At 43.3% G+C, this 72,089-nt stretch overlaps 1 protein-coding gene across 1 annotated transcript; it reads right to left on the bottom strand.

Annotated features, from left to right (window-relative positions):
• Positions 1-19,652: 19,652 nt before the first annotated feature.
• Positions 19,653-32,976, bottom strand: LOC126426546 (ankyrin repeat domain-containing protein 65-like). Its single transcript, XM_050088448.1, has 2 exons — positions 32,900-32,976; positions 19,653-19,971 (listed from the first exon to the last, which is right to left on the bottom strand). The coding sequence occupies exons 1-2, from the start codon at positions 32,974-32,976 to the stop codon at positions 19,653-19,655; spliced, it is 396 nt and encodes a 131-aa protein (XP_049944405.1).
• Between the last annotated feature and the right edge of the window lie 39,113 nt (positions 32,977-72,089).

Raw genomic sequence — 72,089 nt, 5'->3', positions numbered from 1 at the left:
TCAACAATAGGATTATTTGCAGATCATTAACGCACGGGGACACTTCGTTTTTATTAAAGAGATTAATAGTAAAGTTCAGGATTTAATCAGTTTGCACATTTTTACTATATGAACACAGTAACCGAGCGTGTTATCCCGTTATTGCAGCAAAAACAACAGGCACAATAGAATGTGTACCATCCGGTTGTAAAGACACCAACTGACTCACATAATTTCAGCGCACTGACTGACTATGGCTCTCCGGTTACATCGCTTACTGATGCAGCAGGTAGTAAACGCAATGCGAATAATTCTTGCCCTGCAATCCCATTAGAAAAGACTAAAGTTAGAGGAGCAGTTTCAGGAACAGGAGTAGATGTAAACCTACAGAAACATCTAAAATTTGCTCTTCATGGCCACAGATTTTATACAAATTTTTGGATCGACCCACTTTTAACAAATGAAGTTATGCTAGGCATGGACTCCTTGACAGAACATGAACCGATTTTGGTATTTTAGGACTCTTCTATTGTACTACGCAACAATGACGAGCAAGTTGCATTACAGTTCCAGCAGATCATTTCAACGGACGAACAGCATATAAACAAATTACAGCTTTTTTCATACTCGAAGAATACACAGTGGTACACACTATTTTTCACTACCCGTCTTTTGATACTGACACTGGACATGAAGAATTTAATTAGACGTTTCGCAGATAATGGAAGCCAAGGTAGATAATTATGAAGCAGTAACAGACGAAGACAAACAACACACTGAATGGGACAGATATATTCAGATTTTTCAGGACAGCATTAATTCAATTCCTAGTGATTCAGCTTTGCTCTCGCCACATTTAGTTTTGAAGAATATAAATCGACCAGACAAAATAAAAGAACTAATTACTTTCCCCCAGTCACATTTTTTACGTCATCGCGAACTGATTGAGATTGCAGTTACTAATATAAAAAAAGCAATTGGGAGGAGGAAAATGCTACAAAAGAAGATAAGTCGCACTAGAAAATTCAGAGTTGGACAAAAAGTTTTAGTTCGAGTATATCCATTATCTTGTGGGGCAAACAAGTGTCAGAAACTTGCACTACTTTATAACGACCGTTTCGGATTCGACGAATTCCACTTCCCAACGTAGTACATCTTGGAACTCTCAGAATGAAAGCTTGGAGAGGTGTTCATCACATCACCAATACAACATCGTTCATTGAACAATTACTTGACTTTCTACTCCTTAATGACGACAACACCACACCTTTATACAGGGGGACTATAATTAAAGTTAAACTTTCAAAACGCTATCGAAATAACACCACTCGTGAGAATAACGTCGAATTGCAACGGAATATTATAGGAGAAGGTGGGAAACGTATGGCAGAAGAAAAAAACACGTCGCCCTGCAGAAGTTTCGGACACTGAAGGGTTTGAGAAAAGGCGATGACTGCCGTGGGTCTGGAGAAAAAGATTCCGAAATTCGAAAGACGGATTATTTTGGTGTGCAACCTGGTAGAGGGCGGAAACGAACTGGTTCGACGTCAGTGGAAGCAGCGGCCACAGCAGTGCAGGAGGAGGCGAGTGGCGGAGTGCAAACGTGTGGAGCACGGAGAACTGCCAGAACGTTGGGCACACCCGAGAGCACGGCGCGTAAAATCCTACGATACATCGTTCTTTGCTATCCATTCAGAATTTCCCATGTGCACGAGTTGCTTCCTGCTGGTCTGCCAGCAAGAGAGACCTCTGCTTTAGAATTTCTTGTTCGCACGTAAATGGACAATGATTGACCGTGGAAGATTTTGTGGATAGACGAAACCCACTTTCATCAGACAGGATATGTCAGTACACAGAATTGTCGAATATGGGCAACGGAAAATCCACACGCAAACCAACCAGTACCACTTCATCCTGAAAAGGTCTCTGTGTGGTGTGGGCTTACGTCATGGTTTTTCATAGCACCATAATTTTTGGAAGAGACAGGTGCTTCCGGTCCTGTTACCTGTACCGTCACTGGAAAGCGCTATCAGTGTCTTTAGCGCAACCACGTCATTCCAGCACTCCAACAGCGTGGATGTGTGGATGGGATCATTTTTATGCAAGATGGCGCACCTCTGCACACTGCAAATCCAGTTAAGCAGCTGCTGAAGCGCCATTTCGGAAATGCTAGAATTATCAGCCGCCATTTTCCTACAGCCTGGCCGTCCAGATCACCTGATCTTAATCCGTGTGACTTCTGGCTGTGGGGCTGTCTGAAAGATGTTGTGTTCAGTGTTGAGGTTCCAAACTTAGCTGCACTGAAGGCACGCACTGTGCAACACATTCTGAACGTGATCCCGGAACCCACTACGATCAGTAGTGGAACGTGCTGTTTCTCGACTTCAACCTGTTGCGCCGGCCGAAGTGGCCGTGCGGTTAAAGGCGCTGCAGTCTGGAACCGCAAGACCGCTACGGTCGCAGGTTCGAATCCTGCCTCGGGCATGGATGTTTGTGATGTCCTTAGGTTAGTTAGGTTTAACTAGTTCTAAGTTCTAGGGTACTAATGACCTCAGCAGTTGAGTCCCATAGTGCTCAGAGCCATTTGAACCATCAACTTGTTGCACAAAACGGTGGACAGCATATTGAATATGTTTTGCGCCAGTCACAAGGAAATTAATAGTCAGATTTGATTTTGATTCATGCTTTTTATGCTGTTTTTGGCCTCAGGACAATTAAAAACCGATTTTTCCCAATCCATGTGATATGACCTTTCCCTGGTGGATGGGCTTACGTAGCTGGCAGTACCACACCGGTACACCCACGCACACTGAGTAGTACAGTTTCTTTGACATCAAACGTACACCTTAGGCATTGTTGTATGATTCATTTGTCATTTGTAGTCGACCACATTAAATTATGATCCCTACAGCGCCATGTATTGCTACATTTTGTAACTATTTATTTTTCTACTGCCATGCGATTTCCCCCTTCTCCGATAATATTCCGTTGCAACTTGACGTCATTCTGCCCAGCGGTGTTATTTCTACAGCACTCTGAAAGTTTGACTTTAATTATAATCACACAGTACATCAGGTACGTTCTGACAACACGAATCTCATTTTTTTCATGACATAATCCCTTTGTACACAGTAGTTAAACTTTTTCTACAGGTTTTCCTTCATTGACATGTAGGTGTACACGACAATAACATTTTCCCCTCATACAGTACCATAAGTACAAGCCATTTCGTATGTTTAATTTCACTGTGTAATGGTTTTTATGTAAATAGATACAACGATTGTTACAGAGCATACACCACATGATGTTCTAAAATAATTAACCCAGATCTTTACAGTCCATTGTTTTACAAGCAAATGCTACGTAAAAGAAGACAGCAATGATTTTTTTCGTCAAAGACAAAGGCATCACAAAAGATAAATTCAACATGAGAAACAATAACATCGAATTTTGTGCGTCGTAATGCATTTTCTCTTACAGGCTAACGTACAAAAGTATGCAATAACGGATTCCAGATAGTACTGATACAACAGGTAGACAGTATATATTTGCACAGGTGTAACACGTACTGTCAACTATCGGAGAAGATATTTAATTTCACCGTCTTGCACCGAGATACTGTAACACCGTGGCAGAATCACGGTTTCTTCATTGACTGTAAGGATTTTGCTGTAGGTGTCGTATGTGAAGAGAAGACTTAAGGATTAACTATAGGTGAAGTATGTGTAGCAATGATTTATGGATTTTTATAATGAGGATATGGTGAGATAATAGGAAGTGAGGATAGCAAACTTGTTATGATTATTATGCAGACGTTTATGATTTATGATATGAAGTGTGGCATACTGATCTTAGGGATTGTCAGGGATTACATGATGGTTTTACCCTTGGTGTGTGCTTTGTTGATTGTGTTTTGGTGTGTATCTCTGATAAGTAATATTTATAATGGCTTCTGATAAGGTGTTGCCAAACGACAACACAAGGCTATGGAGTTACAGGAATATAAAACTTTCTTTCAAAAATATGAATTTTTTTGTTTGTGATCAACAACGTGAAGGATTGGAGACTGTTATTGCTGTGTACTTGCTTTGATAAATTTGTCACTTCGCTTCTGCTAATGAGTCTTTTCTCATTCACAGGAAAATACCGTTTCTCATAACTTTTCGGCTGTAGTTAACCGATTTCATCGGAAAGACAATATTTCTTAATTATTTTCATTCTGTACATTCACTTTACTTGTTCATAGTTACTAACTACTCGTCTTGATAATACTTAAATTTTGCATTTGGGGTAATTATAAGTAACTGGCACATGCGTAGGTTAAGGTTTTGTGAACACATTTTTATTTTATTTTCTTTAGTGACTGACACACAACAGATAAATGTAACAATTCCTATTTTTCTCTACAGCAATAAAATGTTGTTCACACTCGCTCCCTGTCCTTCCCTTTAGCCTGTATTCTTATGCGCATTGACTGGAGTATATAAAAACGTACACTCTGCAGAAATCACTATTGTACTCTTGCATAACAACACCAGTGGTCGACTCGTGCTCGTGTAAAAAGTAAGAAGACTGATAACAGTTTTTGCCTGTTGATATTTCCCAATGCACTGTACATGTAATGCATTACTTCATTTTAATGTTTCTTTTCTTTCACAGTGTAAAACAGATTTCGATTATGATGATTCTGTTTGAGATGTCACTACCGACATATCTGTAATTTCGATATTGGTAAGAAATGTTTGTTATTTTTTGTCATTTAATCTGAGAATTCACCATATTTAGATAAATCTGTATGCTTTATTTTCTTTCACTGTATTGTAACAGAATATAAGTACTTTGTGAAAACAGCACATTTATGGACTTGAGTAGAGTTATTCTGTGCACTGTGAGAAAGTTCGAAATATTATAAATATTTTCTTTACCGCGACATGCCAAGTCAATTATCGTGATTTTAGATGACTTCATAGACATTTTACTAAAGTGACATGGAGGTACCTTTTGTGAGCGGTGTGGCTCTGAGTTGTCACTGGGTTTATTATAGACACGTACTGCGCCCACTAAGTGTGCTCTCAGTCGCCTCCCAAACAATCGCGATACGACGCTTTCGCACGATGGGATATTACAGCGTCATAAGTGCTGGAAGACTCTTCAACATGTGCCACTTCGTTTACTGTGCACACTCGTGTCAACAGCTTCGAGTATGAAAACCACGAAAAGTTATTGCTTCGATACATATTTGCCACGACTAAAAGACAATGTAATCACAATCAGTTACACGAGATTTTGTGCAAAATAACGACAAAGAAAAATGCCATGAATGTCATTTCTCCCACGATTAGTGACTTTGCCACTAGCGCACACTAATGTAGTGGACATTTTTTTTTAACCTGTGCACACTTACTTCAAACAGAACGTGACGTATTGTAAGTAAACCTGAACACCAATATAAACAACATTTGTAACTTTACTTGGAGTGTACCTGAGCACAAAATGTACAAAGATTTTTGCAAATTAATTTATAAGCGACTTAGCACCACTACTTTTTATCACTTGTTTGCAGTGACTATGTGCACGTCACATGTATATTTTGTATATTCCATAATCGTTTTTATGTTTCTTTACAAAATACAATACTACTTCGTGGCTTACTATTATTTTCGTATAATATGACACAGGCGAATGTTTCAGTACAATCTTTGCCATATGTAAAAATCCTCCTGCAAAATTCTGCCCGGAGAGGCTGTGGAATAGTGAAAGAGATCTACTGGGAGTTTGTTATTGGCATTTCAGAAATGTATACGTACTACGTAAGTCTCACTTTTGATTTGTCGTGAGTAGTTCTTTCCCAGGGAAATTTTGAGAAAAATTAACTGACAACCATGTCATACACCATGAAATATGCTATAAAGACATATAAGCTCCTATGGCGCAATCCTGAGCCCTTGTTAGGAATGCCGAAACTGCCTTTGTCCCCCACCACTCACCCCAAAAATTAGGGGAGGGTAAAAGGTTGACAACAGGAAGGAGCATCCCGCGACCCTAAACCACTGACAGATTAACGTACTGACGTCGAGGTAGGGAAAAAAGAAAAAGAGCAGACAGTTTAAATCTCAACACCATTTTACTTGATATGTTACAGTGCCCAGTCGGTAACATCCCAAAACAACTGTAATGCATTTCAACTCTTGTTTTTCTGCGGGTATTAACTGACATACGAATTCTTGTTAATCACTGCAGATAATTTTTGATAGCAGGTGTTCCAGACGTAGTGACGTTCGAATTACTGATTAAAATTGCTGTATAAATCGCTGGTGTGTTTTGTGATCAATTTCTAGCGACATTGCTAGCGATATATCGGTCGCGTGTGTTCTGCTAGATGAACTCGTCGTCGGCGAACCTGTCACATCGTGGGACACACAACTGTGCAAATGACGCTCACTGCTATAAGGTACGCATCACCGAAATGAAACACAGCATTAAACAATGACGAGTATAGCTTTAGAATGATATTTCCACCTTCTGACGGTATAAAACTTCCTTATTCTATATTAATATCATGATTTTGGTCTTAAGTCAACAATGTTGGGTAAAATTAGACATTGTTAAGTGATGTCATCGTCAAGATCTATTGTAATGGATGCCCCAGCGTGCAGAAAGTGCAAAATCGTAAAAATCTATGGCAGACTGGTAGCAAATAAGTTTTCCAGTCATTAAACAATCGAGCCACAGAATGAACACCAGGGCAGCAGTTACATTTGTAGTGAGTTTGATCTGAAAATATACTACGGAAGATAATGGTTGACATGGCCAAATATGAAAAGCATAGGTTGTAAGTCCATGACGGACAATCCATGTTCACAGGAATATCATAGGTACATAAAATCATATGTTAATAGTAACCACAAGGTGTAAATAGCATGTTCATAGCACAAAAATATGACAGCATGCCGAAAGAAATACCCACATCATATACCGGTTTAAATGATAAAAATGTCCATGTGCAATATATATCCATGGTACAGACAATGGCGAAAGTTTGCGATTGCAATATTTTGCGTTGTAAGCGATATGTTGCACACCACTATAGTGTCAGGTCTATGGCCCGAATGGCAAAGCTGACAGCGGAATGAACCAACATATCAGCAGCCCGAATTGGCGCAGTCTCTACTGATTCAATTCTAGGGAGGTGAGAGGCCAAGATCATGCGACAGTACTGCACTGGTGTTAAGGATACGAATTACACTGGCACGAGGACGATAAAGACGCCTCATTTAATGATACACAAACAGAAAGAAACAATGAACAAATTCTAGTGTACGATTTCACCGTCGGCCTTAATCGCAGAGTGAGCATTCAGATGCACAGAACTGATTTTCTATTGTCGACACACATTGCCACCGTGGGCACGAGATCTGGGGTCGGCATAGGTTTGCCCGTAAACGTCCTATAAATTTTGAATGCCGCCATATCGTCAGTACAGATAGATTGCTCTCATATGTGCTGTGTATTTGGGACAGGCGTTTTGTAGACACCATAACAATTGGCATTTGATACCTAGAATAAATTGTTCTCTTAGCTTTGATGAGCAAAATTAGCGGGCACCACGGCATGGCACCGTCACGTCATTCCGCTTAGTCCGCGTCAGAGTACAGTACTGCAGCTGAGGAACTAAGGTGATTAATGGGTAAAGCAAACCTCATAACTTGCGTTATTGATCAGTTTTGTTTGTTGAAGTACTGAGATGTGACACAACATTTCAAAACATCGACATTTCTGTGGTATGGGGAAGCGGACATTTGTTCCGTTATCGTAAAACGTAAATAATTTTTCGCCTTCAGATATCTCACGTTGCTTGTGTAACAATATCCAATGCAATAAACATCCAAGTCGTCATGGTACATCTACAATATGCCACGAAAACAAAACACAATATCGAAATATAGATTAAGAAGTTACAAAAGCACACAATCCACTACTACAACACGAGTGAGCGCGGCAAAATAGGTTAACTTACGATGTTAGCAGGCGATGATGCCGTCGATACTTCCTTCCCGAGAAACCTTGAGCTGCTGTGACGTGACGTGACGGTCTGTTGACGACTTGTCTTAATGCCGCCATTTGAAGTAAATTGTGGAATCTTTGGATCTGACATGACAGGACCTGATGCCCAAGGTGAACTGGTCTTAAAAAGAGTCATCCCGAGATCACGCGACAATCCCAGCTTAATGTTGACAACTAGTGCAGCACGAAATGTTTACTCCAGAAATTTTTCTACTTTATGGCTTTCACCGACGTCATATCTGAGTCACAGATGCTACTTAGAGGCAATATCTGAAGGCAGAGGGGTTTATTCCTAAACCAAAGAATGTATGACAGAAAAGAAAGATAATAAACATACATATAATAAAATTCCATTGCAGCTCACGTGATTAATTACATAGCCAAAAGTTTTATCGCAAAAGAAATTGGGGTAACAAAAAAGAAAGTAACAACATAAAAAAAACACATGCATTAAATGAATTATTACCACGTTTATGCGAGCAAGTGAAAGAACAGTAAACGGCCTTTCAAGTCCACTATAATATCACTCGTAGTAAACTCGTAATCTATATCTACGTCTACATGGATACTTTACAAATCACACTTACGTACTTGGCAAAGGGTTCATCGATCCACTTTCACAATAATCCTCTGTTATTTCAATCTCAAACAGCGCGAGAAAAAAACGAACACCTACATCTTCCCGAGCGAGTTTTGATTTCCTTATTTTATTATGATGATAATTTCTCCCTATGGAGCTCGGCGTCAATAAAATATTTTCGCATTCGGAGGAGAAAGTTGGTGATCGAAATTTCTTGAGAAGTTTCTGCCGCAACGAAAAACGCCTTTGTTTTAATGATGTCCGCCCAGAATTCTGTAACACGTCAGAGACACTCTCTCCCCTATTTCTCGATAATGCAAAATGTGCTGCCCTCCTTTGAACATTCTGGATGTACTCTGTTAATTCTATGTGGTAGGGATCCCACACCGAGCAGAAATGCTCCAAAACAGGACGGACAAGCATAGTGTAGGCAGTCTCTCTAGCAGATCTGTTGCATCTCCAGCCAATAAATCGCTGTCTTTGGTTCGCCTTCCCCACAACATTTCTTATGTGTTATTTCCATTTTGTGTTGTTCGTAATTGTGATTACTAGGTATTTAGTTCAATTTACTGCCCTGACTGATCTAACCAAAGTTTAACAGATTCCTTAAGCACTCATGTGGATGAACTCACACTTTTCATTATTTAGGTTCAACTGCCAACTTTTGCACCATACAGGTATCTTTTCTAAATAGTTTTGCAATTTGTTTTGATATTCTGATTACTTTACTAGAAGGTAAATGACAGCATCATCTGCAAACAACCTCAGACGCTTCCTCCATTCTCTCCGAAATCGTTTATATAGATAAGGAACAGCATTACTTGGGAAACGCTGGAAATCACTTATGTTTCCTTCGATGATTTTCGTCAATTACTACGAACTGTGAACAATGTGACAGGAATCTTTGTAATAGCTCTGCATCAACTGACAAATAGTCCATTGCTAAGAAAGACAACTCCTCTCTCTGTCGAGCTTGTGTTTCTCATGGAATATAAAGTATTCATACTATTTACAAGAATGCAGCCGACATCTTTCACAATCTCGTGTATTTCAAAACTAAAGGCCCAATCTCTTTGAAGGCCAAACGCCGGAATATCAGTGGTTGTCTAGTGCATCACCCAACTCCATTAGCGTTTGTTGTTTGAACCAGTCCCCTACATTGCCTGATTACTGGAACCTATTTGCTGGCAGCATGTATGGTCCTGCCTTAGATTAGTGTAAACTGCACCATACTCAAATTGCTGCCATATAAGCTGTGCCGGGGCTAGCAGCGTGTTTAGCACTAAATTCAGCTAGAATTTGCATATGGAAATGATGCTCTAAGACCCCCTTTCCTAACTCCGACTTTTTCTGTCGCATATGGATTAAAAAAAGAAACGCAGACTGATTGTTATCGACCCTGCAAGTGGAGTAGAGAAGAATTGGCACCTGCAATAATTTAATTTGATAAAAATTAATTTGACAGTCGAAAGTTTAATTAATGTCCTGACAGATGAAAGGATTGCTCTACCTAACTACAGAATGAAATTTCTGTTCAAGATAACAATTGGATTTATTCTGACAAAATTCAGAATGAAAAACACATGAAACAATCACAATACGTCAATTTAATAGGCTTTGGTAGAGTGGCCTTTACTGTGGGAGACCTGCTGTACATGTACCTCTGGTACTTCTCCACAGGAGGGAGTGTCTACAGTGGAGCTGTCAACATTCCACCCGGAGTGTCTAGAGTGGAGCTGTCAACATGCCACCTGGGCGGTCGAACAGTTGGGCCAGATGAGTCCCCATTTGATCTGCAGAGTGATTCTCGACGCATTCGCATGTAGAGGGAACGTGGAACACGATTTCTCAATCCAAACACTGTGCAAGGAGACTGATATCGAGGATCCCGGGCAGGGATTCTGGCGACCACTCGAACACCTCTTCATGTAATTGTACCAGTGAATTGGCGAGGTTTAACCGCTGCCAGGTATCGTGGCGAGATCTCGGGACCTGATGTGCGGTTGTTGCGAGGAGAGTTGGACCCAGACTTTGTACTGATGGACGACAGTGCTCGACCTCATAGAGCAGAGGTGTTTCACGTTTTCTTGGAAATCGGAGACCGTGCATGGCGTGGCCTGCTCATTCTGCCGATTTGAATCCCATAGAGCGTGTCTGGGACGCACTGGGGAGACGGGTTGCATCGCGTCATCATCCACGAACCACTCTGCAGGACTTGCGAGCAGCTCTGCAGGAACTGTGGGCGTTATCGCCTCAACAAGAGATTGATAACATCACTCACAGCACGCCCCGCCGTTGTTGGGGCTGTACTGCTGCCAGAGGTGGTCACACCCCGTGCTGAGCACAGTAACCAGTTGTTGCAATGTGTGTGTGGACATACATTGAGTTGCAAGAAGAGGAAGCACACTTTTGTCTACGGTTATGCATGTTCCAGTTGTTTACATTCTGTGTTCTTTACATTGTTTCCATTTTACTAACGCCCGTTTACACTATTTTGTGGCAAAATAGATGCAACCTCGCAAAATACCCAACTGTTGCTTCACTTTTGGCCAGCAGGGTATTTGCAGTTTGTACTATCACATTGTGAAGTGTGGTGTTCAGTTGTGACAGTCAGAGAGCAGACATGTTTACACTGAGTGGGCCTCCTGGCTTGATGAGTGGTACCCTGAGCAGCTGCTGTGTGATGGACTGAAGTGGATGTAGCTCTTAGAGTGAATTTTTCAGGCTGCAGTGGAGTGTGCGCTGATGTGGAACTTTGTGGCAGATTAAAAAACTGTGTGCAGACTGGGACGTCTGCATTTCTCTGGCAAATGCTCTACAAACTGAGCCACCCGGCCACGTCCTGTGACCCGTGTTCAGGGCCTAGCGTGCCCCCTGATTTCCAAACACTCCACTGCCACCTGAAACATTCATTCCCGAAATGATCTCCTGCCTTCGCTGAGCCGAGTCTCTGCAATCTTTCAGGACTGAAGAGCCTAGAGCCGCTCGGCCACTACAGCCGGCGAAGAACGAGTAACAGATAGCATCAGCTTGCGTATGGAAAGGCAGAAGACACATGTAGGCAGTGACAAGTTATGTGGCTTTAAAGGTTAAATTGTCGAAGGTATTAAATATATAAATAATGGAACATAATAATAATAAAGTGCTGCTTACTTTGTGGCAATGTGTGTTACTCATCACGTTGACATCAGTCGTCCCATTCGTTGCAGGTGGGTCCAGAATGGAGCCATCGAGTAATTCTGATGCTCGCTGTATCTAAAAAAGTGCTAGTCCTGCAAGTTTCACATGAGGATATATGTGGAGTTTGAATGGTAGGAGATTTACTGGTGAAAGTAAGGCTGTGACGACTGGCTGTGAGCCATTCTTGGATAGCTCAGTAGGTAGAACACCTGTCTGTAAGCGGCACAGCTCCCTGGTTTGAGTCCCAGTTCGGCACATTGTTTTACTGATTTCTGAGAACATTTCTCGTGGAGAACAGTGGTCTGGCAGAAAGTAAAACTGACACGGAAGACAGCAGTCTTTCGCGGTGGGGAAACTTCCAGAACAGCTCTAACCTCTATGGATTAGTATTGTAAGGTAATAATGGTTCGTGCCACTGAAGCTCAATACGGATGAAATCATTGTCGTCCTTCACTACTGAACGTAAGCCGCTCACATTCTATTATCTGTTAAGTGGTATCACCATCAACCGAACCATATTAGAGTATAAATGGGACACGGGATTGCTGCTAGGTACACGATCGCAGAGCTTAAACTGTCTTCGTTTACCTGTATGCAAACATTTTTCGATTGCTTTTAATTAAACTTGTGACTACAGATCTTCACTGAAATATCAGCAAGATCAGGTGGAATGTTACAGTGTGCGCTCTCCCCTGCATGATTTTTACTATTTTTTAATGTACTGATAAGGGAATATTTTCTGTATTGTCAATGCCAGCGTTTCAAATTTATGCAGTGTTTCCCTGCCTCCCCCCCCCCCCACCTCCTCATCTCAACAGGATTGCGTATGAAGGAAGACTTCGCTATTCTCACTAAGCATTTGTTTCACATTTGCAAGAACACTGGTAATTTATGTGTATATATGTGGAAATAACCGTGTCTTCCAGTGCCGTGAAAACATTGCCGTAGCCTGACATTGAGGTGGTGAATAACACAGTTAAACCTAAATTCAATCTTGTTATTAGCGAGAGATATCATTAAGGAATGTATCTATTGGCATGGAAGTGTAAAAATCGCTAGGTCCTTAATGAAGGTTGTGTCAAATGTTTGATTATCCAGCCAAATGCAAAATATTCTTCCAAGTACTTAACAACAACTTTTCTTTTCCTGCATCAAGAAACCTTTATATCAAATTACATGTTGTACCACCGTTGCCAACCTGTTCATGTACATTGTACGTATGTGTTTAATGTAACAAACTTGCAGGAGGATGATACAGTTATTTAATCATCAATTTTAGTGGGAGATCGATATGCCATTTTCTTCATTTATTGTAATGTATGAAAATGTGTTTCTTTGCTTAAGTGTGAGTATATTGTGTGTGTGTGTGTGTGTGTGTGTGTGTGTGTGTGTGTGTGTGTGTGTGCATATGAGAGAGAGAGACATAGACAGAGAGAGATATAGAGAGAGAGATAGACAGAGAGGTAGATAGATAGATAGATAGAGAGAGAGAGAGAGAGAGAGAGAGAGAGGAGAGAGAGAGAGATAGAGATAGAGAGAGAGAGAGAGACAGTAATGGTACTAATTCAATGTTTCCCATTTTGCTCTAATTTTTAATGATCAGTTCAAAATGGTTGAAATGGCTCTAAGCACTATGGGACTTAACATGAGAGGTCATCAGTCCCCTAGACCTAGAAGTACTTAAACCCAACTATCCTAAGGACATCAGACACATCCATGCCCGAGGCAGGATTCGAACCTGCGACCGTAGCAGCAGCGCGGTTCCGGACTGAAGAGCCTAGAGCCGCTCGGCCACTACAGCCGGCGAAGAACGAGTAACAGATAGCATCAGCTTGCGTATGGAAAGGCAGAAGACACATGTAGGCAGTGACAAGTTATGTGGCTTTAAAGGTTAAATTGTCGAAGGTATTAAATATATAAATAATGGAACATAATAATAATAAAGTGCTGCTTACTTTGTGGCAATGTGTGTTACTCATCACGTTGACATCAGTCGTCCCATTCGTTGCAGGTGGGTCCAGAATGGAGCCATCGAGTAATTCTGATGCTCGCTGTATCTAAAAAAGTGTTATGTCATCAGTTACAACATCGCTCCTCGTCGTCATTTACACATTTATACTCTGCGAATTGGGTCTTCTTATGCGCCACTTACACCGGATCGTAAGAAAGCAAATACGAACGTAAAAGCATCTGCTGACAGTTCCCAACTGTTTGCTTGTATCCGTGAACGTTTGTATACACTCAAGGCAATAGAAGAGAACACGATAAAATAAGCATATATATACACTTTCACTGACTCCCACACAGATTTGACTCAATTGTTACAGCTCTGGTATACAACTCTGGTATTCACGTAGGATTATTCCGCATGCTGGGTGTGTTGTTCTACGTCAAGCAAACTAAAGGTAATAGGAAAATAAAAATGTATTATTGGATGTCTCACTTTTTATGCAAGTGTGCAGCACTTTTCACTAAACTGCAGCTTCCTTCCTCGTTCTCACTATTGCAAAGTCTTGCAACTACGTCAGTTGACACTTTAGCTTCTCGTTACAACTAATGAGAAAATTTGAAAGTGGAACACTAATTTCTGCTGAGCGACATAACCTGAAGAACAGATAGAATTTACACACTGCAACTGGAGAAATTTATGCCAGCTTCTGTGCCTCAAATAGTTCCTGACGCCTGCAGTGACATGTGCAAAGCACAGATTTCATTAAGGTACGCGTAAGGAAGATAATGCCAGTAAAGTACAGTAACTGAAATGTGAAATGCACATAAAACCTCTCAATAAGGCTATTTAACAAAATTTACCGCACTGTCGATGGAGCACAAGGCGTAAAACGTCATCCATAGAATGAGATGTTGCTCATCCTCGATAGTCATTGTCCATTGAAAGACGTTCGTGGGTTAAGGTAGTTGGTAAGCAGGCAGCGTTCCACTTTCGGGGGCTTATCTGACGCTTTGTGCAGATCGTGGTCGTGGCGATACTGTGCTGCCAGCGATGCGGGCTGCGGACGGCTCCTCTACCTGCTGGGCGGAGTCGTTTGCCGTGTGAGGCTGTGAGGAAGAGCCGTGGAGTGCACGTGAGCTCCGTGATGCTGGAGGAACTGTCGTGGCACTCATGTTCTGTTTTTGTTACACTATTGTTTTGGGTCTCGTGTGAGACTGACGCATGAGAGCGTCCAGCTGGAATATAACGTGTAGCCGATTCATTAAGAGAAGTTAGAGTTGTACGTTGTAGGAAATACATTGAGATGAACTTCTGTGAGAGTGTTATTCCAACGGAACGAGAAAAGTCTCTTTTGGGGACTTCAGTACAGTGGATTGAAGTTCACAGGGGAGAAGCTGTGTCACGGTTCACGGGTGCTGAGCAGCAGCACCACTGCAGCGTCGGTGTTACACGGCGACACCGAGAGGAGCACGACACCCAGTCAGGTACGGAGACTGCGGGTCTACGACTTGTGGACTGTTTCAGTGGCCTGTTCCTAACACCACCATTAGGGACATAAAAACCAAGCAAACATTCAAACCAGGGATAACATGACCGAAAGAAAAAATATTTTGAGGTATTTCGTTACGACATCTAAAGCGTAAAAAACCGGTGACACACCCATTATGTAACTACAGCTGATTTGAACATAGGCCACGAGACTGATAAGCTTCTTCACAAATTTTTAATTTTGAATTACTCAGCACTACACATTTTTGTTTTTGTAGACTTGCAGGAAAATTTATTGTGCTGTTCCTCTTTAATAAAAAAGAAAAATACGAAATGTTGTGGTTCTTCAGACTGTTCTCTCCTAACAGGATGCATCTAATGAATTTATAATCTTTGCTATGTCTCTGGTTGGACTTTTTAGTGTTCCGACTGTTTTCTATTGAGCATGTTTCCCTTATACAGTAGTGTTACATTATCGTCTCACGACTCCATAGCTCACACTAGAAAACTTCAACAATAAAAGTAGTTTGTGTGCAAAACAGCACGCAAACGCAAGTGCAAGTCAAACAGTGGTATGAAACTTGCGTGGCAGATTAAAACTGTGTGCTGGACCGAGAGTTGAACGTGGGTGCTCTGCCTTCCTCAGGCTGGGTCTCTATTGACTGAGCTACCCAAGCATGACGCGTGATCCGTCCTCACAGCTTTACTTCCACCAGTGCCTCATCTCCTACCTTCCAAACTCAACAGCTCTGCTGTGAAACTTGCATGACTAGCTCTCCTAGAAGAAACGATATTGCACAGACATGGCTTAGCTACAGTGTGGAGGATGTTGTCAGAATGAATTTTCACTCTGCAGTGGAGTACGCCATGTTCAACCCGCCAGGGCAGCCGAGTGCGCTGACGCTCTGCTTCCTAGACTCGGGTAGGCCCGCCGGCCGCGGATCGAATCCAACCGGCGGATTAACAACGAGGACAGGTGTGCTGGCCGGCCTGGATGTGGTTTTAGGCGGTTTTCCACATCCCGCTAGGTGAATGCCGGGCTAGTTCCCACGTTCCGCCTCAGTTACACGGTTCGCAGACATCTCAACACGTTCGCACTATTCCACGGATTACACTAGTGCGCTAATTCCCCGCGGGGGGGGGGGGGGGCGGAAGGAAGGGCATCTGGCCACCTCTTGAAATTAACATGCCACATCCGCTTAACCAGCAGAGCCCGCCAGTCGGGATTAATTCTTGGAAAGAGACAGACTGGAGGTCGCCGTGTTACACTATACCCTACCTAACATACATGTGATTAATACGGTAGTTCACTAAAATTATACACAACGTACAAGAAAGAAGCAACAGAAAGACTTTATCCGTACAAGTGTTTGATATAGTGCTACCTTACTGCATGTCGCAGCCACAGACTCGGCGTTTTTGGTGCTACATTCAGTGTGGTGCACTGGGAAATCATGTCGCAATGCGACTGCAGCATAATCTTTATTCACACAGAGAAGCGGAAGTCTGATCATGTGCATTATAAATTAAATAGCGGTGGCTATCCCTATTTTTCCTGTAGCGAAAAGACGGACGACATATGAGCTGCGACCATTTTTGTAAACAAGCGAAGTGGCCTTCCATTTATCTCTACGCAGAATTAACCCAGATACTTTCTGTGCATCAAATGGAGGTTGTTAACCTCCATTTGACAAGCCTGTACAACATCTGCCAAACTTCAGAACGGGATTCGACTCTTCCAGCGTCGTGATGACATTAAGAATCTGCAGAGGCCTTACTAGTAAACGACACACAGCACCTCAGTGTCACTGTCCGTGTGATTCCTGTACTGCATATCTGAATGCTGGCTTCTTAGGCATTGCTGTCCTGCGATTATACCTTTACACAGCACCCTGTCTCCCTCCAGTAGCCAACGCACATCACCTGTCTCCTAACTGCAGATGTGTGAGTACTGCCACCATACAAACTTCGCGTATGTTGTACGAAAACACATAACAATGCAACCTGGCTGATACAGACACTAATGCCGAGAAACCACGAGGAAAGAGAATACATATATGCCTTTCTCCATACCAACTCCCAAATATAAATAAAGAATTCGAACTCAGGATTGCAAACATAAACGAACGCAGTCGGAGAGCCTTAGTGCAGACGCATTCCCAGCTGCTGATTCTCAAACACATCGCTGTGGCAGAACCGACTGGTCAGATGTGTACAGTGATCGTTTCCTGCGAAATACATTAGTAGTTTCTCCGTGAACTCGTCGGGAGTCTACGGAACTGGTGAATAAACCCTCCACTTGTTTACTCAATGCCGATATTCAGCTTGCGTAATTAAACGGTTTACAAGTAGGATCTGAAGAGAGTATTGAGCAAAGTCAGAGCACAGTTTTCAGATTACACTACGAATCGAGTGGGTATTCTTTAAAAAAAAAAAGAAATACACTGTGGACTATGCATCTGAATGCAGTTTGTTTATTGGTTGATGAATCCATATCAGGTGAGTGAAGCGAGTTAGTCAGCCGAAGTGGCCGAGCGGTTCTAGGCGCTACAGTCTGGAACCGCGCGACCGCTACGGTCGCAGGTTCGAATCCTGCCTCGGGCATGGATGTGTTAGTTAGGTTTAAGTAGTTCTACGTTCTAGGGGACTGATGACCTCAGAAGTTACGTCCCATAGTGCTCAGAGCCATTTGAACCATTTTTGAAGTAAGTTATTTTTTCCCATAGCTAACCAGAAGACATGGCAGTACTTCTTAATTGCTAAATATGAGTAGGAATTTGATGTATAACCTAAATTCCTTCCCCTCTTCTCTCTGTCCATCTCCTACTCCCTCTCTCTTTGTCCATCTGCCACTCCCCCCCCCCCCCCCTCTGTGCATGACCTTCTCTCCAAGTCCCCCTCCACCCCCTGTCTATTCCCACTTCTCTGTCCTCTTACCCCTCTCTCTGAGCTCAAGCCTTGTTTATTGTTATTGAGAACAAAACCTCGATTGGGAACTGAAGCCACTTAAAATGAACATGTACGCTAGTTGAGACCATTGGTATACAGTGTGTTAGAGACACCTGTCCCCATGCTGGATCTGTGAAGACAGTAGCTGTAATGAGAGTCTTTGTCATGGTTTTAATTTGTCAGTGGTTAGAATTACAAAGTTAAGGATTCTGTAGTGTTTTCCTAATAATAAGCCGATCAGCCATAAATACTAGTTTCTTGTTTCTGTAAAAACGATTGCGAAGAAGAAAACAAAACATTACAATACTGTGTACACAATTTGTCTTTGAAATTATACATAAAGAGAAAGAATATATAAGGGAGAAACAATTTGTCTAATGGGTTACACGCCCCCCTATTGTAGTTCAAACTGTAGGAAAGATACCGAAACAACACATTTTCACAGTACAGCACACGATTTTCTTTCACACAGTCGGTTTTAATAGAAAACCTACATGTTGCCATTTAGAAAAATATGTAACCTAAACCTGACAAAATGTTTGTTAGGGTTTAGTATAGAAATTCGAAATAAATCGCTCAAGCACTTTTCGAGGGTTTTGTTAACAAAGTATCCCCTTTTAATGTTAATTAGAGCATTGTGCATAAATTTCAAGTAATTCACTCAAGAACTTTTCCAGGTATTTGGTAAATATATTTATGTATCATATATGTTAAAATTGGTTGTTTGTTAGAGTATCATGTAAATATTTGATGTAATACAGTGAAGACTTTTGGCAACAACATTTCCCCCTTATTGATTAAAAGTATATTCGTATGTTATATACATTAAAAGTATATAGCCTATGTCCATTCAATAGTTCATGGAAGTATTGTGTAAAACTTTGAACTATATCAGTTGAGAACATTTCGAGATGCTTGTTAACCTCCTTTCCCCTGTAAATGTTAGAGAAACATTTATATGTTATAATTGTGAATGAAGTACATAGTATATATGCAACTAAATGCTGATGAGAGTATGAGGTGCAAATTTGAAGTATATCAGGCAAGAGCTTTTAGAGACTTTTAATAAAAACTTTTCCTCTTTACATGTTACGTATGTCCTGTATCTGTCTGACTATTCATTACAGTATCATGTGATAAACAATGACTTGTCCTTGTATAGTAATACAGATTAAAACTTGCGCCAACCCCCTCTTAAAATTTCTTTGATGTGTGGTCCTTAAGAAGTATTGTGTTCAAACTTTAAAAAAGGGAATAGCAAATTTTTATGCAATACAAGAAGAATTTAGATAAAAGTCTTTAATCACAAGATTTGTTGAGTGCTAAATAGTTGTACCGTGTCTGCTTCTGCCCACTGTTACCCCTTATGTCCCTCCTCGCACCGGCCAGCAGCAGTGCCTTCGCTGCATATGCACACCCCCATCTGGCAGCCACATGGAGTGGAGTCTCCCCCGCATCGTGCTAGACATCTACACACGCTGATGCCGCCAGTAGCATCCGTACAATGTGCTGCTCGCCACCTCTACATGCAGCCCAGTGCAGAGGCGTCATCCCATCCGAGTCCCTGACGTTGACACCTGCTCCGGCATCAATCAGGCACTTGACAGTTTCTTCGTGGCCATTCACCACTGCTTCATGCAGGGCAGTGTCGCCACTGGCGTCTGTCGCGTTGACTGGCGACCCCGCATCCAGGAGTGCCCGCACTTGGCCGGTCTGACCCTGTGACGCAGCAATGATCAGCCTCCCAGCCAGCACCTGCTTCTGCTCCTCAGTCAGGATCCTGTAAATCACATTATGATTTACATCAGTTTTAGTATAGCAGCAGTGACATGAACATGACCTCCACAACGTATTTAAAACACACACACACACACACACACACACACACACTCACACACACACACACACACACACACACACACACACACACACTCACACAGAGAGAGGGGGTTCGGAGATCCAAAATGTTACTCTGTGAAAACCTTGTTTGAAATCAGTCATATAGGTAGTCAAGTAATGGCTTGAGTGTCAGAGCTGAGAAGGAAATGAATGCACTTATCAGCAGGTCGAACTCGTTCAGTCTCTACTAATTCAGTTGTAGGGAGATGAGAAGCCAAGATAATGTGACAGTAGTGTACTGATATTGAGGATGCAAACTGCATTGGCACAAAGACGTCAAAGACACCTTATTTAATGATACATAAACAGAAAAAAATAATGAATAAATTCTAGTGTCCGATTTCACGCTCTGCTTTGACCTCAGAGTGAGCAGTCAGGACGACGTGGGGTTGGTTGCCCATAAAGCGTCCTGTGTAGTTAGTACAGATAGATTCCCTTCGTATTTGCTGTGTATTTGAGATAGGAGTTTTCTAGACACCAAAGCGTTTGCATATGGTACCTGTAATAAATTGTTGTCTCAGCTGTGATAAGCAGAATGGGCGGGCATCACGTCACGACACGGTGACGTCAGCCCGTATTCACACTGCGAGTCACGTCATGTCACGTCAGTTCCATCTCAGAGCACAGTATCGCAATTGAGGAACTAACAACGACAAAGGTTATTAATGGCCAAAACAATGTTCATAACCTGTGTTCTACATCAGTTTTGTTTGATGAAGTGCTGAGCAGTGAAACATTTCAGATCGTCGACCTGTCTGTGCTACGAGAAAGTGGGAGTCTGCTCTGTTATGGTAAAAACTAAATAATTTTTCGTTTTCAGATGTCTGACATTGCTCGTGTAAGAACATCCGAAAGAAAAAACAATGAAGTCGACATGCAACATTTGGAATTTGCCACAAAAACAAAGCATAATAATAACAATAAAGATTACGAAGATACAAAATCACAGTATCCGCTGTTATAAAACGAGTGAGTGCGGTAAAAATAGGTTAATTTACAATGTTAGCAGACGATGATGCCATCAAAACTTTCTTCCCGAGAAACCTAGACTAGCCATGACGTGACATGACAGTCTGTTGACAACTTGTGTTAATTCCGCCGTTTGTAGTGCATTGTGGAATGTTTTGACGTGACGTGATGTACTTGACGGCGAACGTGAACTCACCTTAAGCTAACAGCGTCGTCCCGAGATCGTGTCACGGTTCCAGCTCAATGTTGACAACAGGCGCAGCACGCAGTGCTCACTCCACAGATTTTTCTTCTCTCTGGCTTTGACCGACGTCATGTCTTAGTCACAGACGCTACTTAGAGGTGACATCTGAAGGCAACGAGGCCTATTCCTAAAAAAACGAATGTACCACAGAAAAAAAGATAATGCACACAAATACTATAAAATTGCATTGTAGCTCATGCAATTAATTACATAGCCACCAGTTACATCGCAAAGGAATTGAGATAACAAGAAAGCAGGTAACAACAGAAAAAAAGCATACATGCATCAAATAAATTATCACAGTTTACGCGAGCAAGTGAAAGAACCATATGCCGCCTTAATAAAATCCACTAGAATATCACTGGCAGTAAACTCGTAATATTGTGGAAGAGCGGTAATACTTAATAATAGGGACTGAATCTAAGGGGATATCGCGAAAAAGTGGGAGTTCTTGCCGGGTACAAACTAAAATCTAACGCAACAACCGCGAAATGAGATAAATAGTAGCGTGCAGGAGACGTATCGATACAGACTTCAGTCAGAAAAATACAAGGGAATTTTAAAATGCTTTCAAAGAAGTAATAACAGCGAACAAGCAGGTGGGCCTTCACTTCAGATATTCAACAGCCAAACTGATTATCAACAACAAACACAACTCTGTATTACAAGCAAAATACTTCAAAATCTTGTAAACTGCGAGGAACCAACACAACCACTAATTTCCAGACAGCCTCGAAAGGAAAACCCACCTTCAGAGCCACTACACCGCAGTAGACTGAACAATACGGCCGGCCGAGGTGACCGAGCGGTTCTCGGTGCTTCAGTCTGGAACCGCGCCACCGCTACGGTCGTAGGTTCGAATCCTGCCTCGGGCGTGGATGTGTGTGATGCCCTTAGATTAGTTAGGCTTAAGTAGTTCTAAGTTCTAGGGGACTTATGACCTTAGAAGTTAAGTCCCATAGTGCTCAGAGCCATTTGAACCATTTGAACAATACGCTGGGCAGCCAGAAAACAACAGGGTGCCAGAAGAAGACGGGATATTGGCTGATATGTGAAAACTAGGAGGGAGTGGGCAGCTGAAACCTTTTACGAGGTCACGAGATACTGCTGGGAGGGAGGAGGAATACCGGACGGCTGGAAGCAAGCCACAATCCATCCGCCACGTAAGAAGGGAGACAGGACGGGCACACACACTTACCCAGCTCCATACTGAGGCCTCTGCTGAGTAAGACAGAAGACCAAGCAGAGGACACAACTGGCGAGTACCAAGCGGGATTGAGGGAAAGTAGTTTTTGCACGGGCCAAATTCTTAACTTGAAAACAGTCCCCACGATCACAAAAATGCAGAACCTGAACAAAGTCGTTACATTCGCTGATTTAAAAAAAGCCAACGATTCTGTAGACAGACACTGGAACAAGCAGGTGTTGACAGAACCATTCAAACAGGCACTTACAGACACAACTTCTAAAGTTAAATTCCTAGGTGAAGTTTCTGAATGCTTCACAATTACAACAGGAGTCCGGCAGGGCTATGGGCTCTCGCCGATTGCCTACAGTGTGATCTCAGACAAGGTCATGAGAGAGAGGTCAAGAACTACAAGAGAAAAACATCGAAGGAATCCATGTAGAACAAGAAAGGCCAAGATCTGACGTGGCATATGTTGTTTCTGCTGACGAAACTGTAATGATTTCCAACGAGAAAATAGATGCAAAGGTAATGATAGAAACACTGTACAAAATTGTAGCTAAAACCGGACTCATGTAATTGAAAGATACATATAATTACTGTTTCTGCTACACAAACTGCCTTACACAGCTTAGAATCAACAATCATCTCGACTAGTTTGCAAAAGTATATTACTCTAAATATAAGTTCTGTGTCGCAGATCTCCACATTTATTAAACATACAAGAATCGACAATTAATGTTATGCATCAGCATCGGTGCGCGTGCTTTGGCAGAAACCAGACGCTGGTTGGTGTCTCACCAGATGTCTTACTGCTGCCGCTGCTCCGTGCTGTTGCCGCGTTTCTCTGTTTTTTAAGGATTATCTGGGAATTTGGACAGGAACAGTCGTCTTGCTCGCCTTTCCACTCCACTCAAACCGTTGCTAGGCTACGGCATGGGCCAAGAGGAGAGGCATGTATTGTTGACAACTGCGACACGTCACGATTTGTCTTGTTTACTATAAAAGAGTAAAGGTCATTTTCGAAGGGGCCTTACTCCAAATTTTGATAAAATGAGTTACGAAAGGCAACATATCATATAGACATAGATACATATTTTTACGTGAAATGGGCTTTGCGACTCAGTCAGAGTGACGTCATTTACAAAAGGCCTTACTCCTGGAGTAGCGCCCTTTCAATGGTGAGCATATTCGCGTGCCATCTACCGAGTACTTAATGTACTATATCTTACGGTTCGCCTTTCGTAGCTTAATAGTTGTTATTTCTGAACATGTGTTGTGAAATGTAAAACGAATTCAAGTATTGAGTTGGAACATAGTGAAAATACGAAGAACAGAAAAAAAGAGAGACCTAATGTTGGAAATTATCAACATAATGTTATAAAAATAGCAATAGTGAACTGTCATGAATGTACTATCCGTTTGAACCATGTCTCTTTGTGCATTTTGAACATAGTACTTTACGGTCACGTGTTGTGGCTTCCAAGCACGTAGAAGGATTGCACAATGATACATCCGAAGCTTTATTTCCAGGAGGGTCTGTTGTTTTTAATTTTCATAATATTTGCACTGGACAATTAGCTGTTAACAGGAAAAAACATAGACATTCAACATTTGCTTGATCGATGATAATGATCGATGAATCCATTTTATAAACTTTGATTAGAGTTATACAACTGAGAAAATGAATGGGTAAAAACAAGAAACAATTGAAAACACTACTAAAACGTAACTTGACTATGGATATGAGTTACTTATTCAAGAAAAGGACGTTACTCCAAGATTTTGGACTCATTATGGATTGCAAATCTTAATAACTGCAATAATGGCAAACTATCCATTTCGTCCTGTTCTTTAAACAGCGGAGAGCCCGTCCTGTTACATTCAACATACTCACTGGCAGAATGTTTTCGTTCGCTCCTGAAAACTTACGAATTTGTAGTAATGCCTTTTCATGGATAAAAACACAGAAATCGCTCAGTCAAGGCGAATCCTTCACTACGTTCAAGTTATGGAAGTCGGTTATGAATTTCTGGTTTGTTGCACACGTCTAGGCTGAGGAGCAAGTCTGTACGGTGATGGAACGAGTCTCTACATCAAACTAACGTCTGAAACCTTAAGAACAGATAAAATTCCCACGAATAGTACCCAGATGTCAAACCGCTAATTAGTTAACAGTACAACACATGAATTTGCTTAATTTTTATACAAGGAGCCACATCAGTGTGCAAGGAGTGAGTCATGAAAATTCTTCAGATTAGACTTGAAAGTGCGTGAATTCCTGCTGAGATTTGTTTATTCTTGCGGTAGTTTACTGAAAATGGAGAATACTGCACGCCCGAGTCAAGGAGATGCGGTCGAAATGCAGGGTGGATTTCTGTCTTGTATCAGCTGAGTCAAAGCTGTTCATCCTCGGGGAAAAACCACGCGCTGTTAACTACAGACGAAGTGGAAATATACATTTAGAGGGCCGCGTCGGAGCTCCCACACTCTCGAACAGGGGTCAAATGGTTCAAATGGCTCTGAGCACTATGGGACTTAACTGCTGAGGTCATCAGTCCCCTAGAACTTAGAACTACTTAAACCTAACTAACCTAAGGACATCACACACATCCATGCCCGAGGCAGGATTCGAACCTGCGACCGAAGCGGTCGCGCGGTTCCAGACTGAAGCGCCTAGAACCGCTCGGCCACACCGGCCGGTGAACAGGGGTCGACCACAGTTTCGTGAACTTACGCCACATTTTGCGCGAACTGCCGTTTTCTGAGCCAAGAAGAGCCTTTGAGAATGGAAAAAGCTACACCAGAATATAACGTTGTTGGTCATAAGCTGATCAGAGTAAGCAATGTAGATTAATTCTCGTGTTGGGCTATCACTTATTTCAGATACTCTTCCAGTGATAAATACACCAGTGTTAAGTTTTTGAACAAGATACTGAACGTGCGCTGTCTATGTCAGTTTACCACCTATGAATTTGGATTGTTCGGACTGAGTAATGATATGCATATTACATCTGATCAATATGTCAGTGTTAGTTCAGTTGTTCTCCAGAAACCGTAAAATTTGAGTCTTATTTTGATTTAGCATCAGTTTCTTCTCTACAGCCAATGAACTTACACCATCAACTGCCCTCTTTGGTTCAGTGCTTATGTTGCACTCAGTATCCTTCACCACCAAAAAATCACTCAGAAAGCAGGGGTATCTCAGAATTTGTTGTAATATCCAGACCTACATTAATACTCCGCAAGCCACCTGATGGTGTGTGGCGGAGGGAATTTCTGGTACCACTAACTGATGTCCCCTTCGCCGTTCCACTCGTGAATGGCGCCTGGAAAGAGTGATTGTCACTAAGCCTCTGTGTTGGCTCTAGTTTCCAGAATTTTCCCGTCGTGCTCATTTCGCGATATGTCTGTGGAAATACGTAATATGTTGACCGACTCTTCCTGGTAAATCCTCTTTCCAAATTTCGGCAGTAAACCACCCGTGATGCATAGCGCCTCCCTTGTACCCACCGCCACTGGAGCCTGTTGCGCATCTCTGTAACGTTCTCTCGCCGACTTAGCTGTCCCGTGGCGAAACGCGCCGCTCTTCGTTGGATCTTCTGTCAGCCCTACCTGGTAAGGGTCCAAGGTGCAAGAGTCGGTCGAACAAGAGTGGGTTCCTTATCTGCGTTCACTCTTTGCCGCTACTGTCGTTGCTCGTGACGAATACATACAAGTCCTTTTCGGACCTGTTTTCTTACGGACGGCTTAAAAGGTCACTTGTCCACTATTGTCACTGTGTTAGATAATTAATTCACTTAACGCTATTATACCCTAATGATTCACGCACCTTATGAACCCCCCCCCCCCCTCCCCCCAATTGCAATCAATTCCGAAACGAAGAAAGCCACATACGCAAAAACAAAAACCGCAATATCCGTCTAGGAATCGAACACAGAGTCATCGCTCATGAACCAGGTGTCTTGGTCACTCGCTTAGCGCCGCTTTCGCTGGAGCGTGTTTACCTTCATGCGTGTAAAAACGGCAGTCGTAAAAGTTTCTTTCCTTGATTTTTCGAAAAATACACGTTTTAGGACAGCACATATAATGATCAAAAATGTTCAGTTTACAATTATCTGCCGATCCAGTTCACTTTGAGTCCTTTAGTGTCATGTACTTTAATAGCGATTTTCTCAAAATATTGGAGGCAATGAGCCTAAATATCTTACAGTCCTTACTTTCTGTACGTACACAAGGGACCTGTCAACAATGAACCGGTTGGCTGTGCCTGACGTTCTTCCCTTGTATCTGATTGTCGTTGTTTTCTGTTCAGCGATCAGTTACCTCTGTACCTACCATTTCGATATTCGCGCGATGATTGAAAGGTGGGCTCGTGTTCTGATCTTCCGCAGTGAAATCATTTCGGAAGACTGAATTCAGTATTTTGGCCGTCTCTCTGTTTTCCCTGTTTTCTCTGGTCTCTGAGTGACTGAATAACTGATTTCGAACCGATTAATGATTGTACGGAGGACCAAAACTTATCAGCACTTTTATTCAAGTCGGTTGATAAAATTTTACTGTCAAGGTCATTAAACGCCTAATTGCCCTGCTGATGCTCATTTTCGCTTCATTCAGTTTTTGTTTGTCAGGAAGATTTTGACTTCTCTTGAGTACTTGATGAAAGTCTCTTTCCTCACGTAGCAATTTCCTAATGCGTCTATTAAACGACGGTGGGTCTTTCCCATCCCTTAACACCTTGCTCAGAACGTACTTGTCTAAGCCATATTGAAGGACGGTTTTGATTTTTTTCCATTTGTGCTCCACATCTTCGTTCACAGAACTAATGTTTGATTACACACACATTCTACAGTGTGTATCTTCTCGTTCTTGCTAAGACCTTTCTTGACTTTCCTTGAGATATCCGTAGTCATAGTTGCTATCATAGCATTATTATCACTGACACCCTCCGCTCCGTTATCTGATCGATGAATTTTGTGACTAGGAGGTTTAAGACGTTAGCTTCACGATTTAGTTGCCTAATTACCTGCTCGAAATAATGCTCGGATAAGACATTCAAAATAATATCAACAAAGGCCTGTCTCTGGTACAGTTTTAATTACCACAAGTGGGCCAGTGTATTGTAGTATGCGTTACTGTACAGCGTTTAAAGTTAAAGCGACTGGTTAAGAAAGTTAACAACACTGACTTTGCTGTGGTCATAGAAAACTAGATCCCAAACGTTTGTGATTTTTTCAAGAAACAGAAATGGAGTCATAGTGTATTAGTTATTGGTATTTTGTGATTATGTTTGTTAAGTATTTTCAATATTTTATGTACAGAATACTGTCTTTCCATTTTGGTGCTGTCGATTAAATTCTATAATAGAGTAACTGAAGCGGAAGTGTGTCCTTCCTGACTGCTGTACCACACAGCACTCACTGCAAGTTTTAAAAGTGCTCAACACTGTATCTCGTTCACTGTCCAAGTTCGACGTGAGTAAACAGTTTACATTGTTTCTACTTCTTTCTTCACTTATTAAAAGTTTTTACATTTTGGTGGCATTTTCTTGCTTTACATACTGCAAAAGCGTAAGAAAATTCATCTTCAGTCTCTCTTCACAAATACTGCATTGTAAGTACTGTAGGTGTACCGTATTTCTGCCGCTCTTTCAAGAGTCAGCTCTATGAGAGATAAAATTTACAGACGTGAAATTTTTATCAAAACCAAAGAAAAAATCGATTTGTGCGACAATCGGCTATAATTACCGTAAACCCTCGTTCCCTTCTACACCGTTATAACCGGTTTCCACTGGATTAGTCGGCCGTTGTGGCAGAGCGGTTATAGGCGCTTCAGTCTGGAACCGCGCGACCGCTACGGTCGCAGGTTCGAATCCTGCCTCGGCCATGGATGTGTGTGATGTCCTTAGGTTTAAGTAGTTTTAAGTTCTAGGGAACTGATGACCTCAGATGTTAGGTCCCATAGTGCTCAGAGCCATTTTTCTACTGGATAATGTTGATAGGAGTCTACTGGGGCACATTTGTGTGTGGCACCCGTATATGATAATAACATAAACGTAAACTAAAATGAAACTAGTATATTGTAAACGATGTATGTCTCTGACTGCCTTATAATGCGGATCGCTGACTGCGCGACCGCGGAGCCAAAGTTACTGCTTCTGGTCTGAGGTTGTAGTGAGGGAGTAAGGGAGCGCTTGGCTCACAGTAGTGTATGAGGGAAGGAGGATGGAGTAGGCAGTGTTTGTGGTGTGTGTGCTCTGTGAAGCCACCAAGTGTAAGATTAACGTAGGAATTACGAGAACATGTAAGCAGAAGTCTTTTCGCAAGCAAGATAAAGCTGTTAAATATTTATGATGACTCTCGTTTTGCCAGCGCGTTTGTGTAGATGAGTTGACTGATAGTTTGTAATTGTTGAGTAGCCCCACGATGTGGTTAAACCGATTTGATGAAAGGGCTAGTTAGATATTTCTCCTTTCTAATGGTTCGAAGATTTGTTAGCACAGGTGTATGTAATCAGATGATTTGTATTTATGCCTTTTTAGTGATGTTAGATGATATTTGCTGTATAAATCTCGTCGTTTGTGACTCAATTGGTAAACATGGTGTATTTTTCTGAGAAGTGTAATTTTACGCGTCAGATGTTTTGAAAAGCGAAAGTTAACTTGCAATATAATTTCACAAAAAAATCTGTGTTGGTAATCCACGACAGTCAGTACCAGCAGCGTCCAAGTCATATGTTTTTCAAAGACGTTGGATTTTTCGTGAATGTTTTATCAGCCGAAAGAATTTCACGTACATTTCAAAGTATTGCGGCCGGCATACCACTGAGCCTGTAGCTAGCACATTTTTATTTTTTGCATAAGAGACAACAACGTATCGCATTCCATCGCTGCTGTTTTAGAAGTAAGGCAATTTTATTTGTTTGTTACGTGCACAGGCGCTCAGTTAAGTATCACACAGATTTTAAAACAACGTTACAAATCCCTGACGCAGCGTACAATGTACTAACACACAAAGCAAGAATTTTCCTCAGCTCAGGCATTCGCTGGAACAAGCGAGAGGACCATCTCCAAAAACAAATAACAAAAAAGGATCGTTTAGTGGTGGAAAGGCGCCAGGGCCAGATGAGACACCTGTAGCATTCTACAAAGAGTATGCGCGAGAACTCGCTCTCCTTCCAGCAGCAGCTTATCGTACGTCGCACCGGAGAGCGCCTGGCGATTGGGAGAAAGCGCGGGTCTTTCCCGTTTCTAAGAAGGGCGGTAGGACAGATGCACACAATCATGGACCTATATCGTTGACGTCAGCTATAGCAGAATTATAGAACACGTTTAATGCTCACGAATTACGACGCTTTTGGAGAACGACAATCTCCTATAAGACACGAATTTGCAAACAGTGATCCTGCGAAACTCAGATCGCTCTGTTCCTCTATGACATCCACAGCGCCGCTCAGGTTGACGCCGTTTTGCTTGACTTCTGGAAGGCATTTCACTCCGTCCAGCAATGCGCGTTCACTGAAAAAAAAAAAACAGCTTATCAAACATCGGACCATATGTGTCCTTACAGACAGAAATCAACACGTCGCTCTTAACAGAAGAAAATCGAGAGACGTGAAGCTCATTTCCGGAGTGCTCGAAGGGAGTGTGAGGCGATAGTTAATGTTGCAGCGTATGTAAGTGATCTAGTAGAAAGCGCCAGAAGATGTTGAAGACTGTCTGCAGGTGACACGTCTGTCTCCGAGGAAGCAGCGGCGCCAGAGGACGGTATCGGTTTGCAGAATGACCTGCTGATTATGAAACTAAATAAATGTAATGTGTTGCTCATACATTGGAAAAGAAATACTCTACTTAGAACTGCACCATTTATGACAAATTGCTGGAAACAGTATCCACCGTAAAATGTCCGGGGATAAGTATGCAGAGCGACCTTAAATTGAAAGATCACACAAAATAGACAGTAGGAAAAGCAAACGCCAGACTGAGATTTATAGGACGCATCTTCCGGAAATGTGAGTCATCCATAAAGGTTGTGGCATATAACGCACTTGTTCGACAGAACCTTCAGTACTGCTCGTCAGTCTGGGATGCTTCCTGGGTAGGGCCGGCAGAGGAGACAGGGAACACCCGACCAAGACACGCCGCAGCGTCTGGTCCCCGCAGCACAGTCGTGGCAGACGATACAGGAGAGGCAGGCGTCATGCGTCGCAGAGAGGTTTACTATTCCAGTTTCCAGGGAGCACTTCCGGAAGAGTCGGGCGACGTGTTGCAGAGGTATTTACGTCTTCACGTATGCGCCAGGGACATTTTGAAGTAAAGGTGCGGTATCCCAACGGGTGGTCTCAAAGAATCTCCTGCTCCCTTTCCGCCGTATTTATAATAATATGACTGTTACGTGTTATCGTTCACCGTCATGCACGATGCAACCAAATGGCTGGTTAAAGTATTGTTTGTACTATTTTTAAGTGTATGGAATTTAATGTTTGTTCTACAAAATTCTGCGGAACTGTATCCATATTTTGCTGCATCCAATGTACGTTATATCAGTTCCTTTTGCGACTGTAATAAAAGTCTTGTTACGAGAAAGCGAATTTCGCTTTATTTTAAACCATCTCCAGCAGTGTTCGCGTGAATTATGAACAGTTCTCATGCTTGAACTCAGTACTATAAAAGGCATTAACTATTATCGATATTCATGGTTTGTTTCTTACCCCATTCTTCCCGCTCGTCTACACGTGTGTGGCTGAATTTTGCACACTACGCTTTGTCCAACGCTAAGCATTGCATTGGGAAGAACCGTTTCCGTCTCGCCATTTCGCTTAGTTTATTTTGTATACTGTGGGATGCATTCGTTTTGGTTTAGTTTTGGTGGTGGTGGCAGCTCCGACTGTCGGCCTCGTCAAAGAGGGCGGAGGAGGGGGCAGAGGTCCAGGGCGCCCTCTCGCCCTCGACTTGAGAAACTGCTGCAAAAAGGCCGAAGAACCGGCAGTGGTCAACGGCATGAGGATGCAGGAGGCAGTGGCAGCCGCTTGTGTTGGCACTTAGTAGGCGATGAAACACTTTGTCACTGCAAACATTTGTAAGGGGAAGTACGTATTTGTTGGAAAAACGTAACTACGGTTGTATAAAACAAGCATTACAGTCACTGAAAATGACACAAGCTTGAGTATGAAAGGGAATCTTATATATACTAAGATGTCCGAAAGAACAGATACCATCTTAGTATATATATATATATATATATATATATATATATATATATATATATATATAAGGCTCACCGGCCACTGGACCATCTTCTTCTTCTGTGCGGATGCACAAACAGTGCCCGAACTCTTACGGGAATCGGCAACGCGCCGCGAGTAATGAGTACAATGGTCGGGGCACTACGAATGTAGGTTTGGCGGGAGGCGCGCCACAGATAAATCCCTGCAGCCGCGCTATCCTCTGTGTCCTCGGTGGCTTAGCCGGCACGGTAGCTCAGCGTGTTCGGTCAGAGAGGCGCTAGCCAACTGAAATTTAAAAAATGAGTAAAGGAAACAACGATCAACTTGAACGGATGTCCAGACCAAACGCAACGAACGATACCGAACAAAAATGAAAAAAAAAGATGGATAGAGCGTCTGCCATGTAATCAGGAGATCCCGGGTTCGAGTCCCGGTCGGGGCACACATTTTCATCTGTCCCCGTTGACGTATGTCAACGCCTGTAAGCAGCTAAGGGTGTTCATTTCATTGTCATAAAGGGAATCTTGGCGATACTTTTTTGTTACTCTTTTTCGAGATGGCCTTCTCGCTTGTTCGAGCGAATGTCTGGACTGAGCAAAACTCTTGATTTGTGTGTTAATATAATGTACACTGCATCAGAGCCATGGTAGAGTCGAAACCGTTTATAACGACGTAGAAGCGACCGACGATTTGCGGCAGTTACAGCCGATTGTAGCACAAACCGGGCAGCTAAGTTACAGTACACTTACAGTATATACAACGCAGTATTTGTGGAGAGGGACTGAAGAGGAATTTGTCTTATGTTTGTGCAGTACGTACAGCAATAAAATGCCATCACAATGCAAAAACCTTCAATAACTGAAGCAAGAATTAGCAACAATGTAAACTGTTCACTCATGTCGAATATGGTCTTGGATACTGAATGAGATAAAGTGTTGAGCACCTCTAAAACTTGCAGTGAGTGCTGTGTGGTACACCTCGGCTTCAGTTACTACATTATAAAATTTAGTGAACAGTACCAAAACGAAAAGACTTTGGCCTACGTTGAATGTGATGCAATATACCTAACAAACTGGGAACGTTTAACACTGGTAACCACGAAACATCAGTAGCGGATACACCGACCGCATAGACACCCCGTCCCCACCCCACCCCCAAAGAACGAAGTTGGAGCTCGGCAGTTACTCGCACTGCCGCGCAGCACGCCCCCGCTGCAGAAGGCGCACGGCTATGGCTGCCTCCTCCCGGGTGACCTCCTCCATCTTCGCCTTCAGCGGTCCTTCTGACACGCTGCAGCCACCTCACCTACCAGCAGCTACACAACTGCACTTTTTCTAGCCATTGTACGTCTGCAAACCTATGGAGTGCAAATACGTTCCACCCCTTACCGCTATTCCTATTCCGCACAGCACGTGTCAGCCACGTGAGCATTATGTAACTATCGCGTGTGTTAATTGGCTCGGAGAAGAACGTTTCGACGGTATTTTATGACGGTATCTACTCACGTTTTCCGGAAGATTTTCTCACACAATCGGCTTCTTCTCAGCAGTGTAGAGTAACATCAGCTGGAGGCAGCAGAGACAGTGAATGTGCCGGGTGCGAAACAGGGGCCGTGCGGATGCGTTAAAATGCTGGAACTGTCCAGCGACTGGCAGTGCGACTCACACGTGGCAATGGTCGTGCATTTCCAAACTGGAGGGATTCGCGAAGCTGTGCTGTGGCTGGATTTTAAAAATGTAACGCTGCGTCGAATTTCGATTCACTCTCATTTCTTTATCGTTCTCCTTTACTTCATACAACCGCCATTACTCGCGGGAGAAATAAAACTGCCAACATTCCGCGATGCAAACAGCAGCGACAAAGCTCTGTCGGTTGCAGGAGACGGAAAGTTCACGAAGAAATAAATTCAACGTATACATTACTACTATCTGCATTTGCGACTTACATCTAAATGTGTTCATAATCAGTACACTTTAGTTATGCGGATCTGACGCTGGTTTCGCGATTTTGTGTGTCGCGTGCTTCCGTTCTAGTGACGTGGCGGAATATAGGCGGTCGATCGGGCTGCGAGTCGTTCAGTGACATATGTGCAGCGTACGTAAAAACTGAATAATTAAAAAAAAAACAATTTGATCAAAAGTGCAGGGCGGAAAGACACTATGAAGATAGGAGTTTGAGTACCCCAACTAAGGGTCCCAAATCAGTATTTTCGGCGCTCCAGGAACACAATTAAAATCTGACATGGGGACGTCTTTTCTCAAAATGAAAGGTAAGTCACAGAAAATGTACGCCTGAACACAGTCCTTGGACTAGCCAGTCTTCAGGATGAGAACAAGAAAAAATTAAAAGATCACATATACTTTTGTCATACTTAGCCGACGTACCAGGTAGTACTTCTCTAGAAATGAAGACAATCATATATCCATGTTTAATGTTTGAAGGTGTCTTAAAAAGATTAAAGTAAATGAAAAATGAGCCAAAAAATTAGTCACCACTTAATTAACGTAAGTATGTCGTAGCAAATGACATAATGATAATCGAATTCTCAAGAGTCCATAGAAAGTGCTGGAAACGGCAAAATGACGGAATGCGTTGGTAGCAACGTACAATTTTAAAATTAAGTAGACGGTAAGTACGCGAAAGAAAATGCGATACGTTTAACCAAGGTGTTACTACGTAAGATGTAAAATACGTTTCTTGATTACAAAAAGTCCTCGACCGAAGTAGTAAATGTATAAATGTCGTGACAAAAGCGTCTGTCACATTATTATGGGGCGACATATGAGCCGCTACAGCATCGGTATTAATGAAACGAGAGACAGTGCACCATTGGTCAGTTCCCAATGCACTGACAATGAAACACAACTTTTAATGGCGTCGGTCGCATTGCTCCTATCATCGTGAGTAGAGACGAAATAATTTTATGGCGTCTGTGATGTGGAAGTGATGACTCAGAGAGCGACGAATAGTGTGATATCGACTGCTCTCTGTACCTCGATGTATACCTGCGACACAGTAACCTACGGATCCCAGTTGCCCTCATTTGTTCTATTTACCTACACTTTTGACTGAAATGTGGTGAATTTTGCCTGAAGTCCTCCATATGGGTATCTGACACCTGCTGCAAGTTTCCATTGTTTGTACTGAGCAGTCGAGATGAACGGAACTACAGAGGCGAGGACAACACGGAACACAACATTCAGATGAGGAAAATTTCGGAAACCGTTTTTTTCTAATCATGTGGCTATATGTTAAACATTAATCGGCTTTGCTAGGGTCAACAAACGTCGATGTCCCGAGCTTCATAAATTTTACACGCATGGTCTCTGCAATGCAGCTGTCCTTGACGAAGAGAACTCATCAGTCTTTGTGTAAGATAAGAGGAGACATTAACAAACAGTGGAGAGTACGGATTCCTGACAGACGCCACTGAAATCATGATGTGGAGAGAAGATTGGAAGTAGAAGAATGTTCAAAGTCTCGTGCACGGCCATTGAAGCGTTCATAGCAGATTTGTTAAGCGATCAGGATTACGATTGTTGTGGAAAGAAGTGGAAGATGGGCACTGCTGCAAACACATCTCACCAAAAAATATCAGGCGTTTAGACATTGCGACAAAACTTGCCAGAGAGTGAACACACAGTCACACCGCTGTGCACAGAGTCAGGGGGTGTCTTGTCTCCGGCCACTGTTTGCCGTAGCCCTCCCCACTAAGCGAGAGGCTGGTTGTGGCTATTAGCACATTTCCAGGATCGATATAGCAGAGTTTGCGCGATAAGACAGAACTTCTATTGGCAGATCGGCTTGCAGAGACTGCCCTATGTACTACGTAGTAGCAGTCCTTCTGTTTGACGTTCACAGAAACGGACTGAGTACCAGGTACGCTTCCCTACGTTAGTAAATTACTGGGAAATCGGAGATTCGAATACTAGAGAACAATTTTATCATCGCAAATGCACCACAGATGTGTTTGTCCCATATTGGGCAATGTCGTCAGGAGAGTATGTAGATATACAAATCTCGCCAATGTGTGGTACAGCTTTGCGATGTCGACTGTTGAAACACGAAGCATAGCACGTCTAATAAGAGGAAATATAAATGACAGCTTTGGTTTTCGTGGTCATCAAAATAATTGCGGGGTTGTTTCGATATATAGCAAGAATGTGAAACCGACTACGGTAGAATTTCGAGATGTACGACGCTACAGGAATAATATCAGCATGTGGCCAACAGAGATCACGTGATCCGTTAGTCGAGGCGAACACAAAGCCATGAGGAGTATATGTTTTGCGTTTGTAGCCAGGTGAGTTAAACACGATCGGACAGGTATCTACCATTTACACGCTTTCAAAGTGTGTTAATATCTACACTAAAAGAAAGAGTCGTATTGAATGGGGAAAAAATAATCTGTCCAGAAAAGCGTGATCTTTCTAGTGTACTTAATGTAATATTCTCGTGAGAAGCTAAAAGGCCCTGCTCACTTGATTCCAGGGCTAGCATATGTGGCAGTGCAGAACTGTTCGTAATGAATAAGACGCGAGTATCAGCAAGAGACGCCTGCCGTTGCCTTTAGTTAATGAAGTACTATCCAAAAATAAATAAATAAATAAAATAAAAATAAACTGCACAGATACTCACTAAACTCTTGATAGTACGAGAGAAAATAATAAAAACATTTTCTTTTCGCGTCGGAATGGAAAATGCCATAATAAGGACAACGTATCAAGCAGTCAGCTCCTAGAAAACGAGTAAGACCAGAATAATTACATGTAGGCGACAGAGTTGGAAACGATTACATACAAACGGCTGAGATGTTTTTAGAGTGTACCGAAGCTAGCGCCAGACGAAAAGTAAGCCCTCGAAATTCCTTAACTTCCTACAACGACGGAGCTGCTCGGGTGCTGAATGTATTGTCTTAGGGTGGCCAATAATAGACCAAGCTCTGTCGGTTCCAGAACACTTGCAAACTATAATAACCAGTTTTCTAGGCTAGCAAATTCGTCTCAGATGCTGGTTTGACGGCGGTGAGTTTTCTGCACTGCTAATGGTGCATTTGCTTGCCGAGGGCCAAAAAAACACATGGGGAAACAGTGAAGATATTACGAAACTTGAATATGTTTAGGGCGACAATGCGAGAAAACAGTAATAAATGTAAATATTCGCTGCAGTGTTTTAGGCTAAATTAATTACGTTATTTATATTCAGGTACAACAAAGCGACATCAGTTCCGTGAACAGACAGGCCGCAGAGACGACAAGTTGCGGCAGCGAGTTCTACCGCCACGCCGGCTGTTGTCTTAGCGTCGAGAAGCTACAAAGGATCTCCGAGACCTGATGACGTTTCAAGCATGGTGGAAGCAGCGTCGCAGACATCGTCACCTTGTTTACCGTTTTAGTTAGTTTGACGGGGGAGGGAACCAAACAGCCAGGTCATCGCATTAGGGAAGGACGGGGAAGGAAGTCGGCAGTGCCCTTTCAAAGAAACCATCTCGGCATTGACCTGAAGCGATGCAGGGAAATACGGGAAACTTAAATGAGGATGGCCGCATGCGGGTTTTAACCGTGGTCCTCCAGAATGCGAGTCCAGTGTGCTAACCGGTGCATCACCTCGTTCGGTCTACCGTTTTAAGCACATTCATTTTATCGAGGAATGAGTGCGGAGCTCTTGAGATTGCGGGCAGCACGTCATGTGTAACGGTGCCGGATGACAAAACATCGCTCCAACAACACTGCTCACGTTTGCTTTTTTTCACATACGTCACTGAATGACTTGTAGAAAGGACGTCCGCCTATGTTACTCCACGCCACTCGAACGCCAGCACGGGTTCCACAAAATCGTAAAAGCAGCGTCGGATTCACAAGGACACGGTACTGACTTTGAACGCATTTAATCGCGATCGCAGACCGTAGAAATGTAGAAGGTTGGGTTTATTTTTCCGTTAATTCTCCGTCTCCTGCGGCCCACAGAGCTTTGTCGCTGCTTCAGCGACTGATTGTTGCTGCTGGCGCTCCACAATATCGGCAGTTCATAACATTCTCGCGAATGATGGCGGTTTTATGGAGAAAATGAAAACGGGAAAAAATTATAACATATGCACAATCACCAGTGAAACTTTACGTTTATCCAAGTTGTAAGCGAGTAAACTTTTAAACTGTAAATTACCTGGGTGGGGCATGGCTAACTGTATGTATTCTATATAAACCAGCATTTAGAGTTAGGTCTTCTATACACAAACCCGAAAAGGTATCGTTCCGTCCAATCGAAATTACGCGTCGTAGTCTTCAATGGAAAATGCTACAGACTTCTACTAATGACTTGTGGTGTCTTGCTTGTATAACACTTCCACCTTTCGACAGCATACGATTGTGTACTACTTTACACACCCTGTCCGCACATAAAAGCACTGCAATATTTCGCAGTAGTAATGGGCGAACTATAAAGATTTATCGCTTCTTAATTATCATGTCGGCATTCTCATACGTAATGTGAGCTTCGAGCATCGGTTTGTTAACATGCAGTGATAACGTTTTATTGCTGTGAAATAGCCGTTAAAACTCGATTGCAGACGTGGAAAGCGAATCGCAAAAGTCGTCGTTCGTTCCAACAGAAACTACCTACCGTATTCATCACTTCTTTGTTTTCATTGCTTTAACAGAATCCCAGTTACTCCGGGGTGACTCTGGACGTAACTGCCTTCATTCTGTGGCGCCAACAGCAACAATCGACCGCTGATGCAGCGACAGAGCTCTGTGCTCTGCAGTAGACGGAGAATTAACGGAAAGATAAACTCGGCTTCTACATTACTATGATCTGCATTTGCGATTAATGTCTGAGTGTGCTTACAACCAGTACAGTGTCACTATGCGAATCTGGAACTGGTTGCGTGATTTTGTGGATGGCGTGCAGGCTTTCCAGAGACGTGGCGGAACATAAGGGGGACAACCTGGCTGGGTGTCATTCAGTGACATACGTGTAACGAACGTATGAAATGAATAACTTAAACAGTGCTGTTTGAGCGAGTTTTGCCATCCAGCACCGATATACAGGGCGTGCAGAAACTATTTGACCAAGATTGCAGCGCGGAAGGACAGCATGTAGCATAGGAATTTGTGTATGGCAACTAAAAGTCGTAAATGTATATTTTCAGTGGTGCAGGAACGTAATTGAAATCTGACATACGGAGGTCCTTGTTCAAAATGATAGGTAATTTACATAAAATGTATACGTAAACAGAACGTTCGGACTAAGCAGTCGTCACGATGGGAACAAGATAAATTTAAAACATCACTAACACGTCTAGTACTTCTTCAGGAATGAGGACAACCACATGTCCATGTTTCTTGTTTGGATATATCTCAAAAAGGTCAAAATTAGTGAAAAATGAGGCACCACTTAGTTAACATGAGTATGTATAGAAAATGTTCAAACTGACCACCGTTTTCATACTGGCATAGTGGTTGAAAGATTTAATTGCGACCTGTGTTTTCTATACTCAGATTCCTTCATTTGATACTGTCTTCGTCAGATTGGTTTTCCGCGCCCTGTGTATGCCAGACGATGCATTACACTCTGTTGTTCGAATTCTCACGAGTCCAGTACACTTAATCTTTGGTAGAAAGTGCTAAGAACGGCAAAATAGCGGGAATACGTTGGTAGCGACTAGTAATTTTAAAATTCAGTTGACAGTAACTACGCAAAAGGAAATGTGACACTTATAACGAAGCACTACTGAATTAGACGTGAAATACGTTTCTTGATTACAAAAAGTCCTCTAGTAGAGTGGTGGACGCAGAAATGTCGGACAAGAGTGTCTGTCACGCTATTGTAGGGCAACGCATGAGGCCCCACAGAACAGGTATCAGTGAAAGCAAGCACCGTTGGTCGGTTGCCAAAGCGTTTAAAATTAAAGACGAAATAAATTTATACCGTCTATGATGTTGAAGTAATGTTTCGGAGCAGCATAAATACGGTGAAATTGATTACTCTTTCTTAGTTCGATATATATCTACGACATTAGGACGATACTCTATGGAACCAAGTAGCCCCTACTCCTTCTCCTGACCAGAGGCAAACACTATTCTACTTATTAACTGTTTTGACAATACTGAAATGTTGTGAATATTGCTTCTAGACCTGCATCGAGGTGGGCTAACAGAATCGGATACCTGCTGCGAGTTTCCATGTTTGTACTGAGCAGTCAAGATGAACGGCGCGACACAGACGGCGTCCACGCGGGACGCAACATTGGGATCACCAAAATTTCGGAAACCACTTTTCTGTAGTCCTGTTTACATGTTAAACCTTAATCGATTCTACTAGCCGGAACGAACGTCTGCAGTACGTTCCAAGATTCATACGTTTCAGACCCATGGTCTCCGCTGAGCAAACTTTCGACGATGAAACGAACTTGGTGGTGTTTTCGTATTGTGAAACGAAGAGGTCAACAAGTAATGTAGAGTACGAATCCCTTACGGACGCCAGTGAAAATATAAGTTGGAAGAGTATGATGAGGTCAGACGTAAGGGGATGTTCAAAAGTCTTATCCAGGCCCACTACATCGTTAGCGGCTCCTCTGTTAACCGACCAGGGTTACGCTGGTTGTCGAAAGAAATGCGAGGCGGGCACTGGTGGAAGGGTTTTGCACCTGAAAAGATTAGGCGTTTAGGGATGGCCAGAAAACTTGTGATAGAGTAATCAATCAGTGTTGTGTGATGGAACCTATGCCCCTAAGCGAGAGGTTGGCTGTGGTTATAAGGGCATTTGCAGCATCGATATCGCAGTGTTTCCGTGATAAGACAGAACTGCTATTGGCAGATCGATTTGCAATGACGGCCCTATGTGGAATGTATTAACAGTCCTACTATTTTACTGTCAGAGAGACGATTTGAAGACCTCACGCATGTCCCTAAATATGTATAGTACGAATATGAATAGGAAAATAGGAATGCGGGTAAGCTACTACAAACAGCATAGTGAACGCATTATTGTGGCCAAGATAGATACGAAGCCCACACCTACTACAGTAGTACAAGTTTATATGCCAACTAGCTCTGCAGATGACGAAGAAATTGAAGAAATGTATGATGAAATAAAAGAAATTATTCAGATTGTGAAGGGAGACGAAAATTTAATAGTCATGGGTGACTGGAATTCGAGTGTAGGAAAAGGGAGAGAAGGAAACATAGTAGGTGAATATGGATTGGGGGACAGAAATGAAAGAGGAAGCCGCCTGGTAGAATTTTGCACAGAGCACAACATAATCATAACTAACACTTGGTTTAAGAATCATGAAAGAAGGTTGTATACATGGAAGAACCCTGGAGATTCTAAAAGGTATCAGATAGATTATATAATGGTAAGACAGAGATTTAGGAACCAGGTTTTAAATTGTAAGACATTTCCAGGGGCAGATGTGGACTCTGACCACAATCTATTGGTTATGACCTGTAGATTAAAACTGAAGAAACTGCAAAAAGGTGGGAATTTAAGGAGATGGTACCTGGATAAACTAAAAGAACCAGAGGTTGTACAGAGATTCAGGGAGAGCATAACGGAGCAATTGACAGGAATGGGGGAAATAAATACAGTAGAAGAAGAATGGGTAGCTTTGAGGGATGAAGTAGTGAAGGCAGCAGAGGATCAAGTAGGTAAAAAGACGAGGGCTAGTAGAAATCCTTGGGTAACAGAAGAAATATTGAATTTAATTGATGAAAGGAGAAAATATAAAAATGCAGTAAGTGAAACAGGCAAAAAGGAATACAAACGTCTCAAAAATGAGATCGACAGGAAGTGCAAAATGGCTAAGCAGGGATGGCTAGAGGACAAATGTAAGGATGTAGAGGCCTATCTCACTAGGGGTAAGATAGATACCGCCTACAGGAAAATTAAAGAGACCTTTGGAGATAAGAGAACGACTTGTATGAATATCAAGAGCTCAGATGGAAACCCAGTGCTAAGCAAAGAAGGGAAAGCAGAAAGGTGGAAGGAGTATATAGAGGGTCTATACAAGGGCGATGTACTTGAGGACAATATTATGGAAATGGAAGAGGATGTAGATGAAGATGAAATGGGAGATACGATACTGCGGGAAGAGTTTGACAGAGCACTGAAAGACCTGAGTCGAAACAAGGCCCCCGGAGTAGACAATATTCCATTGGAACTACTGACGGCCGTGGGAGAGCCAGTCCTGACAAAACTCTACCATCTGGTGAGCAAGATGTATGAAACAGGCGAAATACCCTCAGACTTCAAGAAGAATATAATAATTCCAATCCCAAAGAAAGCAGGTGTTGACAGATGTGAAAATTACCGAACTATCAGCTTAATAAGTCACAGCTGCAAAATACTAACACGAATTCTTTACAGACGAATGGAAAAACTAGTAGAAGCCAACCTCGGGGAAGATCAGTTTGGATTCCGTAGAAACACTGGAACACGTGAGGCAATACTGACCTTACGACTTATCTTAGAAGAAAGATTAAGGAAAGGCAAACCTATGTTTCTAGCATTTGTAGACTTAGAGAAAGCTTTTGACAATGTTGACTGGAATACTCTCTTTCAAATTCTAAAGGTGGCAGGGGTAAAATACAGGGAGCGAAAGGCTATTTACAATTTGTACAGAAACCAGATGGCAGTTATAAGAGTCGAGGGACATGAAAGGGAAGCAGTGGTTGGGAAGGGAGTAAGACAGGGTTGTAGCCTCTCCCCGATGTTGTTCAATCTGTATATTGAGCAAGCAGTAAAGGAAACAAAAGAAAAATTCGGAGTAGGTATTAAAATTCATGGAGAAGAGATAAAAACTTTGAGGTTCGCCGATGACATTGTAATTCTGTCAGAGACAGCAAAGGACTTGGAAGAGCAGTTGAATGGAATGGACAGTGTCTTGAAAGGAGGATATAAGATGAACATCAACAAAAGCAAAACAAGGATAATGGAATGTAGTCTAATTAAGTCGGGTGATGCTGAGGGAATTAGATTAGGAAATGAGGCACTTAAAGTAGTAAAGGAGTTTTGCTATTTGGGGAGCAAAATAACTGATGATGGTCGAAGTAGAGAGGATATAAAATGTAGACTGGCAATGGCAAGGAAAGCGTTTCTGAAGAAGAGAAATTTGTTAACATCCAGTATTGATTTAAGTGTCAGGAAGTCATTTCTGAAAGTATTCGTATGGAGTGTAGCCATGTATGGAAGTGAAACATGGACGATAAATAGTTTAGACAAGAAGAGAATAGAAGCTTTCGAAATGTGGTGCTACAGAAGAATGCTGAAGATTAGATGGGTAGATCATGTAACTAATGAGGAAGTATTGAATAGGATTGGGGAGAAGAGAAGTTTGTGGCACAACTTGACCAGAAGAAGGGATCGGTTGGTAGGGCATGTTCTGAGGCATCAAGGGATCACCAATTTAGTATTGGAGGGCAGCGTGGAGGGTAAAAATCGTAGAGGGAGACCACGAGATGGATACACTAAGCAGATTCAGAAGGATGTAGGTTGCAGTAGGTACTGGGAGATGAAAAAGCTTGCACAGGATAGAGTAGCATGGAGAGCTGCATCAAACCAGTCTCAGGACTGAAGACCACAACAACAACAACGAACAAATCAGAGATTCAAACAGTAGATAATAAATGTATGATAACAAATTTCTCGCAGATGTGCTTGTCCCACACTGGGGAATGATTTAGAAAGAGTACATAGATATACAAATCGCACTGACTTGTGGGACAACTCTGCGATGCGACACGAGGGACAGCTCATTCAATAACAGGAAATCGAAATGATAACTTTTGTTTCACGTGATAATAAAAAAAAAATTTCAGAGTGCTTTAATAAATGGCAGGAATATGAAGGACACTACGGCAGAATTTCGAGGTCGGCCGAAGGTACGGAAAATAGTGCGAGTCCAAAGTTTTACACTGGCCAACGAGCGGCAAATAACGCATTCACGCACTGTGAATGAAGCTTTGGTGGTGTTCGATCACGCGACCGGCTCTGCCCAGCAAAAGGACAAAAGAATATGGATGACACAAATTTTTTATTCTAATTTTCTACCGACGTTTGTCTAGAATGTGATCTTTGTTCTCATAAATGCAGTGTGTGAAGGTCCTGGATTGATCTGTTTCTTCAGTTGCCAGTTACTAATGGAACGTGTATAAGCAGAGAAGCAACTGCTGGACACATTGCCCCAAGAAAGGAAACAGTTTCTCACACGGCATTTAAATTCCGCATCGGCACAAAACAGATGATATTGTCGACTGTTTTTATTACATTTTCACAATCGATGCCTGTTGACAAAATACACGTTGATAAAACATATATGATTAAGATTTCGCCTTGACTCAAGACGAATCTTTCTAGGCGTTGCAAGTCTTCATAACCTTGGAGCGTAAAAATACGTTACACCTCTTACCACGCATCGCGTGTCATCCAGGTCAGCACAATAAATCAGAATCAAATGCGTTACCTGGCACGGATATATATATGTTTTGACGGTATTTTTTGACGATTTCTATCCGTGTTTTCTTGAAGTTTTTCTCACAAAACCTCCTCCCCAGAAGTTTAGGATACCATCAGCTGGAGGCAGCTGTGACAGAAGGCCACCCATGAATGTGCGGACTGCGAAATAGCAGTGTCCGGATGCACTAAAACAGTGCAACTGGCCAGCGACTAGGAGTGTGATTATGACATGTGGGAATGGTTAAGCATCTCGTAAATGGCAGGCGACGCGACGTTCTTCTGTGGGCATATTCGAAAAAGTTTTCACGCTTTCATTTACGCCAGGAAACCGCCGTCACTCGAGAGAGAGTTGATCCGCCGACCTTTCGGAGCGCCAGCAGCGACAGTCAGCAGCTGAGGCAGTGGCAAAGCTCTGTCGGCCGCAGGAGACGGAGAACTGGCGGAAAAATGTATTCGGCTTAACTGTGTATAGAAGAGTGGCAGGGGTAAGATACAGGGAGCGAAAGGCTATTTACAATTTGTACAGAAACTAGATGGCAGTTATAAGAGTCGAGGGGAATGAAAGGGAAGCAGTGGTTGGGAACGGAATGAGACAGGGTTGTAGCCTATCCCCGATGTTATTCAATCTGTATATTGAGCAAGCAGTAAAGGAAACAAAAGAATAATTCGGAGTAGGTATTAAAATCCATGGAGAAGAAATAAAAACTTTGAGGTTCGCCGATGACATTGTAATTCCGTCAGAGACAGCAAAGTACTTGGAAGAGCACTTGAGCGGAATGGACAGTGTCTTGAAAGGAGAATATAAGATGACTGTCAACAAAATTAAAACGAGCGTAATGGAATGTAGTCGAATTAAGTCGGGTGATGCTGAGGGAATTAGATTAGGAAATGAGACACTTAAAGTAGTAAAGGAGTTTTGCTATTTAGGGAGCAAAATAACTGATGATGGTCTAAGTAGACAAGATATAAAATGTAGACTGGCAATGGCAAGGAAAGCGTTTCTGAAGAAGGGAAATTTGTTAACATCGAGTTTAGATTTAAATGTCAGGAAGTCGTTTCTGAAAGTACACTCCTGGAAATTGAAATAAGAACACTGTGAATTCATTGTCCCAGGAAGGGGAAACTTTATTGACATTCCTGGGGTCAGATACATCACATGATCACACTGACAGAACCACAGGCACATAGACACAGGCAACAGAGCATGCACAATGTCGGCACTAGTACAGTGTATATCCACCTTTCGCAGCAATGCAGGCTGCTATTCTCCCATGGAGACGATCGTAGAGATGCTGGATGTAGTCCTGTGGAACGGCTTGCCATGCCATTTCCACCTGGCGCCTCAGTTGGACCAGCGTTCGTGCTGGACGTGCAGACCGCGTGAGACGACGCTTCATCCAGTCCCAAACATGCACAATGGGGGACAGATCCGGAGATCTTGCTGGGCAGGGTAGTTGACTTACACCTTCTAGAGCACGTTGGGTGGCACGGGATACATGCGGACGTGCATTGTCCTGTTGGAAGTGGCGGTGCGGTCCCCTACGGCACTGCGTAGGATCCTACGGTCTTGGCGTGCATCCCTGCGTCGCTGCGGTCCGGTCCCAGGTCGACGGGCACGTGCACCTTCCGCCGACCACTGGCGACAACATCGATGTACTGTGGAGACCTCACGCCCCACGTGTTGAGCAATTCGGCGGTACGTCCACCCGGCCTCCCGCATGCCCACTATACGCCCTCGCTCAAAGTCCGTCAACTGCACATACGGTTCACGTCCACGCTGTCGCGGCATGCTACCAGTGTTAAAGACTGCGATGGAGCTCCGTATGCCACGGCAAACTGGCTGACACTGACGGCGGCGGTGCACAAATGCTGCGCAGCTAGCGCCATTGGACGGCCAACACCGCGGTTCCGGGTGTGTCCGCTGTGCCGTGCGTGTGATCATTGCTTGTACAGCCATCTCGCAGTGTCCGGAGCAAGTATGGTGGGTCTGACACACCGGTGTCAATGTGTTCTTTTTTCCATTTCCAGGAGTGTATTTGTATGGAGTGTAGCCATGTATGTAAGTGAAACATGGACGAAAGATAGTTTGGAGAAGAAGAGGATAGAAGCTTTCGAAATGTGGTGCTACAGAAGAACGCTGAAGTTTAGTGGGTAGATCACATAACTAATGAGGAGGTACTGAATAGAATTGGGGAGAAGAGGAATTTGTGGCATAACTTGACAAGAAGAAGGGACCGGTTGGTAGGACATATTCTGAGGCATCAAGGCATCACAAATTTAGGATTGGAGGGCAGCGTGGAGGGTAAAAATCGTAGAGGGAGACCAAGAGATGAATACACTAAGCAGGTTCAGAAGGACGTAGGTTGCAGTAGGCACTGGGAGATGAAAAAGCTTGCCCAGGATAGGGTAGCATGGAGAGCTGCATGAAACGAGTCTCATGACTGAAGACCACAACAACAACAACTTCGTATAATATTTCGCACTTGTGTTTTAGGCAAAAATATTTAAAGTACTGTTATCAACGCTAAACTGAGGGATGCAAACTTTTTTATTTCATACAAAGGGGCCGCACAAATCAGATTTTGCGACAGTAATTACATCCGGGACGGCAGCTGTAGTCCAGAGCAACTCGTCGAATCATTTACGTCCCGGCGCGGGGAAACAGAGTCGGAGACATCGGCATGTTCCTTGGCAGCACGACGGCAGTGATACGGTACCCAAAGAAAAGGGGCGATGGACCTTTATGAAATAATCCTGAACTGCCACTAAAGTTTAACTCGGCATGAACACGGACAGCGTCCGATGCAGGAATGCCGTTACGAGCAACTCCCTTCCCAGTTGTAACGGAATTCTCGGCCCTCAGGAGGTTTCGCGGCAATTTATAAACACCGCGTCATTTTGGTTGTTCGTTTATCTCGTACTGACGAATGACAGAGGTGTGACGCGGAGAGAAATGCGATTACGATGATGAGCTGCAGGCTTTTCTTAGCTGCGGCGTAATCGGAGGAGCGCAACACTTCTTATCGTGTTTTCTGTGGATTAAGGAGGACAACACTGTGCTCTTTTATTCCGCAAGTTTTGGTATTTACTTCGAAACAAAAGTAGTAGGCGACATTCACTGAAATGTTCAGAGTACCTGTGACGCTACCTATGTAGAGTCAGGCAGATGAAAGATTCTAACAATGCACAGTAGTTTCGACTCAGTGACTGCGTTTGCCCTAATTGGGGCATGGTTTCCAAAGAATTGCATTACATATATGGCGTGTGCCAATTTGTAGTAAAGATTCCTAGTAGTATGGACTTTTCGGACACGTCGAGGAGCGGACACCAAACTTCGTACCAGAACCTTGAAATGAAAAATTTCTTCTCTATTGTCATCAAGGCGACTTTCATACTGAGCTGATACGTGGCTGGAATGTTTAAGAAATCACAGTACTACTTCGCAGAGGAAGAAGCAAACTACAACGAAAACTCTTTGGCAACAATGGCTGTGCGATTCGATTGTCGATGCAGAAAACAAAGCGAGGGAAATTTGTGTGTTCTCCTGGCGATCGTTTAGATGTAAGCCATTTATACGTTTTGATAGTAAAAGCAGTAGCAGTACACCATTTAGATGCTAAAACTTCATAATAGGACAAATCTTTTGCAATACTAAACATATCGACTTAGTAAGAATACTGTAAGGCCGAGCTCTGTGGAAGGCAGGGGCTGCACGTGTGGCGCTGCAGAGTCGGCCGAGATAAACAGGGCGAGTGTGTCCGTGTTGTGACGTCACGGTTGTGTACCACGTAACGAGGCCTGCCGCGATGGGTACAGAATGTGCGTACACTTTCCAAAGTAGGTGTCTACATCTGCGTATTGTGCGTTTCCCGGGCTGCGTGGGCGGCAGTGAATTATCAGCACTGCTTACTATACAAGTGCTTGCAGACCGTCTCAAACACACGTGAAACAAAAGTCGTTATAGTCTGCACCGTGGCGGAGCACTGAGGAATGTTTGGACACTCTTTAAAAAGGGAGAATTTTAACCCAACTGACTCCACAAGCTACGCACCAAACCTGTTTCAAAATCGTTGTATAGGTAGAAAGTAGGGATGTGTGTCGGTCGTCACGTCTAAAACGCTACGAATGGCGAAGATTTTGAGACGATAGGATGTTAATCTCTAACTCGTTATGTTAATGTCTTCCATCAGTGACGTATTCGGTACATCACGCTTCATATCTCGATACTGTGTCGCTACCTGTACTGGATTATGCAGGGATCATAGCCTCGTATTCTGCGTAAATTCGGACATCACGGATGTTAGTTCTTAAAGCATAATAACACACCTCACACGTACTCCCGATGAAACGGCCAGAAAACTATATGCTTCACGCCAAACCAATTGTGTGGAAGCGGCCAGCAAAATGAGCCACATTCCAACAAGAACAGGAATTCGTCGTATTACTGTATTCTGTCGTTTGTGAAAATAAAGAATTGTCAGGTCAGTGTTTGGAACTTTTGATGTCGTTTCACGTGGCCAACTGCAATAAGGACAGTTATCGGATTAACACTGCAAATCTTGGGGAAATTAGCTCAACTTCATTACTACGTGTGTGATACTAATACAACAAGGAGATCAGTTGTTGAAATCAGTCCTTGATTCTACCTCTAAATACTGCATAATGAAATTTTTATAAATACTGCAACTGCCTTGGTTTCGAACACCAACACAGTAAGGATAGATGCACGTGCCTTAATATGTGTATCTCTATGGCCTAAGGTATGAAACGTGGTGTGCCGGCCGGAGTGGCCCAGCGGTTCTAGGCGCTACAGTCTGGAACCGCGCGACCGCTACGGTCGCAGGTTCAAATCCTGCCTCGGGCATGGATGTGTGTGGTGTCCTTAGGTTAGTTAGGTTTAAGTAGTTCTAAGTTCTAGGGGACTTATGACCTCAGCAGTTGAGTCCCATAGTGCTCAGAGCCATTTGAACCATTTTGAATCGTGGTGTGTGTCCGCATGCGCCAAAGAGCAGCGTATAACGCAGTCAGGCACCGTAAAATAAAGCCTTGGTGACTTTCGTTCTCGCGATCATTGCTCTCCGGCGACATGACAGAGTAATATCGCGGACAGAAGATTTTTTGTTTTTTGTTTTTATCGCCTTTCCAGGAAATTAGTTGTGACCTTCACTGCGGTTCTCGTCTTCACATATGCAGAGTGTAAAAGCCGACGATAGATCTTTTTTCTTGTCCGTTACCAGATACGAACGCAATCTGTAGAAACGGAAGGACAACAGCTGGACACATTGTACGAAGTAAAACACGTTCTGACACCGCGATTATAATCCGCGTCGATACGAAACACACGTCGCTGTCAACTTCTTTATTATGTCTTGACAATCGATGGGTGGTGACTACATATCTGATAATCCTATGCACGTGTTTAAGGTTTCGCCTTGACTCGAGAGAAATTTTTCTAGCCATCATACGTCTTCAAAACCGTGGAGCTCCGTCCCTTATCGCTACGCATACTCCGCACAACGTACGTCATGCAAGTGAGCATAATAAAAGTATCACATGCGGTAATTGGCTTGGATAAAAACGTTTCGACGGTACTTTTTTACCATTAGTATACGTGTTTTCCGGAAGATTTACTCACAGAATCTCCTCCTTCTCAGGAGTGTAGGGTAAGATCAGCTGAGACAGAAGGCTATCCATGTAGGTGCGGAGTGCGAAACAGCACACTTCGAATGCATTACAATGGTACAACTGCCAGCGACTAGGAGTGTGATTCACGTGTGGGAATGGGCACGAATCTCGCAATTGGCGGGCAACGCAAGATTCTGCTGTTCCTGAATATTAAAAATTAAGTCGCTGAGCCAATTACGGATTCACTATCGTTTCGATGACGAACACTTGCATATATATTTTCCTCCCGTTTTCATTTATCTCAGAAAACCGCCACTACTCGCGGGAGAGCTAAAATTTACACCGACCCGCGCGGTAGCAGCAACAGTCAATCACTGAGGCAGCGACAAAGCTCTGTCGGCTGCAGGAGACGGAAGACTAGCAGAGAAAGAAATTCAGCTTCTACATTACTGCTGTCTACATTTGTGATTAACTTTTAAATTTGCTCACACTCTGTACAGTGTAATTATGAGTATCTGATGCTGGTTTCACGGTTTGTGTGTCGCGTGCCAGCGTTCCAGTGACGTAGCAAAATATAGGTGGACGACCGGCGTGGGAGTCATTGAATGACATACGTGCAGTGTACGTAAAACATTAAAAATTTAAGCAGTGCTGATTCAGCGAAGTTTGCCATCCCGTATCGTTGTACAGGGCACATAGAAAATATATGATGAAAAGTGTAGCCTGGAAGCGCTGCACGAAACACAGAAATTTGAGAATAGCATTTAGGCGTCGCAATTTGCACATTTTCGGCGGTACCGGAACGTAATTAAAATCTCCCACACGGGCATCTTGGCACCAAATGATGGTTAATTTACCGAAAATGTATACCTATGAAATGATCGATAAAAATAAATGATTAATTGCAGCGGATACAAGAAGACTTGGTTGCCCCAAGTGACGTCACACGTCAGTGTGGTCTGCTGCCGTCTCTAAACGCCCCTGAGCCGCTGTCGTCACCATTAAGACGTCACGGAAGACTCAGCTGTCACGACAGCCCTATGATGGCAGACATCTATAGCCAAGTCTTTCTATTTTTTTGCTTGTTTATCGTTGTTGCCGAGAAAACTGCCGCATTCATTCACGTAATTCAGTTTGGAAGGTCACATGAATTACATGTAGAGGTAATGACAAAATCATTCATGTGTGGCAACAGGAAATGCTCTGGCTGGAGGTATTGTTTCCTGGGTGATAGCGCGCTAGACACAAGACTACTATCTCGTGTGAGCGTTTTGCTCGTTCGTTACGTAAGGAAGATACAACAGTAGGAATAGTAACAATCAACTTCGTCATGAATTACAGGCTTAATTATGTGTAGCTTATAAGAAATAGTCTGATTCAGTTGTGTGCAAAATGAAATGTGGCAAGGACGATAACTTTTAGTGAGTTTGTCCGTTGCGAGCGTAACTTTAAACTTTGATTTTTTAATAGATAAAACACTTTATCTTTTAAAATTGTCGTCGCATTAAACTAAAAAAAAGTGCTGTCTGACTGCTAGCTGCCGCGTTCGTTACTTCTTTCTGTTTTCATTTCTTTAATAGAATGCCAGTTGCTCTGGAGAAAGTCAGAATCTAACTGCCATCTTTCTGTGGCGCCTACAGCAACAATCGACCGCTGATGCACCGACATAGCTCTGTGGTCTGCGAGATTTGGAAAATTAACGGAGAGATAAAGTCGGCTTCTATATTACTACGATCTGCATTTGCAGAACGTGTATACGTAAACAGAATATTTGAAGAACAGGATGTTTCGTTTTTCAATATCTCATAAAAGAGCCAAAATGAATGACGGATAAGCAGCCACTTAATTAACATAATTATCTGTAGCAAATGTTCAAACCGACCACCGTCATCATGCTGACATAGCGCCTAAAATATTCACTTCTATATTGAGATTCTTTCATTTGATGCCGTCCTTGTGCCCTACACTTTTGGTCAAATTGTGTTTCCGCACCCTGCGTATGCCAGACGAGGCGTGACAGAGGGTTGGTCGAATTCTCTAGAGTCTAGTACACTTAATCTTTGATGGAAAGTGTGGAAAACGGCAAAATGACGGAATGCGATGGAAGCAATTTGTAACTTTAAAATTCAGTGGATGATAACTATGATACGTTTAACAGAGACGCTAAGGAATGAGATGTAAAATACGTTTCTTGATTACAAAATGTCCTCAGGTAAAGTAGTAAATGTACAAGTGTCGTGACAAACGTATCAGTCACGCTATTATGGGGCAACACGTGAGACCGCACAGAGTCAATATTAATGAAAGTAAAGACTATGCACCGTCGGTCAACTGCCAAAGCACTGAAAACGAAGCAAAATTTTTAACTGCGTTGGTCACATTGTTACCATCAACGTGAGTAACGGCGGTACTCTTTTTTATCGTCTGTGATTCGGTATTGATGAGTCAGAGGCTGTTGAATACGGCGATATTAACTTGTCTTTGTATTTCAATAAACATCTGAAACATGTGGACAACAATCTATGGAACCACGTAGACCTCGACCAGAATTTAATATTTTCTATGATTTAACACCTAGCCTGGTTACTGAGCAGGTAAGGTGGACGGTACGACAGATATGACGTTTACACGGGACACAACATTCACAAGACGAAACTTTGGGCAACTGCTTTTCTCTAGTCATGTTTGCATATGAAACGTTAGTCCGAAGAAGCCTCTATTTTGCGAGCTTCATAACAATTACGCTCATAGCCTCTGCAATGCAACTATCCTCGGTACAGCGAACTTTTCGGTGTTTCCCTAATATCGAGAGGAGACATTAACAAATGGTGCAGGGTACGGACTTGTTACGGACGCCAGTGAGAACATGGGGAGCAGGAGGAGGTTGCACATAAACGGGTGTTCAAAAGTATCCACGTCCGTTAAAGCGTTGGAAGGTGCTGTACTGAGCGACGAAAGTTACGTTTACTGGTGCACGGTTGTGAACTAAGTGTAGATACAGGTTGCGCACGATAGAGAATGGACGGCATACTTGGCAACAGGTAACAAAAAGGATTACTTTACGTGTTTCCACATTGTCAAGAGGACGAGTACTGGCCTGTTTTTATACACGACCGGAATGTACAGGAGACCACAGCACCACTTCCGGAAAGAAGACGTCACAGCGATGTAAACATGTCGTCTACTCGGCTCGCGGGATCCTTTTGCACAATCACCAGACAGTGAGATTATTAATTATATTAGTTGGCAGCTGTAGCTAGCAGAGTTGAAACCAGTCGGAAAAATGTCCGCCGTTTACGTTTTCAAGGTGTATTAAGCGTATAGTAGAGCAAAAATGAGACACATTGAAATAGAAAAAAATTGTTTCTTCAGTACTTTAGTAATAAGAATGTGAGGCCAGGGTCACTAGATTAAAGGCGTGGCGTGTTTGCCAGTGCAGGATCGTCGGTAATGAATGACTCGCGAGTGTCGATGTTGCGACGTCTCCACAGTGTATCAGCAAGAGACGCCCTCCCCAGACCTGAATATGTGTAACACAACTGAAGCGAAGGGAACAGTCAATTCTGGGAAGCGCGCCATATTTCTAACATTTTCCCTCGTTTGCCACTTGCCTCATCTCAGTGTAATACTTTGCCTAGCGTTTTACGTAAAAATATTTAGAGTACTGTTACCAACAACAAATATAGGAATAGAGACATTCTTTTGTGTAAGAAAAGGGCTTCACATTTTTCTGTCGTCAGAGATGCCGTTAAAACCAGATTTCCCCCCCAAAAAATTCAATTTGTGCAGCGGCTATTCTACGGAGCAGTTGGTCGAATCATTTGCGTCCGGACGTGGGGGAGCAGCGTCGCAGACGTCGACACCTCGTCTGGCAGCACGGCGACAGTGATGCGGAGCCAAAGTAAAGGAGATGAATCTTTCTAAAGTAATCCTGAACAGGTACAAAAGTTTAACTCGGCAAGAGCACGGACAGCGTCTGAGGCAAGAATGCCGTCGCGAGCCACTCCGTTCCCCGTTGTAACGGAATTTTAGGCGCACAGCTGTTTTCGCAACAGTTTATTGTAGACACTGCGTCATTTGAATTGTACGTTTATCTGATTCTGACGAATTGCAGGGCGGTGAACTGGAAGGAACTGCGATTACGATGAGAAGTTGAAGGTTTTTCTTAGCTGTAGATAAATCGGAAGAACGTAACATTTCTTATCGTATCTTCTGTGGATTAGGGGAGACCACACTATGCTGTTTCAGTCTATTCACCTATGCGATGAAATAAAAAAAAAATTAAACAGATTTATGCCTAGTTCGCAAATGCCTTCATCGCCTCGCTAGTACGGACGACCTCCAGATTAAGCCGTTGACAAACGTTTGCTACCGACGCTTCCTCCTTTCCCAAACAGAGCAGGGCACACAGCGAGAGGTGAATAACGTACATAGAAATGAATGACTTCGTTAAATATACTGATATCAGCTGTCTTTTTTCTCCTTTCTGCTCTCACTATAAAGCTACGGCACAAGAGTAACACACACTGTGTGACGTGGTGGTTGTACGTGCAGGAACGGTAAAGTGTAATCTGCCGGAACCAAGAGGTGCTATCAGTTTCTTCTGACCAGAAGACAAAGTAGCTTCAAATGTACCAATACTGACTAAACTGAAAGCAGCAAAATACTTCCTCCAGAACCACATCTTCACTGGCTCCAAAACTTTAATAGCAACTGGAAGTTTCGATGTTTACGTCGAGGCATCGGTCTGAAAGAAACAGAAGTGCCGTAGTATGCATTATTCATGCAAATCTCCTGAGTACAACAGACGCTTTGTTACGCAAAAGTCAGTGTATCAATGACAAATTAAAACTTCTAGTAGTAGACAGTGGTTCTAGTACGGCAACTGTGTTTCCCGTAATTGGGTCACAGTTTTCAAAGTTTACGTATATGTATGACTGGCACCAGTTTCTACTACAGTCTTCTAGTAAGGACCATTTAAACACGACGGAGAGTGCACAACGCATTTTGTAGAAGCAGATATTAATGAGTAATTTACTCTGTGCCGTCATCAAGGCAACTCTGATATTGATTTGATACGTGGCCGGAATATGTGAGATGTCGCAGAACTACTTTGCGGAGGAAGATGCAACTACAACGTTAACACGGAGGAATCTTATGGAACACTGAACGTATCACGTTGGTGAACAGAGGATAAGGTAGGGGCTGCATATGTGGGTTGTGACAATCTCTCGTAATAAACAGGACGGGAGTGTAGATGTTACGTCACGGTTGTGTATCATGGAACACCATGTGTACGGAACATATGTAAATTTTCCACAGTATGACTAAACATCTGCATATGCGTTTCTAGGGCTGGGCTGTCAGCGGTGAGTTCCCGCGCTTGCCGACCATCACAAAGACACGTGAAACAAAAGTCGTTACAGTTTGCCCACTGACGGATCACTGAGGAATGTTTGGACACTCTTTCAAAAGCGAGAATTTCAACCCAAATGACAACAGCACACGCTACGCGACAAACATTTCCCAAAATCCTTGGGTTGGGTGAAAGCAGGGATGTTGGCTGTGTCGGTCGCCATTTCTGAAACTCTACGAATGGCGAAAATTTTTGACATGACACAGCGTTAATCTCTAACCCACTATTATGAATTTACTCTACAAGCAACGTCTTCTTCTTATCTCGATATTGGTTCGTCATTTGTACTAGGTACAGCACAAGTCGTAGGTGTTTATTCCGTGTAAAAATAGGACGTTACGGATGTCACTTCTTAAAGCGTAATGCCACACATGAGACGTAGTCGTGAGGAAATGGCCAGAAAACTATATGATTCCCGCCAACCGATTCTGTGGAAGAGGCCAGCTGCATGAGCCACAGCCCAACAAGAAGAGAAATTCGTCGCATTCCTGTAATTCTGCCATTTGTGAAAATAAAGAGTTGGCAGGACAGTGTGTGAAACGTTTGCTGTCGTTCCACATGGCCAAACGTAGCAAGGATAGTTGTCGCATTAACGTCGCGAATCTTGTAGAAAGTAGAGTAATTGAATTACCAAATGAGTGATACTAATGCAACAAGATCAGTTGTTGAAGTCAGTACTTGATTGCAGTTGCAGATAGTGCAACCGTCTAATCCATTTGGTTTCGAACCACAACACGGGAAGGATAGATGCAGGCGCCGTGTATATGTGTATCTCTACGGTCGAACACATGAAGCCCGGTGTGTGTTCACAGATTCACGTACGCCAGCGAGGAGCACATAACAAAGTCAGGCATCGTAAATCAAAGTTTTGGCGGACTTCATTCTCACGATAGGCGCCACCCAGCTACACGACAGAATAATATCGCTGACGCAAGCTTTTTCCAGTTCTTTGCCCTCTCAGTGAATTAATTGTTGACTCGAATGCAGTCGTCCTCCTATCATGAGCAGTGTGTAAAGGCATTCGAGGAATCCTTTCTTATCTGTTACCATTTAACACATCGATACAAAGAAATGATGCTGTAAACTTTTTAATTACGTCATCATAAGCGATGCCTGGTGAGAACATATTCGCTAATTCTACGTACACGACTAAGTTTTCTCCTTGGCTCTAGAGCAATTTTCCTGTCCATTATATGTCTTCAAAACCAAGGAGTGTAAATACGTTCCAGCTCTTACCGTTCCACGTATTCCGCACGACACGTGTGATCCACGCGAGCGTAATAAAACAGCATCAGTGAGTTATTTGGCTTCGATAAAAACGTTTTGACGGTACTTCTTTACGATTTCCTTACAAATTTACCGGGAGATTTTTTCACTCAATCGCCTCCTTCTCGGGGGTGTAGCGTAACATCAGCTGGAGGCAGCTGTGACAGAAGGCCATCCATGAATGTGCCGAGTGCGAAACAGTACAGTCCGGATGCGTTACAGTGGTACAACTGGCCAGCGACTAGGAGTGTGATTCACATGTGGGGAACGACACACACCTACGCGAGTTCTTGCTGTGGGTAGACATGCGTCGTGTAGGGATTCACTCTCATTTCGACGATGAACACTTCCATCTGAATTTTTCTCCCGTTTTCGCTTATTTCACAAAACCGCCATTACTCGCGGGAGAGTTAAAACTGCCAACATTCCGCGGTGCTGGCAGCAACAATCTGTCTCTGACGCAGCGACAAAGCTCTGTCGGTTGCAGGATACGAAAAATTAACAGAAAATAAATCCAGCTTCTACATTACTACAGTATGTATTTGTGACTAACGTCTAAATGTGCTGACAATCAGTACAGAGTAATTATGCAGATCTGATGCTGGTTTCGTGATTTTGTGTGTCGCGTGCACGCCATCCAGCATCGTTATACAGGGTCCGGAGAAACGATTTGACCAAAGGTGTAGGGCGGAAAGACAGTGTGAAACTTAGTACTTTGAGTACAACAACTCGGGGTCGAAAATTCGTATTTTGGGAGCTACAGGAACGTAATTAAAATCTGACATGTGGACGTCTTTACTCAAAATGAAAGATAATTCACACAAAATGTAAGTGTAATCACAGTCTATGGACTGACCAGTCTCAGGACGATAACAAGAAAAACTCAAAGCATCACATACACCTGTGTAATACTTAGCCGACGTTCTAGACAACATTTCTTTAGAAATAAAGACAATCACATGTCCACCTTTTATATTTCAACATGTCTTCAAGAGGACAAAGTAAAGGAAACGTGATCCAGCACTTACTTAGCGTTAAGTATGTCGCAGCAAATGTTCAAACTGCCCACCGTTTTCATGCTGGCACAGCGCTGTAAATATTCAACAGCCATTTCTAGTTCCTATACTCGGATTGATTTTTTTAATGCTGTCTTTCTGCCCTACACTTTGGGTCAGACTGTTTTCTCACACACTGTATATGTGAGACAAGATATGGCAGAATGATGGTCAGCTTCTCAGGAGTCCATAGAAAGTGCTGGAAACGGCAAAATGACGGAATGCGCTGGTACCGATATATAACCTTAAAATTTAATAGAAAAAATGCGATACGTTTAACCATGTAGCTAGAATGTAAGATGTAAAATACGTTTCTTGATCACAAAAAGTCCTCAACTGAAGTGGCGAACGTATAAATGTCGTGACAATAGCCTCCGTCACGTTACTGTGGAGCAACATATGAGCCCCTGCAGCATCGGTATTCATGAAACGAGAGACAGTGCACCGGTGGTCGGTTCCCAAAGCACTGAAAATAAAACACGGTTTTTAACTGTGTCGGTCCCATTGCTCCTATCATCGTAAGTAAAGTATTTTTACAGCTTCTGTGACGTGGAAGTGATGACAGAGACCGATGAATACCGCCATATCAACTCCCCCCACACGTTAACCTATGGAACCAAGTAGCCCTCATTTCTTCTTCTGATCAGAGGCAAACCACATTCAATTTATTTACGTTTTTGATTGTACTCAAACGTGGTGAATTTTGCCTCTAGTCCTCCGTCAAGGTATCTGACACCTGCTGCGATTTTCCAAGTTTGTATTCAGCAGTTAAGATGAACGGTACGACAGAGACGACGACTACACGGGAAACAACATTCAGGTGAGCAAAATTTCGGAAACCATTTTTGTCTAATGATGAGGTTGCATGTTAAACATTAATCGGCTTTGATAGGATGAACAAACGTCGATGTCCAGAGCTTCATAATTTTTACACGCATGTCTCTGCAATGGAGCTGCCCTTGACGAAGCGAACTTGTCATTTTGTGTAATACGAAGAGGAAACATTAACAAGTAGTGGAGAGTACGGAATCCTGGCAGACGCCAGTGGAGTCGTGATATGGGGGAAGATGAGGTGCACATTGCACGTAAAGGGATGTCCAAAAGCCTCGTGCACGGCCACTGAAGCGTACGTAGCTGATTTATTGAACAATCAGGATTACGCTCGCTGCGGAAAGAAGCGCGAGATGGGCACTGCTGCAAACACATTTCACCAAAAAGCGTTTGGCGTTTACGCACGGCGGCAAAACTTCTCAAAGACTGAACACCCATTCAGACCGCTGTGCACAGAGTCAGGGGGTGTCTTGTCTCCGGCCACTGTTTGCCGTAGCCCTCGCCACTAAGCGAGAGGCTGGCTGTGGCTATTAGCACATTTCCAGGATCCATATCGCAGTGTTTGCGTGATAAGACAGAACTGCTATTGGCAGATCGGTTTGCAAATACTGCCCTACGTACTATGTAGTAGCAGTCCTACTATTTGACGGTATATTGATAATTTTTACTTATGGACCGTCTGACAGCAACTGAATAAAACACAATTTTAGTGCCATACGCGTTTCGCCTTTATTTTCTGCAAGACATCATCAGTGGCAGGTTGCGTGGACAATTTCTTACATATTACGCTCCTGTTGCATTTTCGGTGTTCTTCTTCTTATGAATGCGAATTTGCGGTTTTTTTCCACATTCCACAGCACTATGAACTGAACGCTTGTTTCAATGCAATGTTTTGGTTTCTGTTGCCGACTGTCAGACGGTCGATAAGAAAAAATTATCAATATACCGTAATAATACACGCAACTGAGGAAGACAGGACTACAAAAGTTGAGGATGTCTACTATTTGACGTTCACAGAAACGGACTGGGTACCAGATACGCTTCCTAATGTAAGTATATTACGGAGAATTCGAAGATTCGAATAGTAGAGAACGATTCTACCATCGCAAATGTCCCGCAAACGTGTTTGTCCCATATTGGGCAATGAATGACTTCGAGAGAGTATCTAGGCATGCAAATCGCACCGATGTGTGGTACAGCTTTGCGACGCCGTCTGTTGAAACACGACAAATGGCACGTTTAACAAGAGGGTATAAATAATGACAACTTTTATTTTCGTGGTTTTTCAAAAAACATTGCGGAATTGTTTTAATACACTCCTGGAAATGGAAAAAAGAACACATTGACACCGGTGTGTCAGACCCACCATACTTGCTCCGGACACTGCGAGAGGGCTGTACAAGCAATGATCACACGCACGGCACAGCGGACACACCAGGAACCGCGGTGTTGGCCGTCCAATGGCGCTAGCTGCGCAGCATTTGTGCACCGCCGCCGTCAGTGTCAGCCAGTTTGCCGTGGCATACGGAGCTCCATCGCAGTCTTTAACACTGGTAGCATGCTGCGAAAGCGTGGACGTGAACCGTATGTGCAGTTGACGGACTTTGAGCGAGGGCGTATAGTGGGCATGCGGGAGGCCGGGTGGACGTACCGCCGAATTGCTCAACACGTGGGGCGTGAGATCTCCACAGTACATCGATGTTGTCGCCAGTGGTCGGCGGAAGGTGCACGTGCCCGTCGACCTGGGACCGGACCGCAGCGACGCACGGATGCACGCCAAGACCGTAGGATCCTACGCAGTGCCGTAGGGGACCGCACCGCCACTTCCCAGCAAATTAGGGACACTGTTGCTCCTGGGGTATCGGCGAGGACCATTCGCAACCGTCTCCATGAAGCTGGGCTACGGTCCCGCACACCGTTAGGCCGTCTTCCGCTCACGCCCCAACATCGTGCAGCACGCCTCCAGTGGTGTCGCGACAGGCGTGAATGGAGGGACGAATGGAGAAGTGTCGTCTTCAGCGATGAGAGTCGCTTCTGCCTTGGTGCCAATGATGGTCGTATGCGTGTTTGGCGCCGTGCAGGTGAGCGCCACAATCAGGACTGCATACGACCGAGGCACACAGGGCCAACACCCGGCATCATGGTGTGGGGAGCGATCTCCTACACTGGCCGTACACCACTGGTGATCGTCGAGGGGACACTGAATAGTGCACGGTACATCCAAACCGTCATCGAACCCATCGTTCTACCATTCCTAGACCGGCAAGGGAACTTACTGTTCCAACAGGACAATGCACGTCCGCATGTATCCCGTGCCACCCAACGTGCTCTAGAAGGTGTACGTCAACTACCCTGGCCAGCAAGATCTCCGGATCTGTCCCCCATTGAGCATGTTTGGGACTGGATGAAGCGTCGTCTCACGCGGTCTGCACGTCCAGCACGAACGCTGGTCCAACTGAGGCTCCAGGTGGAAATGGCATGGCAAGCCGTTCCACAGGACTACATCCAGCATCTCTACGATCGTCTCCATGGGAGAATAGCAGCCTGCATTGCTGCGAAAGGTGGATATAGACTGTACTAGTGCCGACATTGTGCATGCTTTGTTGCCTGTGTCTATGTGCCTGTGGTTCTGTCAGTGTGATCATGTGATGTATCTGACCCCAGGAATGTGTCAATAAAGTTTCCCCTTCCTGGGAAAATGAATTCACGGTGTTCTTATTTCAATTTCCAGGAGTGTATATACCAAGAATGTGAAACAGACTCCGTTAGAATTTTGGAACCATAAGGAATATAAGGTTTGCGCTTGTAGCCCGGTGACTTAAAAACGATCGGCCAGATATCCGCCATTTGCACGCTTTCAAAGAGGGTTAACACATACACTAGAAAAAAAAGTGTCGTACTAAACGGAAACAATCAAAATCATGCATCAAGGAATACATGTCAAGCAGTCAGCCCTTACAACATAAGTAAGGCCTGAATAAATACATGTAAGCGGCAGAGCTGCAAACGGTTACGTACACACCACTGAGATGTTTCTAGAGTGTACTAAAGCCAGAGACAAACAAAAAGTATGCTCTTGAAATTCCTTAACTTGTTAAAACGACGGAACTTTTCGAGCGCTAAATGTATTTTCTTAGTGTGACCAATAACAGACCAAGCTGTGTCGGTTCCAGAATACATAATTTCATAGGCAGCTTTCCAGGTAAGCAAATTCGTCTGTGGTTTTACGGTGGTGAGTTTCCTGCTCTGCTAATGGTGCAATTTGCTTGCCCGCGGCCACCAACAAGTGTGAAAACAGAGAGGGTATTACGAAACCTGAATATGCTTTGGACGATAATGCGATAAAACAGTTAGCAATAAATGTAAATATTCGCTGTAGTATTTTAGGTAAAATTTACTGCGTTATCTATATTGAGGTAAAAGCAAGGTACATCAGTTCCGTGGAAAGGCAGGTCAGGCCGCAAGAGATGGGAACGTAGAGCAGAAGCTTGCACCGGCACCGCGGCTACCGTCTTTCCTCGAGAGGCAGCAGAGGATTTCCCCGACTTGGTTGCGATTCGAGCATGGGCGGGAAGCAGCGTCGCAGACATCGACGCCTTCTTTGACAGCACGGCTGCAGCCTACTGGTGCAGAGAGAGGCGATGGAGAGATTCGTCCGAATCTTGATTTCTTATTCAAATCTAATGCGCCAAACACGCCGAAAGCATTTGTATCCAGAATGCCGCTGCGAGACACTCCGTTCGCAGTTGTAACGAAATTTTCGGCGCAGTACTGCTTTCGCGACATTTCAAAAGTTCACCTCTTTGTAATTGTTCGTTTATGTACTGCTGAAGAAACGAAAACCTCCGAACTAATTACGATGATGAGTCTACGAAACATTTAGCTTTGGAAAGAGAACGATTATGGAAATTATTGTCGATTATATCAGTTGGTATCATTTCCTGGTGACGAATACGACAGGTTGTTACTTTCCACGTCTGCATACGAGTTTTAGCCGCTGTTTCAGAGCAATAAATCATTGTCTCTCCACGTGAACAAATCGGTGCTCGACACTCACATTATGTATGTGAATGCCAACAAGATAAGTAAGAAGGAAGAAGACCATGAATCCTTATATCTCGTCCATTACTATTGCGAAAATATTGAAATGCTTTCAAATGCGAACAGAGTGTGTAATATAGCACACAATAGTTTGCTGTAGGGAGGTGGGAGTGTTATGCAAGCATGACGCCACAAGAGATTACTGGAAGTCAGTGGTATTTTTCATTGAAGAATACGATGCGTAATTTCGATTGGACACAACGATAACTTTTGCGAGTTTATGTCTGAAGGCCTAACTCTAAACGTGGGTTTATATAGATTAAATACAGTCATGTGGGTTCCATTGACGTTATTTATCGCTTAAAGGTTTACTCGCTTCTTAGTCCGATGAATGTAAAGTTTGACTGACGCTTGTGCACTTACTATCATTTTTCCGTTTTCGTTTTCTCCATAAAACCGCCATTATGCGCGCGAAAGTTAAAACTGCCGACATTGTGGAGCGCCAGCAGCAACAATCAGTCGCTGAGACAGCGACAATGCTGTGTGGGCCGCGGGAGACGCAGAATTAACGGAAAAATAATCTCAGCCTCTGTCTTTCTACGATCTGCACGCGCGATTAAAAATGCCCAACGTCATTACCGTGTCATTATGCGAATGCGACGCTGGTTTTACGATTTTGTGTAACCCGTGCTGGCGTTCGGGTTGCGTCCCTTTTGGTAGTCAGTGACGTGTGTGAAAAAATGCAAACGTAAGCAGTGGCGGTTGGGCGGGGTTTTGACATTCTGCACCGTTACACATTATCAGACATGACATGACAAGGGTGCTGACCGCAGTCTCAATTTTCGATAAAATTAAAGTGCTTAAAACCGTAAAATGATGGAATGCTGTGGTATTTTTTCTCGCTTCAAAATACAGTACGAAATCCGGCATCGGTTACCATGTTTCGGGAATCGATGTGATAGCGTTTACATGTCGGACCAGCAGCGGTAGTGGCAGATTCGGTTTATGAAAAGCACATTCGGTAGCCGTCTCTAGCACTGTTAAATAACGTTTTATATTTTGTTTGACACAATGAAAGCGATCATTAACATACAGTTTCTTTTTCGAAGCGGAAACACAGAGAAACAAAGATTTTATTTTTACGCCTAACATTTCTCCTTCGTTCGACATTTATAATTTTCTGCAACAAGATATCAGAATTTCCGTGTCCATTACTATATACAAGGTCCTTGATCGTTGAGTGACACAATGCCGCCCGTAAACATAATCTTTTTCACGCTGTTTATTCCTTTCCAACTTCTTATTCGGTATATCAAAGCTAAACACGGCATGTCGCATGCTGCCATCTGTCGGCCATCGACTACACTGCGTCCTCTGTAACTCCGTTCGCGGTTGACTTATTCTGCAACACAGGGCGCCATCAGAACGTGTCTTTCGATACCGCTGGTTGGGGTGCGATTTACGCAATTTCAAGAAATAAAAACAGAACATCTGTACATCGAAATCTCTTCTGGGAAACGAGGGAAGGCTGTAGCGTGTTTGTATGACAGAAAGTAAAATGTGATAAATGTGAGCGGACGAGACTGCCACATCAGAAAAAACAGGCGGCAGCGATTTCAAATCCGCCTACACACAGCCCCAGAGAATATCGTATAACGCAGTCAGGCGGTGTAGAATAAATTATAGATGGTTTTCATTCTCGAGCGAGCCGTTGCTCAGCGCTTTCAAATAAGTGGTAGCATATTAAAACATAAAATAAGTTTACATTTTCCATGTCCTATGAAAAAAATTGAAATAAATAAAGTTTTTTTTTTCGTCACGTTCGAACACTAACAGGAACATCTTTTCTTTTTTCGTGAGAGAAAAAAATTGATTTCAATGTCTGGTGCAAGTACATTCCCTGCGAAGCGTACTTTTCAACTACTTAATATAATACGTGGCGTTAATTTCTCTTTAGTTCTTCAGTGACAGGGCACAATTCCTGGCATGGAGAACAAGAGACATAAGCAGTTAAGTGCGGCGCTGGAAGATACATCATGTGAATGGAGAAAGAGCTGAAGTAACAACCGGCGGCAGTCTTCAGAGAAAGCGGTCGCGAATCAGGTGTTGAGTGCGACGGACTACCTGGCGGATCTTGAAACGGAAAATCTGAACATCAACAGTAGCGGGAGGCAGAGGCCGGGCAAGTTCTGATAGATAGGAAGAGTATCCAGCAATCTATGGGCGGCGATATGGCACCGTGTGACAGATTACAATCGGCGTAACTGGTCAGTGAGTGGGACAGGATACTGGAATGCATCTGACAACTGGCGGCAGACGCAGCATTATGCTGTGCTCACAGTTTTGGACATTAGTTCGCTGGCTTGAGTAGGGAGAGACTCCAATGTTTCTCTTAACCAGGTACACGGATTGACATGTGTCTTTTTCGTGGAAGATCGGAATTTGCATATGAATTATAAAGATATGTTATGCGCCTAATACTACTAAAGATGTATCCGGTAATAGTGGGGCAACTTTGAAATGTACAAGCAAAAATGATTGACGTTTACTGAGTGTAGAATGAGGAAAGTCGGCAACAAGGGTGAGAAACTATCGAAATGCTGGATAAAGATAAATAAATGATTGGATACAGCGAGACACGTCGCGCGTGCTCTACGGAGACAGGGGTGCGATGTGTCGGCCTCAGCCGCTGTGGCCGCCATTAAGACTTGAGGAACGACTCAGCTGTCACTGCAGCCCTATGATGGCGGACATCTGTAGCCAAGTCTTAGTATTTTGTTCTTGTTTATCACGGTTGCTCAAAAAACTGAAAGATTTATTCACACTACGCAGTATGTAATTGGGCTCGCCCTGTTACTAAATGTTCAGTTTATAAAGAAAAATATAAATTACATGAAGGGCATTTCTGCTCTGGCTGGAGCAATTGTCTCCTCCACGATTGCATGAGATCTATCACGTGTGAGCATTTTCCTCATTCTTTACCTAAGAAAAATACGAGACTAGTAAAATTAATAGTCAACTTCGTCATGAATTACAGGCTCAGTTGTGCGTAGTTCGTAGGAACGTGGCAGGAACGATATCTTTAGTGAGTTTGTCTGTGGTGGACGCAACATAAAACCTGGGTTCTGTAATTGCTGGTAACTCAATCGCATCACGAACATTATCGTTCAAAATTGTCATCGCATTAAATTAACAGAAACGTACTGTTTGACTGCCAGTTGCCGCTTTCGTTACTCCTTCCCGTTTTGATTTCTTTAATAGAATCCCAGTTACTCCGGAGAAAGCCTGAATCTTACTGCCATCATTCCGTGGCGCCAACACCAACAATCGACCGCTGATGAACCGACAGGGCTCTGTGGTCTGCAGGAGACGCAGAATTAACGGAAAGATAAACTCGGCTTCTGCATACTACGATCTGCGTTTGCGATTAATGTCTGAGTGTGCTTACAATCAGTACGGTGTCACCGTGCGAATCTGGTGCTGGTTTGGTGATTTTGTGGATCGCGTGCTGGCTTTCCAGTGACGTGGCGGAATGTAGGCGGTCAACCTGGCTGCACGTCATTCAGTGAGATACGTGTAGCGTCTGTAAAAAGTGAATAATTTAAGCGGTGCTGGCTGAGCGACGTTTGCCATCCAGGAATGTTATACAGGGTGCGGAAAATCAATTTGACCAAAAGTGCAGGGCGGAAAGACAGTACGAATCGTAGGAATTTGAGTGCCGCAAGTAAGAGCCGCAAATGCGTATTTCGGCGCTACAGGAGTGTAATTAAAATCTGACATGGGGACCTCTTTACCCAAAATGAAAGGTAATTTATAGAAAATGTACGGCTGAACACAGTGTTTGGACTAACCAGTCTTCAGGATGAGAAGAAGAAAACTTTAAAACATCACATACACGTTCATCATACTTAGGCGACGCACCACACAATATTTCCTCAGAAATGAAGACAATCGCATGTCCATGTTTAATACTTGAAGATGTCTTAAAAAGATCAAAGTAAATGAAAAATGAGTCACCACTTAATTAAGTAAGCCTGTCGTAGCAAGTGACATAATGATAGTCGAACTCTCACGACTCCATAGAAAGTGCTGGAAACGACAAAATGACGAAATGCGTTGGTAGCGATATACAACTATAAAATTTAGTAGACGGCAAGTACGTGGAAGAAAATGCGAAACGTTTAAGCAAGTAGTAAATGTACAAATGTGGTGAGAAAAGCGTCTGGCACATTATTATGGGGCAACATATTATGAGCCCCTACAGCGTCGGTATTAATGGAACGAGAGAGACAATGCACCATTGGTCAGTTCCCTATGGACTGAAAATGAAACGCAACTTTTAATGGCGTTGGTAGCATTGCTCCTATCATAGAGACGAATTAATTTTATAGTTTCTGTGATGTGGAAGTGATGACTCAGAGACCGATGAATAGTCTGATATCAGATGCTCTCCGTATCTCGATATATCCCTGCGACACAGTAACCTACGAGACCGAGTTGCCCTGATTTGTTCTCCTGACAGAGGAGAACAATATTCTGTTTACGGTTTTCACTGTACTGAAACGTCGTGAAATTTGCCTCAAGTCCTCCATGTAGGTATCTGATACCTGCAGCAAGTTTCCATGTTTGTACTGAGCAGTCAGGATGAACGACACGACAGAGACGACGACTACACGGGAAACAACATTCAGATAAGGAAAATTTCGGAAACCGTTTTAATCATGTGATTACATATTAAACAGTAATCGGTTTTGCTAGAGTGAGCAAACGTCCATGTCCCGAGCTTCATAATTTTTACACGCGTAGTCTCTGCAATGCAGCTGTCCTCGACGAAGCAAACTTATCAGTCTTTGCGTAATACGCGGTGGAGACATTAACAGATGGTTTAGAGTACGGATTCCTGGCAGACGCCAGTGGAGTCGTGATGTGGTGGAGGGTGAAGAGGAGATTGGAAGTAGAGGAACGTTCAAAAGTCTTGTGCTCGGCCATTGAAGCGTTCACAGCTGATTTCTTGAGCGATCAGGATTACGCTCGTTGTGGAAAGAAGTGCGAGATGGACACTGCTGCAAACACATTTCACCAAAAAGCTTTGGGCGTTTAGGCACGGCGACAAAACTTGTCAAAGACTACAGACCGATCCACACGGCTGTGCAAAGAGTTAGCGGGTGTCTTGTATCCGGCCACTGTTTGCCGGAGCCCTCGCCACTAAGCGAGAGGCTGGCTGTGGTTATAAGCACATTTCCAGGATCGATATCGCAGAGGTTGCGTGATAAGACGGAACTGCTATTAGCAGATCCGTTTGCAGAGACTGCTCTATGTAATAAATAGTAGCTGTCCTAGTATTTGACGTTCACAGAAACGGACTGAGTATCAGATACGCTTCCCTACGCAAGTATGTTACTGAGAAATCGGAGATTCGAATAGTAGAGAACAACTGTATCATCGCAAATGTCGTGGCAGTTGTGTTTGTCCCATACTGGGCAATCGCTTCGAGAGAGAGTGTAGATATACAAATCGCGCCGATCTGTGGTACAGCTTTGCGATGTCGCTGTTGAACCACGACGAATGGTACGTTTAAGAAGAGGAAATAAAAATGACAACATTTGTTTTCGTGGTCATTCAAATAAATCGCGGGATTGTTTTAATATATACCAAGAATGTGGAACCGACTACGCTGCAAGAATAAAATCAGCATGTTGGCAACAGACGTCACGTAATCCGTTGGTCGAGGCGAACACAAAGCCGTGAGGAGTACAAGTTTTGCTCTTGTAGCCCAGTGAGTAAACACGATCGGACAGATATCTGCCGATTACACGCTTTCCAAGAGTGTTAATACCTGTAGTGAAAGAGAAGTTGTATTAAATGGAGAAAATCGTCTGTCCAGAAATGCATGGCTCTTTTTAGAGTAGTTGCCGTGTTATTCTAGTGAGAAGCAAAAAGGCCGGGCTCACCCGATTTCAGGGCTAGCATATGTGGCAGTGCGCAGCCGTTCATAATGAATGAGACGCGAGTGTGGATGTTATGACGTCACTGTGGTGTACGAGCTAGTAACTCCGGCCGTAGTCTCTAGTTAATGAAGTACTGTCGCAAAGAGACTGCACAGCTACGCACTAAGCTCTCGATAATACGAGGTACAGTAATAACAACAACTCATTCTCTATGCATTATCATCACGACAATTGTAACACACTTTTAGTGAGTGGCCGAATATGTAAAGGGCCACAGCACCACGTCGCAATCGAAGGTGCCAAATTAAGCAAAACATCTCAAGCAGTCAGCTCCTAAAACAAAAGTTTAGGCCAGATTAATTATACGTAAGCGACAGAGTTGCAGACGGTAACATAAACACCTCTGAGACGATTTTAGAGTGTATTGAAGCTAGAGCCAAACAAAAAGTATACCCTTGAAGTTCCTTAACTTCCTAAAACGACGGTCTTTTTCGAGTGCTACATGTCTTAGTGTGGCCAACAACAGGCCAAGCTGTATCGGCTCTATAATAGATGCAAACCTTCACAAGTTGCTTTCTCGGTAAGCAAATTTGTCTCCGATGCTGGTTTGACGACGGTGTTTCCTGCACTGCTAATGGCGCATTTGATTGCCGGCGGCCACAAACACATGTGAAAACAGTGAGGGTATTAGGAAACCTGAATATGCTTAGGACGATAATGCGAGAAAACGGTTAGTAATAAATGTAAATATTCGCCGTAGTGTTTTGGCAACATTGTTTACGTTATTTATATCCAGGTAAAACCAAGGAACATCTGTTCCGTGAGAAGACAGGCCGCAGAGACGAGAGTGTACAGCAGTAACTTGTACCGTCACGGCGGCTGCTGCCTTAGCGTTGGGAAGCTGCAGAGGCTCTCCTAGACTCGATAACTTTTAACCCGTGGTGGAAGCAGCGTCGCAGACATCGACACCTTGTTTGGCAGCGCGGCTGCAGTCGGCTGGTCCAGAAAGAGGCGACGGAGAGATTCGTCCGAACCTCGGTTTGTAACTCACGGCTAATCCGGCGAAGAACGCCGAAAGCGTGTGTCAGGGCTATGTAGCTGCGATACACTCCGTTCCCATTTGTAACGGAAGTTTCGGCACGGTTCCAAGTCTCTGTAATTGTTCGTTTACGTATTACTGAAGAAACGAAAGCCTCTGAACTAATTACGATGGTGAGTTTACAAAACATTCAGCTTTACGAAGACAACGGCTATGGAAATTACTCTCTCTTATATAAGTTAATATCATTTTCTAGCGACCAGTATCATGGGTAGTTTCTGTTGGAACGAACGACGACTTTTGCGATTCGGTTTCTACGTCTGCATACGAGTTTCAGCCGCTGTTTCAGAGCGATAAAACATTATCAATCCCTGTTAACAGGGAGCTCACACAACGTTTGTGAATGCCGACATGATAATTAAGCAGTAACAAGACGAAAAATCTTTTTAGCTCGTCAATTACTATTGCGAAAATATTGAAATGCTTTTATATGCGGAAAGTGTTTATAGCAGACAATCGTTTGCTACAGGAAGGTGGAAGTGTTACGCAAGCACGACGCCACAAGTGATTAGTGGAAGTGGGTAGTATTTTTCATTGAAGAATACGTTGCGTAATTTCGATTGGACAGAATGATTACTTTTGCGAGTTTGTGTGTGGAAGGCCTAACTCTAAATGAGGGTTTAAATGGACAACATACAGTTATGTGTGCCCCACCGACGTTGTTTATCGTTTACATGTAAAGTTTGATTGGTGGTTGTGCATTTATTATCATTTTTTCCGTTTTCATTTTCTCCATAAAACCGCCATTGTCAGCGAGCTAGTGATAAACTGCCGACATTGTGGAGCGCCAGCAGCAACAATCAGTCGCTGAGGTAGCGACAAAGCACTGTGGGCTGCAGCAGACGCAGAATTAACGGAAAAATAAACTCAGCTTTATCTTTCCACGATCTGCAACCGCGATTAAAAGTGCCCAACGTCAGTACCGTGTCAGTATGCGAATGCGACGCTTGTTTTACGATTTTGTGTAACCCGTGCTGGCGTTCGAGTGGCGTCACTTTTGGTAGTCAGTCACTGACGTGTGTGAAAAAACGCAAACTTAAGCAGTGGCGGTTGGGCGGGGTTTTGTCATCCTGCACTGTTACACATTATCAGACATGACCAGGGTGCTGACCGCAATCTCAAATCTTCGATGAAATGAAAGTGCTTAAAACCGTAAAATGATGGAACGCTGTGGTAGTGTTTTTTTCCTTCAAAATACAATACGAAATCCGGCATCGGTGACCAGGTTTCGGGAGTCGATACGATAGTGTTTACCTGACGAACCAGAAGCGGTAGCGGCAGTTCGATTTATGGAAAGCACATTCGTTAGCCGTTTGTAGAACTGTTTAATAACGTTTATATTTTGTTTGACAGAATGGAAGCGATTATTAACATACCGTTACTTTCTCGAAACGGAAACACAAGAGATTCAAATATTTTATTTTTACGCTAAACATTCTCCTCCGTTCGACATTTATAATTTACTATAAAAAGGTATCAGAATATCAGTGTCCATATTATACACAATGGAGCCCGTAGACATCATTTTCGCGCTGTTTATTCCGTTTCACCGTCATATTCCCTATATCAAAGCTTAACACGGCAAGTCGCATGTGCCATCTATCGGCCATCGACTACACTGCGTCCTCTGCAACTCCTTTCGCAGTTACCTTCTTCTGCAACACGGGGCGCCATCACAGCGTATACCGCTGATTCGGGTGTGAATCAGGTACTTTCAAGAAATAAAAGCAGAATATCCGTACATCGAAATCTCTTGTTGTGGACGCCGAGGGAAGGCTGTACCCTATTTGTATGACAGAAGGTAAAATGAGACAACTGTGAGTGGACAAGACTGCCACACCAGAGAAACGGGCGGCTGCGATTTCAAATCCGCCTCCACACAGCACCAGAGAATATCGTATAACGCAGTCTGGAGCCGTAGAATAAATTTCAGACTGTTTTCGTTCTCGAGCGAAGCGTTGGTCAGCACTTTCAAATAAGTAGTAGCATATTAAAACATAAGATAAGTTTATATTTCGTATTTCTTTTGAAAAGAATGGAAAGAAATAAAATTTTTCGTCACATTCCAACACTCCCCGGAACATCTTTTTTTTTTTCCTGAGAGGAAAAAAATTGATTTCAATGTCAGGTGCAAGTATATTGCCTACGAAGTGTACTTTTCAACTACTCAAAATAACACGTGGCATTAATTTCTCTTTAGTTCTTCAGTAAAAGGTCACAATTCGTAGCAAGGAGTAACAAGAGGCATAAGCAGTTAGGTGCGACGCTGGAAGATATATCATCTGAATGGAGAAAGAGCCAAATTAACAACCGGCGGCAGTCTATAGAGAAAGCGGTCGCGGACAGCGTGTTACGAGCGATCGACTGTCTGGCGGATCTTGAAACGGAAAATCTGAACTACATCGACAGCAGCGGGAGGCAAAGAGCGGAAAAGTTCTGTTACGTAGGCAGAGTATCCAGGAATCTGTGGGCGGCGATATGGCCCCGGGTGGACAGATTAAAATCGGCGTAACTGGTCAGTGAGTGGGACACGTTACTGGAATGAATCTTACAACTGGCAGCAGACGCGAAATGACGTCTGCCTTTTTCGTGGAAGATCAAGTTTTGCTTGCAAATCATACAGACGCGTTAAGCACCTAAT

This window comes from Schistocerca serialis, chromosome 11, assembly GCF_023864345.2.
Source record: "Schistocerca serialis cubense isolate TAMUIC-IGC-003099 chromosome 11, iqSchSeri2.2, whole genome shotgun sequence".
Taxonomy (NCBI): Eukaryota; Metazoa; Arthropoda; class Insecta; order Orthoptera; family Acrididae; genus Schistocerca; species Schistocerca serialis.
The sequence above is the reverse complement of the archived record's forward strand: the minus strand, read 5'-3'. Positions and strand labels throughout refer to the sequence as shown.

Excerpts from the sequence above, each read along its gene's own strand:
- LOC126426546 (XM_050088448.1), bottom strand. The coding sequence starts at position 32,976 with ATGGAGGAGGTCACCCGGGAGGAGGCAGCCATAGCCGTGCGCCTTCTG. Across the intron at positions 19,972-32,899 it reads CGTGCTGCGCGGCAGTGCGA|GATCCTGACTGAGGAGCAGA; the intron begins GTAACTGCCGAG and ends TGTGATTTACAG.